The following is a 69,148-nucleotide window of genomic DNA, read 5'->3' on the forward strand; positions in this document are numbered from 1 at the left end:
GCAAATTAGCAAATATTAGCATGCTACAATGCTAAAGTGAAATGACATTGCACCTTCTTAATATTGGCATATTACCATTATCATGGTGCCATGCTAGCATTAGCATTTAGCTATGCTTGCTTCAGATGCTCACTGATGGGGCTTCAACATCAACAGACACAAACACACACAGCTACTTGAAGGCTAATCATAGCTCAGTTTTCCATAAAGCAACTCATACACTTCATCTTATGGATGGATAGAATTCATCCTCCTCTCACTGCGCGACTTCTCTCTCAGTGTCCCACTTTATCACACAAGTGATTTGGGGAGGTTATACATAAAGTCAAGCTAATTGATTTAGCTTAAAATCCGCTCAGTGCATTAGCTCGCCAGACGGCCTTTTTTCAGGAGTGTGACCTCAGAGCTCCCGCTTCCTAAAATGAGCATGAAATGAGATGACTAATCCACTTCAATTACTCATTTCAGCAAAAAATATACCTGCTGACATACTTTCACTGAAGGGTGTTAAAGGCCGGGATGTTGGGTAATTGCCCTATTTCGTAACTCGACAACTTTAAACTCAGTAAGTGTGATATCCTTTCATGACTTTATTATATGGCATGCTCATTGCCTGTGACAGCATGACATTGGGTGTCGGAGCATTTATTTGTCAGATTCAAAGGTAATTTGGCACATTTCTTGGTATTTTCCCTTCTTTCAGAAAGACATTTTCAGTTTTTCTTTGGCATCGCTTTGGTATTTTAGTTGTCAGTCACAAGCTGCTGCTGCTGCTGCTGCTGCGGTGTACATTACACCGTGCTCTTTTTCTCTATTTCTGACAAGTTGGATGGTTTCAGCATGTCAAAAAGGATGGCTCCTTTACCTCAGAAAACCTTCCACCCGCCCTGGCCCTGTCATCCAGTGCATATGTAGGTTTGCTGAATGCAAAGTGATTTTTTTTTTTTTTTTTTTGCTGCTTTTGACAGCTCTTCACTGCCATTTCTCCTCTCTTTATCTCCTCCAAAGCTCCTTCACCTGCTCTCAGCTGTCTGCTTCCTACTTCACACACTTCCTCTGCTAAATTCAGTACTCCAAGTATTTTCAAGTCATCAGCCATAAATGCCCACTGAAGGTTTCACTGAATGTTTTACTGCATGTTGATGTAATTGTGGTACTTAAATACTTTTCTAAGTTGACTTCAGCAGCATCATAGAATTCAATATGTCATCATCACACATTGTTCCTCTGACTTATCAAAGTACGTTCAAGCCTATGGCAGCATGAACCTCTGTTCTCTGCATTTTGTCCATATTTCTATGCAAATGGTTCAGAAACATACAGAATCTGAGCATAAAAAAACTCTGCACCATCAACAGAGAACTGTAGAAGATCAGGAGCAACTGATCCAGCATCAGTATTTTCAGCTCATCATGGTAAACTGTCCGGTAGATTATTTTGACAATCTGACCTGGAATTAGAGAGAATAAAACCATCTTTGACCTTTCAAATGATCTGCAGCGTTATGAGACTCATGGTGGAGTCAAACACTGTTGTCTGGCGCCCCCTGCTGCCGTTTTGTTAATTTCTATTGGCTCCTCGATTCTTGTTTCTCTTGATCTAGCTTGCCACTTAGCTGTGATGCAAGGTAGCTTCAGAGTGATTGTTGAGAAATTGGTCAAAAATGCACTGGGTTCTTGTCTCTCAACAGGCAGACATGCAGTGTTGGACTTATACTTTTCAGGATGTTGTAGTCCTGAGAAACTGACCACCACAGCTGTGATTGTGCAGGTGTGTGTACTATTTCTATTTGCATTATGATCTAGTAATACTCACAGAACTGGGTGGATGATGCTTTCACTGGTGTCCTGAGAAGTGGGAAATATCAGAGATGCATATGACTGCTTACTAGCTGATTCAATGCTTTCCATTAGACAGATGAATGAATTGCTCAAATCATTTTTGAGGCAACAATGCTTAAAAATGTGCTGCTTTTCTTTCTCTCAAATAATAGTAAACTGAATATCTTTGGGTTTGGGCCACTGACTTGTGAATGGCACTATTATCTGACATTCTCTAGAACAGGTGGTTAATTGAGGCATTAACTAATGAAGAAAATAACCATCAGATCAATTGATAATTAAAAAAATCCATTAGTTGCAGCCCTGCTTGACATCGTGACTCACATACTTCACAAGCCTCCTCGTATCTTTGATCACTGCAGTTGCTCAGGTCACCCTCCACGCTGCACTGGGACTTCAGGGAGTTGCTGGCTAATCACAGCGAGCTGCCCATCCTATTTCCACTTCTCACAATGACGTTCACCTCAGGGGAGGGCTTGGCAAGGTTGTAGACAAGAGAGGTCTGCATTTTTCACAGCACTTCTCTCCCCTCCCCGCTGCGGCAGGTCAGACAAGGTGACGGCTCCCTGCTGACTGTGATTCATGGGTGTGCTGGGCAGCATTTAATGAGAGAGTAACTCAACCCTTTTATCACACTGAGCACTGAAATAACAAATGAGCAACAGAGGAAAGACGGCAGTGGGTTAGGACTGATCTGGTTAGCGTTTAATGGTTCACTTTACCTCTGTGTTTATTCCCTGTTTATTAAAGCATTACATTGTTTTGGTGTGAGCAGATGACACACCATCTTTCAGATCAATAAAAGTAGTAAAAACCCAGGACAAACACTCAAACTGCATCATTGCACTGGGCATCATTAAGCACAGTATGTGTGTTGGGGTGGGGGTTGCGAGCAGGTGTATCTGTATCTTTCCGGGCCAATAATGTGAATAAAAATCCCATTTAAAGTTAAGTTTTGTTCAGATTTCAGAGGATTGGACTGTTAATTGGACAAAACAAACAACATGAAAGTCTCACATGGAATAAAAGTTTCAGTGCAGAACTTTTACTTCCTCCCAACCCTCTGAAAGTGGGAACTGTAGCAAGTCTACTTCCCCTCACGCAGCCTTTCTCCACCTTTGCAGGGTGTCATCAGAGTAGCTTGTTTGAGGAGGTGAGGTGAGGCCTATTCAGCCTGCACAGGATGCACATGGAATTGAAAGGTGAGTTGAACTTGTCTGTGTCTCCTCTCATGATTTGCCTTGTTCTGTAATAAGTTGTAGAGAGAAACTCAGAGAGTTGTAGCACCTGTATATGATCACCTCCACGTATCACATAAAGCAGTGTGCCACAACTTTTATCAGGATTTGATGTTTGCTTGATCGTCACAGATTACATCCAGTAGTGTATCTGTCTGCCAGCTGTCAACAACAAACCAAAGATGAACTTCCCAGACTGATTTATTGCAAAGTTTTATTGGCTTATATAATAAACAATTATCCATCTACTCACAAAAGAATGTGCTATCATGCTAACTCTATTTACTCTCTCTCTCTCTCTCTCTCTCTCTCTCTCTCTCTCTCTCTCTCTCTCTCTCTCTCTCTCTCTCTCTCTCTCTCTCTCAGTTAAACCAATCAGATTTTGCCAAGACCTCTCTGAGCCAATCACATCACTGCTGTCAAACTTTTTCAGTTTTCATCACAACCAGTGACGCAACCAGTCTTCAGCCGTCCCGCTCCACATGACAGTCAGCCAGATCTTCAGCCACCGCTCTTCGTCTGCACGACTACCACCAGACTCCATTGGGGGTGTGGGTGGGAGGTATTCCTGTACAGCTCATGGCATCACTACTTAAATAATGATGTCATGACTGGGGTTGAATAGCAAAAGACTTGCTTTCTTATAGTAGATTTGTCAATACCTTAATTTCATTACTCTTTAAGCCTCTTTTTCCGTCTCTCCTGATTGATTGGGGACCGCTGATCTAAAGTACTAGTAATAAATTGATTGGAGTGATGAGGGGAGATGATTAGAGCAGAGTGAGACCAGGAAACAGGAGCCTGGCTGATGTCATACTTTTAAGAATAAAGTGAGCTGAAATTGATTAAGGGCCTCAAAGAGAACCCAGCAGCTGTGCATTAAAGGAGAGTTTCACCAGTATGATACATGTGTACAAGTCAATTATTATTATTATTATTATTATTATTATTATTATTATTATTATTATTATTATTACAACATTACTACTGTCTGCACTTTGAAGAGCAGAATCACTGTTAGTTTGTTGATGACACAGCATCATCAGTTACCAGGAGTCTGTGTCCAATTTCTCAAATGAGTTGCATCACATCACTTGACATTTTCTGAAAATTAGCAATCGTTACACAAAAGCTACGGTCATTCAGTCACTCAGCCAAGACTGAGTGACATTATTCTTTTATGTGCACTTACATTTGTTTTCAGAACACTGTGAATACTCCCATCCCACCCATTGAGATAAGACATTAGCAACTACATGTGACGCCTGTCCCCTGCAGGGGGAGGATATGTCTCTTCTGAAAGTACAAAATAAAGACACAAGCTTCTCCAAAATGATCACTACTGCAGCACAACAGCAGTGCCAGAGCTGCTGTTTAACCCAAATGAGGGTAAATGCAATCTTGGATCAGAATTAAATCAACACATAATGTGCTTTCTGTTTAAAAAAGGAAAGTACATCAGAAGAGTGCGCTACAATTCAGCACTTTTTTTTTTTATTGCAGTTTATATCCAAATTGCTTCTATACTCAAGAGCTCCAGTCATTTGGTAGCTGCTTAAGACTCCCCCCTCCCCTCTTTAATTACGTGCAGTGCATTTAACTCTCGGCTCAGGTTTGGCAGTCTGTCTGCTGTCTGTTAAATAAAACATGAAGCGTCTATTTCTGTCCTCTCCAAAAACACTGTGCTCAGGAAGTGACAGCCGCTGCTGCTTACGTCTTACCTGGCCTGTTGTCATGTCAAACATACATCAGTTACATCATTTGATGCCTGAACTTTGATTAATGAACTTGTGTTTTCTTCCACACACATTTCTGTTTATAAAAGAAAATTCTTATTCATTATTGCGGTTAAATATCATGGCTGATGGTGGTGAAGCCTAAATTATTGAGTGACTGAATTTAGATATTGCCACCAACGTGAAACTGGAGTTCAGTGACCATCCACTCACCGAGGGCAAGCCCAGAGGGGTGGCCAGCGGGTGGCACAGCCCCCTCCTCTGGAGCCTGATTGGCCACCCAGGTCACCCCTACCTGAGTGAGACGGTGATGGGGAGTTGTCTGCTTACAGTCAGAGCCTCTGTATGAAGTGGCTATTACCATTTAGTCATGGAAAGTGAAACAGATAAAGAAAAAGATGTTACAGCACACTAGTGAACAGCTGATGTGTCCTGGTTTGTTCAGGGAAAACAGAGACAGATGATCCTTCTGATCGTTCAGCAGGCTGTTCTCTGTCTTTACTACACAGAATTCATCTCTTGCTCTTCATTTACACAGTTTGTTTCTTCTCCATAATAATCCTCCTAGTTACAAATTAAGATTTCGCATTACAACATGAAGACTTGTATATTAAATTTACAACGTATGATTGTGCAAATGAGATAACACACACTACCACCCTGTTTTACACAGGAAAAGAGGATGCAGGAGGCCGTTCTCTGTCTAAGGAGCCCCTACTACAACTAGAGCTCACTTTAGTGCATACTCCCTCATGTGGGGTAACTGAGTAACTCCACGTATCTAACATTACAACAACACAGTGACAGTGACTGCAAATAGATGCATATGACTACAAAAAGGAGCACAAAGACATGAGATGACTATAAGGAGACAGAGTGACGACAAAGTGATGCAAAACAACCACAAAATGACCACAAAGAGACAGAGAGTGACTACAAAGAGACACAGAGTAACGACAAAGTGATGCAAAACAACCACAAAATGACCACAAAGAGACAGTGACTACAAAGAGACACAGGGTGACTACAAAGTGATGCAAAACAACCACAAAATGATGCAAAATGACCACAAAGAGGTGCAGAGTGATGTAAATTGACTGAGGTGAGTCTGGGTGTCTTTTTTCTCTGTTGGAGAGGTGGGGAACCTTTTACAAGTCTGTGTCCACGGACACGTTGTCTTATAATTTATCCATGTCTGTAGGCTGACTTACTAATAGAAAGTATTTATTGATATTGATATATATTTCTTATTAGACTAGTTAGTTGGCATTTATTTATTACACTAAATAAAGAAAGTAACTATCAATAATGTACAGCTGATTATTGTTAGAAACAAAGTTTGAATTCAAGTCAGGGGTAAAAGTGACATCTCCACTGAGGAATGAGGTTTTGGTTGGCCTCAAGGTAACAGTGGTATTTGAACTGTAAGTGGGGCTTTTGGACCAACTCTGGTGTGAAGTTGGTGCAAATGTAAAACATTTAAATGTTCCAAGAGTCACGCATATACTGATCAAAAATATGTTCGCAAAAGATGGGCAACTTGGCGCTCAGAAACGGCAGGAAATGCGCGCTGCATCCAGACATTACGGCAGGAGAGTCCTCAGGTGAAGGTGCAGGTGATTGACAGGTGAGAGAGGCGTCGCATCAGGAGGGATCGCGAGGGCAAAGAGAAGGCATAGACTGGATTATTTGATGAGCCAAGCGGCACAGGTATGGATGCAAGAGGTCGAAAGGAATATTAAGGTAAGATCATTAATATGAGTGTTCATTTGAGTATTAGGAAAGTGTTCGGAAATTTGCGTATCGTTTATTCATCACTTTGAACGATGAATGTCCGCAGAGGTTTCACTCGATGCGAAATGTAGCTGCATAAAATTATAAAATGCCAATATTACTGACTCATGACTGATGGCAACCTGCGAAACTTGTTAGGTGAGCTGTGAAACATCATCTGGAAAATTCAATTCACAGTTCAATGGCCGTGTAACATGGATTAACAAAGTTTCAGATCACTGTTGCACATTCGTTCATCTTTCGTTCTAAATATAAAGCAGTTTGTTGTTATAAAGTCTCATTTTAACACGTCAGAAAGGCAGATTGCAGGTTTACTGTGGGTTTTCCAAGCCAAAAGGGAAAAAATCTTTAAAATGCATGTTGAATATGAAAAACAGACAATAAAAATTACAAAATACAGTTTAATATGCAAATATAATTCTGGCTTTCTGTCCATGAAAACATTTTCTACATTTTTTCAATCTAACTCCTCAATAAGCAACGGTCAGTCATTACAAACGCATGCCATGCAGCCACACATTGTTAAAACTATATTTGAAAATCTGGTGGGGATTCCAAAGTTTCCAGATTTACCAAATATGTCGAGATAAATTTGAAGGAAATGATGTAAAAGGCATCTGATGCAGTGGTACAGCCATCAAAAGTCTTCACTCAGTGAGCTCTTATGATACTCAAACAGTGGATAACAAATATTCATCCTCCTTCAGGACCTCTATGGAGCTGTGCGGTCCCAACATGAGTGAGAGTGCAGGCTCTCTGTGCCAGGTGGAGCCGCTTCCCCACCACAGTGTCCCCCTTTGTCGCCTGCAGGCCTGTGGACACCACATGCACAACCTCCCCCAGCTCACCCACCAGCCGTGGGTCAACCACCCATCCCCGACGGTCGCCTCCAGCCCGGCCGTGGCCCTCCGCCACAGGTTAAATGGGGCCACGGTGGCCAGCTGCAGCAGCCAGGAGTGTCCTGCCTCCAGGCTGGGAGAGGAGGCAGCACTGGCCAGGGGCGTCTGCACAGGGAAGGTGTTGGTGACAGGAGGAGGTGGATACTTTGGGTCCAGGCTGGGGAGAGAACTAGCCAGTCAGGGGGTGTCAGTGATCCTGCTGGACATAAACAAGCCTCCCTGTGATATCCCTGATGGAGCGATCTTCTATCAGGTATGGGACAGTGGAGAGAGACCTGACTAATAACTGAATCACTTTCCCAGATTGAGAAAACCTATTTTTAGCCATGACATTGACAGCTGGCAATGATTATTCACTGATATAGCTGCGGTTACCACGTCTTTATTTCTGGCATTTTGCCCAATAACACTGTCCCTCCACTACTATTTATCTTAACATAGACATGTTAGTTCCTTCACTGCGCCGTGACAAAGAGCAGTTTATAATAGGACCTCATACTAAAGGCTTAGTACCTGGCACATGGTTAAATTGCTGAATATGGGATTTATAAAGATCAGTCAGGTTTTTTTTCTCTCTCTCTTTTGAATTTTTTGCTTTGAAAAGCCTCTTCTTGTGAACTACCAATCAGAATGATGCAGAATGTATATTATTACAAATGCAAATAGAAGAGTTTAAGATTTTTGTGAAGTAATAATCAATGAGCAAATCCCACAACACATTAATTAATAATCCAGACTCAATTCTAATCACAAAAATGGTTTAGAATAATAATTAGAACATATATATTTAATGCAAATGTGTTGCATTTGCATTGTATTGCATGTATATTATTTTTTGGCATTTCTATTTCTGTTGCTGTTTTTTAGATTTTAAGCCATGCAAACAAAACCCAAACCATCTCAAAAACACATGACATCCTTTATTTCTCATCTCATATTCAATGAGAAAGGCATTGTTTCTTGGTTTTTAATGGCCAGGCTCTTGTAGCAAACCAGTGCGGTCCTGCTTGCAGCAACATGCTTCACTGGTTTGAGTTATAAAGCACATGAAATACACACTATGTGTTTTTCTTCTAACTTAGTGTCGGTTCTAGTATTTCCTCACCTCAGCCAGTGTCAGTATGTGTCTCTGGTTAGTCTGCGTGCAGGCTGGAAACAGACACAGGTGAGTGATCCGCCTCAGAGTGCCAGCTGCTGACTGGGTCAGAGAGGGTGGAGACATGATTCAGGTTTCACCTGCAGGCCTCATGGCACACTTACTTTAATTACAACTGTTTTTCATGGGATAGTTATCGGCTCATACCCCCACATGTACTCTGAACCTGCAACACTGAACTTTTTAACTGTGTTGAGAATATGCAACACAGTATTAGCTTTGAAAAACAATATTTAACTATCTGTGGACGGCTGTCTGTCTTTTGTAAGAACTGATTAAGATAAGTGTCCTCCGAGTTGGCATGAATGAACTGAGGGTTGTTTTCTTCCCTTTTTCTTACAGAGTGACATCCGGGACTATTCCTCCCTCTACAAGGTGTGTGAAGGGGTTGACTGTATATTCCACACGGCGTCTTACGGCATGTCCGGACCAGAACAGGTGACTTCCCTTCATGCCCTTCAAACCCTCTGAATCAGTGAAATTATCCTCCCTGTATAACTGCTCGCTGTGGATAAGGAGCGCATGGCAGAAAGTTTTCTTTATCTTAACTCATCCAACTCATCTAATTGATTTAGTCAGCACAAACACAGCTGGAAAATCTCCTGATGCCTCATTAAAAATACCAGATTTTGTAGTCACAAACGCCGTTCTGGTGCTTGGTAGTCATCTTGCCTAGCTGTCACTACACTGTCATCCCTTTCTCCTCTTGCTGAGAAACTCAGCTCCCATACAAGGACCTGTAATCTGAACTACCTCACTTTGACCGCTATTATTAGATCACAACCTCAGTCTCAAGTCCCATGTTAAAAGGCGAGTTCAGTCCTGTTTGTCATATTTGGCAAATGTCTCCAGAAGTAGATCCTTTAGGACTATTAAGTTATTCATGCTTCTGTAACTGCCTGTCTTGATTACAGACGATTTTCATATATTTCTTCACAAAATTCAGTTCTGAGAATTTTTGAGGTGAGAAATCAGTTTTGAATACTGTCAGTTCTGTGAAAACTGATGAGCATTTTGGAGTTGAGAAGCTCCATAAGGGCCTGCAAGGGTAGCTAGCTAGCCAGCCTGCCAGTCACGCTCAGAGACCCCTCTTACCCCACCAGCCAACAATGGCAGAGGAAAGACAGACCCACAACTGAAAGATATATTTAATTTTGGACCATTTAATTTCTTCATGCATTTTATTGAAATTATGCATCTATTGCCAGTTAATCTGGTTCCTTCCAGTCATCAGATAGGTGTTTGCTGGCTTGTTTGTGTGTGTGTGATAGAGCAAGTAGCCATGATCTAAGATAAAGTGTCAGGAGCTGTCGTCCAGCATGCGGACAAATCAGCGCTGATAAGGATTTCTGTTATCAACCAATAACGCACGATGAGGTGTACATACAGTAAGCTGCTTACAGCACAGAAAAGAGTGACACAAGAGGCGATAAGGAGGGCTGTGTTAGATAGAAAAGGCGTGGTTACATCTTTCTGTCTTTCTGTCTGCCAGCTGAGGAAGGAGCAGGTGGAGTCAATCAACGTTGGCGGAACCAATAATGTCATTAATGGTAAGAATACATGCGACAATTGTCTTATTTATATAGTCAACATCATGCATCCAACTTACACTGTGGTCTGATTAATTCTGAATGGCATCTCAAATCTGTAAATACATAGAAATAATGGTAAACAGACGCCTTTACATGTCAGCATGCATTGGTCCATTGTGTGTTTTTCATTAAGCTCGCTTGGCTAAAATGTTAAAATATGGGAGCAGAGATATTTCTAATGCTTAATACAATTCATGTCTGCAATAGAAAAGTCAGAAGAAAATTCTTTTTTCTCTTTTTATTTCTAGGATTGATTGCAGACTGAAATAAATTCTAATTCTCTCTTTCAGTGTGTAAGGAGAGAGGCATCCCCAGGCTGGTGTATACCAGTACCATCAATGTGGTGTTTACTGGGAAACCAATTGAGGAGTGTGATGAGGCCTCAATGCCGTATGTGCCCCCTGATGTAGTGAGTAAAAAAAAGCATATGTGTATATGATAAAACCATATCAACTGAAATGTTACCCATTAATTACCCAAGCAAGACCAAAATTTCTAAATATCTCATACGTTTGCCAACAGTTAGGTGTTTGCAGTGCTTGAGAGGGTCGTATAATACGACCATGTTTCTTTCTGCTCCAGCACATCGACCACTACTCCAGAACTAAAGCGATTGCCGAGCAGATGGTCCTCTCTGCCAACGGAGGCTCCCTGAGAGGTATGAAAGCGATCTGTGTGCGATAATGACAACATAATAAAACGCAGAATTATGTGAAAAGGGAGCGCAAGGAAGACTGCAACCAGCTTCGGGTTTCTGTGTAAAAGCCAAATGTTTGTGAAGAAGAGCGAAAATGAGAAACACTGAGGCACTGGTTGCCATGGAAACTGGAGTGTGCAATCCAGTGCAACACCAGTGACGCCAGTATAAATGCAGAGCTGGACAGAACGGTCCCAGTTTGCAGTGCACGGTCCATGTGGCTGTTTTACAGTTTTCTCATACATTACGATGGGTTTCAAGTTCCTCCACGTTCTTTACATTAACAGGTGTGGAGCCTCCTTCAGTGTAACCCCACACCCGATCAGCGGCCATCACCCCATACGTTCAATTAAGCTTAGAGCTAAGAGCTGTCTCATTATGTACCACAGGTTGAAGTTTACCTGTCTGCCACAGGAGGATTTGGTTTGCTTGTTTTTTCCACTGAGAGGTCTGGTGGCATAAAGACACCTTTTACTCAGTCATCACACTTTATTTTTTTTGTACTTTGCTTAATTCAGTGCTGCTTTACACCTCTGCGGGAAACATTTTGACGAGTATAGTCACTTTTCACATTAAGATTAAAAATACTTTAAAAGATCAACACTCATTTGTGTAGCAGAACTTTGTTTTTCCTCTTTACTACCCCACCAATCATCTCACACGATCATCTCATCTGTCGAATAATGTAATATATCATGATGTATCACTCACTGAGGCCGCGGTTGTTTGGAATGAGTACTTTTACTTTTGATACCTCAAATCTATTTAGCTGATAGTACTTTTGTACTTCTGCTTAAGCAGGAGTTTAAATGCAGGTAGCTCAGAGCCTAACCAGGTAAAAGATCTGAGCACTTCTACCTGACAATTAGCATCAAGCTTAAACATACAAAACACATAAATGCTTGTCTTCAGTGAGGCTTTAAATCCTCTCTCGTGCAGGTGGAGGCCTCCTCCGGACCTGCGTCCTGCGGCCCTGTGGCATCTACGGACCAGATGAGAGGAGGCACCTTCACAGAGTGATGGTGAGAGACTCAACGCAAACAAAATGCATATATGTTGTCTTACAATCAAGGTGATTTCCTTTTGTGTTGGAACTGGAAAAAATGTACATCTTGGAGTGTCTGAAGCCTCCCTGGCAGAATGTGTTCCTGCCTGAAGACTTTACATTATTGATAGAGCTTTGCAGGCATCCTGTTACAGCCGCCTTTCTTTCAGTCTGTCCTCTGCGAGGCGGCAGTGCAGTCTGGCTCCACGTGGTTGATTATGCTTTGGGTTTACCGGCGGCCAAGACTTTTTATTTGCTGCAAACTGCAGGTTGCCTTCAACTTTATCCACCAGCCTGGAGTTTTGTGCAAAATATGTGCGTATGCTCAGACATGTTTAAATATATGCTGAAAATACCTGTGTAACTAATGTTGTGATGTCTAAAAATAAAACATGTCCAGCGTATTCACAGATGAACAGACTCCAGAAGGTGTTTCCTGTTTGTCCAATCATTAACTCTCTCTCTCTCTCTCTCTCTGATACCTGCTGTTCCCTCACCTGTCCTGTAGTCGTCCTCAGTGTGTTCCCAGTCATCTGATCCCTTCACTCACCAGCACACCTGTTCCCTATTCCATCAGTCACTCAGCCACATATATACCAGCCCTCTTTCCCCAGCCCTTCTCCAGGTGTCTGATGTGCTGTTTGGCATTAACATTCCAGCTTTTGTGCCTACCTCTTCCTGGTTTAGCCTGTTGGCCCAATGACCTCTTTGTTTTCCCCTCGCTGACTGATCACCTGCTTCCAAACTCTGCTTGTTGGATCAATATCTCTGTTTGCTGAACTGTTCTTGATCTTGCATGTCAGAAGATTGGAAAAAAACAACAACAACAAAAAACATTTAAATTTAGCAAAAGAGGAAGGAAACGCTGACAAAGCACTAGCACTCACGGACAGAAAACACAATGAAGAATGTGTAAAAGGGATTGTTGTAACACAAAAGAAAGTCAAACTGTCTACTTATTGTCCCTCGTCTCTCTCTGTCTCTCTCTCAGGTGAATGTGGAGCGTCGCTTGTTCATTTTCAGGTTTGGTGACCCCCGGGCCCGGATGAACTGGGTGCATGTCGATAACCTGGTGCTGGCACACACGCTGGCAGCCGAGGCGCTCACACTGCAGAGGAGCTTTGTCTCTGTGAGTCAGGACAAACACCCATAGATCCACGTGATTAGACGATAAAACCACACAGGATGAGTCAGACCTAAAGATTCATTTTTAAACCTTCATTTTTTTTGTATCAGCAATTTATGACCTGAATATTGGTTATATTAAACCGAATTGAACTGAAGATGCTAGTCAGCCCTTTTTGCTCTGCACATCACAAAGACCAAAGATGAGATACGGTTAGCGCTCTAGCTACTATTATCACTATTATAGTTTAAATAAAGATAATGTACGGTGCCCCCACTGTTTTCTGTTCTTTTGCAGAGTGGGCAGGTCTATTTCATTAATGATGGCGTGTCAGTCAATCTCTTTGAGTGGTTGACACCGCTGGTGAGTTAAATACGAAGTCTGGTGACATTCTGTGTGTTTCTGATTGTCAACAAATTCCATGAAAACAACAATGCCACAGAGCTCCATCGCTGTCCAAAAACTGTTAACTGGGTGACATCTTAACAGTATGAGGTTTGTTTTGGCTGCATCCCACACACACTGCTGGGAATTCTCACATGCACCAAATGTGTATTGATCCACAGATGAAAATAGTTCTTTACACGGGCACTATTTTCTCCCGTTGGGTTAACGTTTCCTGAAAGTTACAGTCACAGTGATTTGAAATATATTTACAGTTCAATTCATCTGAGTTTTGTCAAAACTTAAGTGGAATGAATGTCCCTGTGTTTCATGTAACCGTTGCAGTTTGAAAATCTGGGCTACAGCAGACCGCTGATAACTCTGCCCGTTTCAGTCGTCTGTTTAGCAGGTAGCTCATCTCTCTTCTCTACAATTTGTACCCTTTTCATTTATCCCACAGATATTTTTTATTGTTTAAACAATCTGGTGAGTTGTTGCTGACGCTAACTCTGTTACATCTTCTCTTTTCAGCTAAACTGGTAGAATATTTACATGTCGTTCTGAGACCTGTGATAGACGTGCCTCTCCTCTTCACACAAAGTGAGGTAATTAAGCATCCCTCTGCCTCGTTCTCTTTTAAAACTTTTCATCTGACCTGAATGAACTAAGTGTGGGATGTGTGTGGATCATGACGGCATGTCCGCAGTGTGGAAAGTTACAACGCTGAGGAGATGTGAGTGAACACTTGCACGCACCCTAATGAAAGTCTTGTGTGTTGGAGATAAGTTACCTGCTCTCTGATGAGTAGATTCTTGTTTAAGTCTCTCCCACGACAGTGAGGACAGACTTCATTAAGGCAGGTATTTTCCTATCAGCCCCCCTGCTCCCCCCCTCCCTCATGTGATGCTATCTCTTGTGCATGAATTATGGAAAACCAAAGTGAGCCTTGAATAGATTAAAAATTATTGTCAAATAACGAAATCTCAAAGTTCACTGGAAGCCTTATAATGCACTCTGCTGGTGTGAAGCACTATTAAGATAAAATATTAGAATTGCATCAGGATGAGGGCAGTTTGCAGTAATCCTGCCTGGGGAGGCCTCTATGATGCATCTTAAGGAGCCTCTGTCGCCGCCTGTAGTGTCCTCATGAATGTGTGATGAGGCAGAAACTAAAGCTGAGCCCGTGGGCCTGCACCTGGAGCTCATTCTGTCAGACAGCTGCTGACCGGGGGATCGATGATTGTTCTGTGAATAAAACATAAACTGCTGTGGGTCAGAACAGGAAGTTCAAGATGAGGTTCACAGGAAGTGACCTCAGTACAGTGGCTGTTGCTATAGTGAGCGTAGCCGGGCAGCCTCTCGGCAGGGCTCGAATGATCCGGCCTACTCTCTGGTGAAGGTGCGTCACGTGCAGAGGAGTTTTTCCTCTCATGGGGGAAGATGCAGTTTAAAATGTCAAACCAAGTACAATTTAAACACTGCAGACAGCTGCATCAAGGCTCAGCACTCGGCTGTCTTTTATCTGGATGTGGTTGATGAACTTAAAGGGTCAGTCTGGTGATTAATCCTCGGTGCCATTAAAACACATTAGTGAACCACACTGTTCCACTGGAAGGCGTGTTCATTCGTTCTGATGAGCGTGAGCACCGTAGTTTATTTTGATTTGATACGTACATCATCATGCTGCAGTAAATACTGACCAGAGCACCAAATGTGTATTCTTCCTCAGCTGAAATAGTCCCCAGTAAATGCGCTATTTGCCTGTTAAAGTGCCCAGCTGTTTTAGGAAATCCATTGTTAGGATTATGAACAAATGAGGTCTCAAATATTTGACTCAAGTAGGATTTTAAATGCAAAACTTTTACTTGTAAGGGTGTTTTCTTTCTTTCCTTCTTTCTTTTTCTTTTTTTACATTGACGTATTTGTACTTTCACTTAAGGATTTAAATATTTCTTCTACCACTGCTGGAAGGCAAATTTTCTGTCCTTTGCTAGGTACTGATAAAGAGCAACGCATCACTACCACATTACAAACTACTTTACATATGTGTCAAAAAGGCTTCTTAATGCAGATTTGGCAGTAAAAATACCCAGCTACTGGAAGGAAATATTCAGTCAGGATGAGTGTCAGGTCAGACTGGATGAGCAGGGCTCAGCAGCTTGTGGCTGTAGTGTGTCTAACAATGATGAAATGCCGGTAGATCAGTGTCATACAGCAGAACTCTGAAGAAGCAGTTTTACATCATGAGAGAGGAAGAACTGACTCTTGCCGGAGGATGAAAAGCTGTGAAGGAGTTTTAAAGAACTCATGGCCCGCAGGTGTCAGTCTGAATTCTTCCATCACATGCAGACACCTTATCCCGGGGCGGTAAGAGGATGCAGTAACTGGAGGCATCCATCAGTCACGGGCTATCAGAATGTAAAACCACGTTTGCCAAACTGAGGTTAATGTGAACCATTAGCTTGACAGTATGACCTTTAACTCTGTCTGTGCAGCAGCTTCAGCCTTCTGTCGATGATTTTTTTTTTTAACATTTAACACAACGCACCGGTTTCTGCTGCAGGTGAGGAGCATAACAGTGAGCCACACCTTCAAGATAGACAAGGCCCGTCGAGAGCTGGGTTACAGTCCGAAGCCGTACAACTTGGTGGACTGTGTGGAGCGGTACCTGAAGACCAGACAGCCTCGCTCCAGCTGGTCTCCTGTCAGCCTCCCCTGGACCTCCCAGCTGCCCCGACCCCTCGCCCTGCTGCTGCTGCTGCTGCTGCTGGGTTTCAGTCTGGTGCTACTGATGCTATCCTGCATCCTCTGTCAGAACTAAGCAACTTTCACTGGCAAATACTGGATGGACCGCTGCACAATTAGCTGCCTCGTGTGATGATGTATTCTCACCACATGTGACTTATTAGCGAAGCTCACCAGATGCAATAAAATATGCCTTACAAATAAGTCTTCAGAACATCAGGTTATGTTATTCCTAATTTTTCAGAGACCATCATTTCTTCTACCTTTCTGATGTTGGTACTGTATATGTGTGTCTGACTGAAAAGTGATGAAGCTACCAGGCTGCTGAAATGTATTAAATCTGAGTTGTGTGAATGTTCTGGATTTTTCTACAGCTTGAAGTTACTATGCTATATTTATCTTTGTATTACAAATATTTAAAATTTGATTGATCGCATTTAAAGCTTGCTTCCAGCTCCTATGATAAAGATTTGTTGTGATGTACACATCTTTAGGGTTTGATTATTATTTAATTAGAATTTTTTGTACACTTTTAGCAATAAAAGCATTAACAATTAAAACCAATGACCATTTTATATGTACAATAAGCACATTCATTTATAAGTTCCCTCTTTCTTCTACTTATAAGTGAAATCTTTAATGAGGGAAAAGCGTATTTTTGATGAAAATGCATATCTATTAAATAAATGTATTATCCAAGACAGTGTCAGATGTTTTGTGTGAGCTGCCACAAGAGGGCGCACTTGCACTATCTATGATTTCCCAAGTTGAAACGTGACTGAATGTGGCGTATTTCTGCCAGAGATTGCTTGGCATGCAGGCGTGGATGTTTTTACGTATGTAAGGCCACGTCATAACCGACTACAGAGTCGGTGTATGAATATGTTGGTCAGAGCATATCCGCAAAAAGTAAAGAGTGCTGGCAGCGGTGGGATTCGAACCCACGCCATCGAAATGACTGGAGCCTAAATCCAGCGCCTTAGACCACTCGGCCACGCTACCGTTACGTTGAACGGCGGTAAACTAAACTGAAATAACTACAACAGTGACGGACTTGTCCTAATGGTTAAAGTCTTGTTCTGCAAAGTCACTTGGAACTGTCCACTAAATGTAGTAGAGTAAAAAGATAAACTCCTTTGCTCCTTAGAGCGAAATAAAGTATATAAAGTAGCATGGCAATACTCAAGCAAAACACAAACCTTTGTTAAGAGCACAGTAACGTCAGTCACATTCACCACAGTCTAATGCTTCATATTGTAGAATATATGACAAGAATAATATATTTATATTAATCCTGTCATGAGGATACAAACTGTTGAGTTAGTTTGAAGAGAGAGGAATGCATGTGCTGTTGGGCAGACTGTGGCTAAAATATTGCCAGATTATACTCTATCTATCAAACTCCTCAAATGCCCTCGTTGGAGCATTTATCTTTATGCACCCTTTTATTGCAGCTGTTTTGTAATTGTTTGGTTGGTGTTTTTCTTCTGTATCAGCTTAGGCCATGCTGACCAAGCTAGCTGCTAGCTCTCTGAGGCTAATGTGTTGCTAATAGAAGATATTAACTCACTATTAGCTAGCTAGCATTCATTTCCTATTGGGACTCACTGCTAACACCTTGTTTCTCCCTGCCATGAGGGACAATGTAAATAATTTCCCAGTTCATCTATTCTTTCATGAACATGAACCCACTTTTTGTTTTCACAGTAAGTTTGGTCTCTCAGCCACAGACCTCTGTGCTGATTGCTTGGATGCTGTGTGCATGTTCTTGCCAAGACCTGTCCCTTTATGCATGCACGGTATGCAATCCCCTTGTTCGGAGGTTTAATGGATTTGGGGCGAGTTGAGTTCGAGATTTCAGTTATGTAAAATCTAATTATGAAAGGAGACAAAAGCCCCATTAATTTGCTGGACCACAGAGAGCACTGGGGGACAGAGGTCTTGAGGAATGAGGACTCCTCTGGATTCTGTAGGAGAGAAAATGCTTCACTGTTGCTGTTGTTCACTGCTTCGATTTGACTAAACACACTGCAGGACAGGTTGAAACATCTTTGCACATCATCTCTCTTGTTGTAGCACCTACAATTCAGCTTTTACATGCATGCACAAGTTGGTGCTTCAGACGTCTGGACTCAGAGAAGACACAACAGGCTCCTGCATCAACATTTTTACTAGTTAGTTGCAAGAAAAACATGTTAGTCTTCATGGAGGACACCTATGATCATACAGCGATGCCTTCTGCAGCAGCATAATTTCACAGCTTAAAACATTGCTAAATGCCTCTACTGCACTGTAGTCTAGTACATCAGAATTGTCCATTAAGCATCATACTTCTCATGATGGAGAGTGAAAGTGAAACAACAACCTCATGACACTATTTTAAATGATTTGCAGGTTTGTCAGGTTAGAAAAGTTTAACCAGTAACAGGTGAGAAGCTGAACATTTGATTTTTCCTGTATGTGGTTGAGTTCCCACAATAACTTAACCATGTTGATTTAGATTGAAAGGGTTATAAGAATAAACTGCTGTTGTTGTCTTTCTGTTTATGCTAACCTGGTCAACACAATTTCTGTTCCATATTAAGAGCCAGAAATGTCCAAGCCAGGTCAGACAATTTGAAGCAAAGGAAATCGTTTCTAAATGAGGGATCATTTCTTTTGTGCTTTCCATTAACCTCTGTATTTTTTTTTCAATCACCTGTGTCAGACAAAATATTAACAAACACAAAATAAGCACCTCAGTGTACACTGAACTTAGCTGGCCAATCTGCTCTGCACATTTAGCAACAAAGAAAAGAAATATAATTTATTTTTCTATAAATGTACAAAAAAAAAAAGAAAACTAAACAAAAAGAATAAATAAAATAATGTGATTCAGTCAAAAAAGACACTCATCAGAAGCTGTACACAGACATGAAAACAGAAAGCAAGACCATTAAGAACAGTTTTCCAGTGTCCACTGATATTTCTCTGGTGACATGCCAACGACCCCAAACTGCTGAACTATTGCCAACGTACAAAAACCAACTTACACTAGCCGTTAAGCTAATTATCATAAACTCCTGAGCCTTCAGTTATTCCTGCAGCTTTTCATCCTATTACAACATTCCAACATTTCTGTTTACACAAGTCCTACATAACAGCTATATCTCAAATCTTAACCACACACAAATATTCACCGTGAGCATTTCTCTCCCAACATTATATAAACACTGAATACTGTTGGACGTAGGCATAATACTTGCAGATCTAGAGGCCAAGCTACCCACTGAAATGTGCTTTTATTAGAGGACGAGCTGACCCGATCTGGCACAAATTTATCTAACTATAAATATCTCTTATTGAAGAACAACAATTCTTCAATATTAGTTTTATGTATATTTGTTGCTGAAATTTGGAATGCCTTCTTATTTCAAACAATAAAGCTGCGTTATATAACAAGTTTTATAACACTGCATTTTTTTGCTAAGGACGGAGTAAAAGGAACAGTGCTGACTAACAAAAAGCATAGGTGTGTCAACATGACAGGAGATAAGAGGATTGTAGCATGTGGCAGACAGTGGGGGAGTGTCCTTACTGCATCTGCACCCTCTGGGTAGAGCAAAGCAGCGAGTTCCTCCTGCCTGTGAAAGTCAAAAACGTCCCTGGATGATGAACGATACAATCATTTGGCAGAGTCCTGGGAATCACTGTCCTTGACAGGACGTCTGTTCTCGCTGAGGTCCTCTTTGGTCTTCTGGATGCAGGTGAAGATCTCGTTGAAGAGAGCCTTGTACTCGGGCTGCTGGCCGTCTTCCAGAACCACTGTCAGGTCAGACGGTGCAGATGAGCTGGACAGGCGGCGGCGGGTCCGGCTGCTCCCAAAGGGACTGTTGGAGGTCTGGACGGCTTTATGGCTGAGCTCGTCTGTTGCCTGCTGGCACCGCCGCAGCAGCTCGTCATATTTCACCTTGTTAACACAAACAGATTTTAGGGGAGTGCACACACTTTAACTGCTGTGTCAGTCCAGGAAAGCATTCTCAGACATAAATCTTAAGACTGAAAAGGTTCACATCCTGTAAAACAGAACGCTCCAATTAACTAAGAAAAAAACTTTTAAATGCTTCTTATACACAAATTGCACCAGATGAGCTATGAATACACCACCTGCAGTGCGCTGTACTGTGCATCCACCTCGTTGAGCAGAGAGATGCCCCTCTGTTTCACCGCCTCTGCTCGCCTTATACACAGCTGCTCGTGCCCACGGCGAATCTCGTCGGGGTTCATCGCTCTCAAAACACTGTCGCTGTTACACCTCTGGCGGCTGTATCTTCTCTGCTCCTCATCCTTTTCTACCTTCTCTTCCATCTCCTCATGGCCGGAGCTGGATCTTTCTTCTGAGGCAAAGAATACTGTATCAGGCAACAGCAGCTGGTCCGGTCTTCTGACACTAGTGGGAGTGGAGAGGACACAATATTTTGAGAAACTACGGCTGTTATGGGTGTGTACTTGTGCTGTATATCAAAACTTTTATCACAAAGTGTCGTCATAAAAAATGAAGCGAAAACAATTTGACAGTTTGAATCTAGTCCAGGCCTACCTGTTAGCACAGTCAGCGCGCCACAGAAGCCGCAGCTGCTCCACCTCGGCCTCCAGCTCCTTCTGCCTGGCCCGGCAGCCGTCCAGCAGGGCCAGCCGCTGCTCCAGGCCTCTGTTCTCCATGACTGTCAGCTCACTCTCCCGCTCTGCAGCCTCCCTGCGGCTCCTCTCCACAGCTATCTGGCTCTGAAGGGTCTGGACGGTGCGCTGGAGAGCCTGGTTCTCCTCCTCTGGGTCTTGGTGACCGTCTCGGCCAGAGAAAGAGCCCCGTGGTGACCAGAGTCCATCCATGTGCAGACTATCGTGGGCTAGATGCCTGAACCAGAAAAGGGCAATGTCAATAAATGTTTGAAAAAAAAAAATGACATTCAGGATATAAACAAAATTATATATTATATATGCAAAATAGTTGCATTAAAATGTAGTAATCTGCTGACTAAGGTGTAGCCAAGGGCATTATTTCCCACTTTTGATAAATCCCATCCCAGATGAGAGAAGCTCTGAATCACTTTCCATTTTTATCAAGCCCTTACAGCCATTAATCTTATTGCCCCTTTGCCCTGAGTTTCGCCTCTCAGGCAAATTGGAGTTTGCCTTTTCTTTTTCAGGAGGTCAGGAGGGCCACGTTCAGCCTCAACGGGAAACTACTAAAAAAAAGATAAATATAACTGCTCCACCTCCTCCACATGCTTTTCTTTGGGGTAAAAAAACAGAGAAAGACAACATTGTGTGTTTTTATTTACTTCCAGCTGATATCAGACTGTACTGTCAACATTGCTCCAAGAAGACCACATACACTGAAACTGACAAACCCACTCATGCGCATTAACAATATTTCAATATGTACAATAATGTGAATTCAACCATTGTCTGTTTCACTTATTATACTGTTTACTTATGCATCATATCTTGCATTTTTACCGATGCTTCTTACTACTGCGCTATCCCCTTTGCTGCTGTAAAAGGATTATCTTCTCTTGTCCTATTTTCAGGAAATATCCTCTAGTTTGTATTTTACCAGATTTTAGGAAAACTTGTTGTTGATGAACAAACACTAAGGAACACCTCTGCTCTCTCCAAAGCACAGCAAACACGCGACATGACAAGTAGCAAGCTAAAGCAACAGTAGTGTGCATGTATTAGCACACTGCTGACAATGGGGAGGATTAACTTCCTCCTCCTTTGGATTATGTCTAAAGGAGGAGGCCTGGTCTGGCTCTGGGTGACCTGTAGGTGTCCAGTCAGCTTACAAGGGGCTGAGACAGCAGAGCACAGAGGGTAAGAGAGGACCCGGCATTAGACAGGGGCTCTTATTATTAAGATGCTTTCAACCACCCTTCTTTTCGTTGGTCTCATGTAAGGGTGCAGGAACGACGGGGCACCGTACAGCAGGAGAATACCTGTCCTGGTGTAAGTCATACAGCTCTTTGAGACAGGACACACTCTGTGCTCCGAGGCTGCGGCGCTGCTCTGCCAGATCTCTCATGTTTCGCTCTGCGTGGGCAGCTTTTAGCTCCTCCACCTGAGTCTGCAGGTCCTCCATGTAAGTCTGAAGGCCTTCAATGGCTTCTGTTAGACTGAAGAGGAAAGAGGAGAAAGACAACTGTGACACCGAGCACTTAACCAAATATGCAGCATACATAGAATATTATCTTGGGTGAATAAGTGTGTAAAATACAATTTAAAGGACAAATTCATTGATAACTGGGAGACAGACCTATGGATCTTCTGCTGGGCCAGGCGGTTGTCCTGCACTAGTCTCTGGTTGCCTTGCTCCAGATCCCTGGCGGCCATGTCTAGCTGCTCATACACTTTGGCGTGCTGGTCGTTCATCTGACGCAGCAGGTCCACCTGCTTGGTCAGGTACTGATGAACAAGGGAGAGAAATGACAAAGGTTTAACTTAATGTTTGGGTTTTCTTTAGGTTTGTTATATGGTATCTTCATTTAATTACACGTATAGAGCTGAAATAATTAGTTGATTAATTGACTAGTCTGCAAAAATCAGGTACAAATGTTATATATTCCCTATCATCCTTAGAAGAGCGCCAATTAAAGCCCTGTTAAAGGACTCTTTACATTGTGATGGAGAAAGAAATCAATGCAACCAGTTTATCTAATGCAGCAGCACAGCCATGTATCACACGTTGGTGGCAAAACCAGTGGTGGACTGCGTGAGGACGAGGGTCAGTGAGATATATGAGGATTGCCATATCAACCTGGATAAATCCTCGAGCCACCGGCCCTCTCAATAACGTAAACACATTAAGGCTCTTATCTTTAGTGAGCTGCTGCGTGCCATGTCCTCCAGCTCAAATAGATAAGCACTGTCTGCACATGCCAAAATTAAACATCTGAGCAGTGAAATATAAGTCCCAATTGTGTATAAGCTTTACCTAAAAACCCACAAGTAAACCAAAATCTATGCTCTGCTGTGTTAAAGTCAGCTGGCATAACAGCCAAAATATTTATGAGAGTTTGGTAATCTAGTACTTTTTTAGGGCATATATGAATAAGAAATATTTTGTAGATTAAGAGCAAAACCAAAACTTTAATTAAGATCTTGGTTACTTGAACAACGTCCTAGTAAACAGTGGAAGGAGGCAAAACACTGGTGAAAGTTTTTCTATATTTACAGACGTACAGCCTGCCAAGAGGACACACCGTGCCAAATGCTCACTAGGTCAGACTGGTCAGGATTAGCTTTTACTCCATCCTGTTTAAAGCTGAGAGGCTTTCCCTTCCAGTGAAAGAGCTTTTCAGATCCCTCAACATGGACTTTCCTCAATGACTTATCTCCCCTTGTAGTCTCATTCATCGAAAATCACCACAATTGTGCAGCAATTATATGGACTGACTAGCCGGTATAAACATGTGTTTTGCATGGTGAAATGTCTGGCTCTCTCAGACGCACGTTGTCCTCAGAGAGAGCTTAGCGCCCCTGGAGCCTCAAGAACTTCGCTCCTCTCTAACATTTCGCACCTCAATCTCCTGCAGCTGCTCCTGGTTGGTGGAGTACATCTGCTGCAGGGCCTGCTCCAGCTCGTGGTTCCTGTCGAGGAGGGTTTTTCCCAGCTCTGCTGCCAAATGGAGATCTGTCAAAACACACGAAAACATGTAAACACAAGATACGAGACAGTTTCAATGCCCAAACACAGGCAAGGGACAGAACTCGCTAAGGGTACACACACACACACACACACACACACACACACACACACACACACACACACACACACACACACACACACACACACACACACACACACGTCATTGTCTCACACTGTTGGTATCTGTTGAATCACAGAGGAATCTGAGGCCTGCCTTGGGATCTCCTTGTGACCCTTTCTAATGCTAAATTCTTCTCACACTGCTGACTAGTCCTCTGAGGTGAAGTGATGGATGTCACAAACATATCTATCATGCAGATTGCTTCAAATCCCATCCTAAATCTGCAAACAGGCAGGGCAGTTTCACTTTTATTCAGCTCCACAGTGGAATGCTACAGGAAGTCTTTCCTGCTGGCTGCCATCACTCTGCATAACGAGCTGCCTTTCTATCAGGACCGCGGCTCCTAAGATTTTCTTTTTTTTTTCCTACAACCAGGACTTGGTCATCTAGTTGTTCATTTCATTAGGGCTGCAACTAACGGCTCTCTTCATTATTGATCAACATGCCGCATTTTTTAAATGTCACAAAAATAGCAAAGAATGGCCAGCATGATTCCAGGCTGATGTTTTCCAAGTTCCTTTTTTTAACGTCCCACAAGCCAAAACCCAAACATATTCCATTTATTTTCATATGTGCCAAATATGGGAATCAAATCCTCACTCTTAAGAGCGAATGTGATTTCACTTGTATAATTTAACTGCTGTTAATCTTTCCAATGCTGTTCTCTCGCACTGATGTGACCTTCTAGATAATCACTAATCTCTTTCTTCTCTCATAGCCCTGTACTATAACAACTCTGTGTGTTAGTATATACACAATGTATATTAAATGTAATAATGCTTAAATTTTAATACACAGTTTGCAAGAACTGGACCTTGCCATACAGCCCATATAATTATGTGTGGTATACTACTGTGACCCATAATTGTACACTATATCTTCAACAGATATTAGAGATTCTAGTTTATGTTCTTCTCAAGTTTATTTTTTATCCTAGTTTTTGCTTATTGTTAACAGCCTTATCTATTTCTTACTTCCCTTATTTTTTCATGATTTATGTGACTTTTATCATGGACATAATTAAAGGTGCATCTGTCTCTTTATCTCAAACCAGCACAAACATGCCTGAAAAGCAAGTACATCAGAAGCAATACGATTGTTTATTAACATAAATCGATAATGGAATAGCTCACAGTGATATTATTCTAGTCTATGGAGTAATAACATCGCAGCCCACACAGTCAGACGGAGTTTAGGGTGCGACCACAGAGCCGAGCAGCTCTTACCGTGCTCCAGGTCCTGCGGGTCGTACCAAGGCTCTCCATTCTTGTCAAACTCTTCCTCCAAAATCATGTCAGTCAACATTTTCCCGCCGCAGGCCGAGCGAGGACTCCACCTGACAGAAACCTGTTCCACAGGTGTGTTTATTCAGCCGCCCGAGGTCGTCCGCGGGTTCCCTCCCTGTGTGGAGAAACGTCAACTACATCCTCCCGGTGTCGTTAAGTCTGTTGTCTACAGCAACGTGGCAAATCGCTATACACATCCGGTAGGTGGCATAAACAGCATTGACTGCGACCATAGAAAATAACTTTTACACTTTAACACTACTTTAAGGGAATATTCAACTTCGCTTTTAATATTATTTATAGTCTGACTTCGACAAGAGAGAGTTTCATATTTTTAAAAACTGTTTTTGTTGGCGCAACTTCCTGCTCCCGATGACAGCCATTTTTGCCAACGAATCGTGACTCAAGAAAAGGAACCAAATAACTCCTCTGGCCAATCAGATGTTTGTTTGTTATTTTAAGCCCCGCCCCACCCGGAAGGCACAGAAATCGAGTTTCGCTTAGTTGGGAAACCTACCTATTATTAAGTTATGATGGTTTAGCGTCTGTGTTCGTGTGCAGTTTATAGAGATTAAGTCGGGTAGAGATGCTGTTAATATGACACAGCTTCAGGAAACAGTGCGGGAAGTGTGGACATTATGAAAATGAGACAGGTGGAACAAGAACAAGCACAGTACTGAACGCTTTTTGTCCCTGGATTATTGACCAATTTCACTATTTATGCTTGTAGCAGTAATGTTGAGCAACGCTGAAAGATAACCGCGTAAAACAGCAAGAAACAGCATTTCCTCGTTCCGGATGGTTTGGCCGACAGGTAAACTTGGTCATAAAATTGCGTGACCTGCCATGACCATGGACGCTGCTCCAGGTGTGCACAACGAAAGAATGAATATAGGCCGACGTCTGATCAGTTTTGGGGTCAATCCTGCAGCTCTGGCTTATGCCATGACTACGCTGGGATCTGGCATGATAAACAACATTTTCAGCTTCTACTATGTGAAACTCTTCATCAATAAGTACAAGATATCAGAGGGAGCTTTCCACCAATCACAGGTGAGGGTATTATGTTGTCATATTGATGTTCTTTGATTGCAAGTGCGTATCAATACGTGTGGAAAAACACTGGTGTAGTCAAGCATACAAGTGAGAAATTTAAGTGATGCCTTATTGATTAAGTTGTTTGCTGTTTTTTTTTTTTTTTGCTATTGATTGATTTCTTAAGTGAATAAAAAGTTCAGGGTGATGTCTTCATATATCTTGCTTCCTGTCCAAAACCTAAAGATACCCAATTCATGATCATGTAAATCAGACAAAAGCAGCAAATCCTCACGTTTGAGATTCTGGAACTAGCATGTTTGTCATTTTTGCCTGATCAGTTAAATAATAAATCGATTATCAATTTAGTTGTCTATTTTTAATGATTAATCCTGTCTCCACAGGTGGTGTACATGGTGTGGAATGCAGTCAATGACCCTCTCTTTGGCTACCTGCAAGACAATTCGCGGGTGCCCTGCTGCTCTCAGCGGCGCCTCTCCATCCTGTATGGTGCTCCCCTCTACTCGCTGACTTTTCTTATAGCCTGGTTCCCATGGCGGTCCTACGCCCCCGGTGACTGGTTGAGCGGCTTACACTTGATGGTGGCGCTGTGTGCTTTTGACGGCATGCTGACTTTTGTGCTGCTGGCACAATGTGCGCTGTTTGCAGAGATTTCCAGCCACCATCAGAGCCGGCTGAGACTTGTAAAGTACAGCCAGGTAGGGACTTTGGATACAGAACACTGCCTCCATCTTTCTAAGCTAACAGGGTAACTGTCCATCCTTCTCCCTTTTGTTTCCCCAGGTTGCCTCTCTCATTGGCTCCTCCAGCGTCCTCTTCTGTGGTGTGCTGTCCAACAACATGGAGGACTTTGCAGCCTTCCAAGCCTTCACAGTGTTCATCGCCATCCTGAGCTGTGGCAGCATGCTCTACACAGGCTACCACAGCGAGAGCCGCTTTGATAACAAAGGGTCTGAATCAGATGCTCTGTGCTCTGCTGACCAGACTTCTCATCAAGCCTCATTTTCCTTCTCCATGTTAAGAGCATTGATGTGGCAGATCCTGACCAACAGGGACTTCCAGCATTTTGTGCTCATGAACTTCTGCCAGGTTTTCATGTTAGCTTTCTTTAATAATTTTACCATGATATTTGCTGAGCACCTGATTCCCCCAGATGTGCTTCCATCTCTGGCCAAGAGCATCATGTACGGAGCGGGATTCATCTGTCCACAGGTATCGTCCCTCAGTGGCTATAGGGATAAAAGGATAAATGGGAGCTGGTACATAATGAGCTGACAAACCCTTCATTTGCTTTTTAATCTGTCCTTTTGTCCTCGCCTTACTTCAAAGGACTATGCTCACACTTTTGCATGGCTTAGTCTGTCAAAGTCACACATCCTTCACTTGACTTTTTTTAAACCCTATCATACGTTTTCAGAATGTTTTCCTCCCTTCCAGGAAGTCATTTTTGGCAGTACTGTATGAGCACCAGCCTCAATTTTGATTTATTGTTTAAAACTCTGCAATATTGGTGCAACTGTTACATCCTAGACATGAGAACTGAATGATCATAAACACCACCACATTGTCTGCTTATAGTTAATATTAAGGCTTTCTGTTACTTACAACATAGTTCATGAATACAAGGGATGCAATGATCCAATACTGATTTTGGATATTGGTCCAAACTGACTGGAAAAGCAGGATTGGGTATCTGGCACGATGGCAGTCTCTTCCACAGCAGTGAGACACACAGCCTGTTGATTAAACACTGGTGTCGATCGATGCTCGGTATCAGATGGGAACTGAAAAAAAGTGCATCCCCAATGAATACAGAGCCCACAGCCCACTGTCAGAGCGCCGTACAAGCGCCTGAAGGCACCAACAAGAAAATGCTTTCCAACACTTGATGGGTTACTTTATGATAAGCTACTTTGTATTTATGTGTTGTTCCTGACCCCTTGTCTCCACCCCAGCTGTTAGTATTGAGCTGTCAGAGTCTCCTCCGTGATCTCGGCTACTACAGGATCATCCTCTTCACCTTCTACCTCGAGGCTGCAATGGCAGCTGTGATGCTAGTGCTCGGTCCTCAGCACTACTATATCCTGGCATTTTTCCTCACTGTTAACATGTAAGAGGTTGAAAAAGGTCCAACATTCTTCCATTTGTAAAATAAATTCATGATATAGAATTATTTAGATATGTCCCTTATCTTCTGTGCAGGGTCATAATCCAAGCAGCCTTCAGCCTGTTTGGTTTGCCTTTGGCCGACATCATTGACACAGATCTGCAGAAGTACAAGCGCAGGTAACAAAATGCAAATAATATGCAATAGCAAATGTACAAATGTATCTCATGAAGCAATTTTCTATTGTTTTCTTTTTTAATTTCTAATCAAATTCATGTTATTTGACCGGTGATTTAATATTTGCATTATGTTTTCTTCTGCCTCCTGCCCCCTTCTATAGTTCCCCCCTCTCCTCCATGGTGTTTGGGACGAACGCTCTGTTCACTAAGCCGGCTCAGTCTCTGGCCCCTATGATAGTGCTTAATATCCTCAACCAGTTTGGATATGAACAGCTGAAGGATGCAGGAAGGGACTCAGATCCAAGGTATCAAGAGTTTCTTGTTTCTTCTTGACTGGCAGCAGTCAATTCAGCATGAATAAAGAATAAGTGTTGCCATCCTTGCTAGCAGCTGTTGTGCATGTAAATCATACAACTACTGCCTACATGTGCACGAGGAAAACAAACACTGGTACACGCATGCCCAATGTACGTGAATGGTCATGTGATGTGTGTTTTCAGACATGTTCGTCTGCACAGAGATTATTTCTGATGCAGCGCTAAAACAGTGGTCTGGACTGAGATTGTTTTTGTTTTAAAACTGTGTTTTGTAGTTCACTTCCAATGAAAGTGGCAGAGAACAAAATCCACGTCTACACTGTGAGCAACAGTGTAGTCCACATGAAGTTCTTATGAAGCGTCGACTGCCTTCGTTAAATGAGCCGAGTATTTTCCAAAGTTAAAAATGGCAACGTTTTGTGCTCATACAGAAATCATTTAGTTCACACACAACTTTAAAAGCTCAGAAAGTTTGAACTAGCAGCTGATGACCTTTTCTCATTAACTTCAACTGAACAAATGTCAATGATTAAGAGACGACTGCCTTTTATTTCAAAGGTCACCGGTAATATAATTTCATGAATTCAGAGCCGGTGAAATATTTGCTTTGGAGTCAAATATTTGACCTGTTGAGTACCAGCTGAAAAAGTTCACAAGATATGATGATATAACTTTCATTTTAAAAACATTTAGAAACACATTTCACTTTAAACAATCTACCTAACATGCTCAGTTTTACGCATCTGCTGCTTTCTTATACCTTCGCTGTCATGGTGACATTAATGCCGGAAAGAAGACAGTCAACACACATTTACAGTTTGAAATGGTTGCAATAACAGTGTCATAACAAAAATCCTCCTTGTTTCCAGCGCCTTGGAGAGCCTCCTCACCGTCATGTTCTACTTGGTGTGTCTGGTGCCCATGTGCATCGCTTCTCTGCAGGTCCTGACTTGGAGGCGGTTTTCCATACGTAGCAGTCACACTGTTGACGCAAAGTATGTTGACAGCTAACTTCTATATTTTCAGCATTCAAAGGAAGCTGGTTGGTATTCCTTTAACTGGGAAATTGTTTATTCCTAAGTAAGGGATTATGTGGAAAGTAGTGAGTAAATGACTGTATATTTGAGAGAATCCAGGGTTATACTGATGCAGTTTATGAATACATAGCAGAGTGTGGCATACAAAGGAGATTTGGGTTATTGATGACCATTTGTTTGATCACATATCGACTTTCCTACAAATACTTAATCTAAAGGCCTACTGATGAGTCCATATCTTGACCTTTAGTTACTTAAAAACTGGATATCTGGACCAAACATAGGAGGAATGATGAGACTTTGTTAAATGTCAGACACTTTGTCCAGTCACTGACCTCAGCAGCTAATTAGCAGGAACATACTGTATGATGGCTGTGCCCTGCAAAAAAAGGGCAGATTCCTCAGAAAGCATGTGAAAAATACTGTGTTGTTCCTAATAAAGGAGCTGTACTTGTGTTAACATTGACACTGAATGTAAATGAGAATGATGTGACAGAAATTGGGACTGTTGAGCTGATGCAGTCAGCTGAAATGGAAGTGATATGGAGGTTGCTGCTTAGCCACACCGTATGATATAAGGAAGTTAGGTCCAAAAATGTAAAGAATATGACATCAAGCTCTTTCACATTCCAGGCTTGGTTGTGGTTGTGTGATTAATGGCATTGTCATATTTTAATATACCCAAAGAAGACATTACAGCTGAGATCTGTAGTGATTTTTTAGTCAATGTGTCCTTCTGTTATCTGCATCTGTTGTGTGGATAATTGAAATCTAATTTTAACACTTAAGTAAGTACGCACCGGAAGAAACAAGATGACTTGATTTCACTTTATTATCACAGTGTTTTTCTGAAACCTGTCTTGCGCACACAAGACGTACACCATACCACATACATAACAAACCACAACATTTAACCAAATGATTAAACGAAACACATTTCATCCATCATCTTCGCTGCAAACATGAGCAGAATTTCAAATACCAGCTTTAACTCCAGCCGCGCTCCAGCGTGCAGTCATTCTGACGTGCGCCTGCATCTGTGGGGCCTCATACAGACTTTTATTTGAAAGTTCATACCACAACTTCTACTGGGTGAATAATGCATACAGACAAACACTGAGACTTCATAGGTGATATATAAGTACATTCTAATGTTATCTGACTAGATTCTTCGCAGTGAGCAAATGTGTATGGACGTCATTGTGCAGAATATGACACAGCAAGATGACTCAGACACGTCAGGTTATGAAATGTGCTTTCCTCTGAGTTTATTGATGATTTTTCAGAGCCAAACACACTCCCAACACCAAAAATGCAATCCTTGCTTTCTTAATTTAACCTTGTCTAATGTAAGATGTACTGTTTGTAAAGTGATCTCCAATGTGCCTTTTTTTTTTTTTTGTCATTGCATTGTTTATTACATCCGAATGTGAAAGATTCTGCTTGGTTTTTGATTAAAAATGCCTTTCAGATCAGCACAAGAACATGGGCAATAATAAGATAATCATAAATCATATTATCGAAACGTGACCTTGAATTCTCTGAAGAGGACTGACGTCTTCTTCTAACGGCTTCATTCGCACTGTTGCACACTTGCTCTTCCGACTTCCACTGTCGTTAGTGAACTGCGTGATCTGCGTGTGCTGAAAATGTAAAATATGTGTGCTACTTTTTACTCTGTATTCCTGAAAGTACATTTCACCAATTGTTCTATCAGAACGGCTTACTTCTCTAAACATATGGAAGAAATGAGACTGAAGAATTAAAATCATGTGCCTTTGTCTTTGAATTGAATTGGATTTTCTTATTTTTCTTCCCTGAACACTGCTCGTGTTTAGAAAATACTGAAATGGTTGAAGGTGCTCTAATAGTGATTACAGTCAGCAGAAAGTAGGTAAAACTACGGCTAGAGGGCTGTTGGCCCTTCTGTCACTGCTAAAACTGAACAACTGTATCTATAAAAGGAACAGTGACTCACGACCTTTGCTGTGGTTCATGAGAAAAGGCGAGCAGGCACACAGCTACCCTGCAGCCTCCGTTGATTTCCTCGGTCACACAACTGCGTCATCCGTCAGGTGTTTCATTGCTCTGGAATTTCCTCTCCGGCAGGATAATGGAGGTCTTTTCTCATCCTTGAACGACACTTAGACGTTTTGATAGATGTCATCGGTTGAGATGTTGAGGTCAGTGCCTGCAGCCTGCAATGAGATTAAATTTCTTATAAAAATGATGGTAAAATAGCAAACGTTCATATTGGTGGGAAACTACCTGTTGCAACGCAAGCTGTGCAGAAGTTTTCGTGCTTGCTCAATCTGTTGACTACAGCTAAGATGCTGCAATGAGATTTACCTCAGCTTGAGAACGGTTTCTGCTCGCAGTTTGTTTCTGTTTCTCCACATTCCTTCTGCTGTACATCTCTTGGAGCACATCACGGAATTGTTTTTTTTTAGTTGAGTTATCCTGTTTGGAAAGTTGAGAAGAAATTGATCATAAAACTGTGTATTCAATTTACAAGAAAAGCTGGTGAACAGCCGCTTTGTCTTTGGTGGTGTCGTAATTGATAGAGACAAAGGTTTCTGTTCCTCTTTTTGCTTCTTTTGCCTTTCCCCCTCATTTGATAAACACGTCAAGCAGGAGTTAAATTAGAAAATCAGACGCTTATCTACACACCCTGTCAGTTTTGCGCATCCTTCTGCAGACACTGATATTGCAGCCGCACTAGAACAAAGATGAGACAGGTACATTTCACATGAGTGCATTTTCAGTCTTGTTTGTATGAGTGGATCTCAACACATGACATTACCGTAGATCTGTTATTTACCTTCTTTACAATAAGTGTCGTGACTGCCAAGCTGTAGATGGCCAAGAGGACAAAAAACAACCAGAGAAGAATGTTCCTCACCATTATTTTAACTTTTTCTGGAAAGAAAAGAAAAGCTGTACATCCCAGTTCATCTTAACACATCCAAACATCAGTGACTGACCTTTAAAAGCAGTTTTCTGTCTTACCCCTCACGACAAGCGTTGTACCCAACCCTACATGCTGCGCGCCACGTGCTGGGTCTCCATGCGATACTGCAGCACAGAGGTAGATCCCGCTGTCATTAGTATGAAGTGACTTGATGTGTAAAGAGGCTCCGTCCAGCCTGTACTTGTGAGGATTGTCCAGCGGCTGTATGCGAAAATGGGAGTTCTCTTTGAAAGAAAACCACTCATACTGCCAGCCTGCGGACGAACAATGCGAACTGACGGTACAAGAGAGGACGGCACTTTGTCCTGTTTTCCGCCAGATCACCTTGTTCGGCTGCGATAAGCAGCTCTCTGGAATGACAGACAGACAAATTTAACAGATTTGGTATCTTTCAGCCCATAATGTGTCAGAGAAATCACTGAGCGACTGTTGAACGGAAGCTGTAATTACTAATGCGGAGCAATGATTTGAAAGTATTACTTCCTAAAGGAATAATATACACAATGCTATAAAACACATAACAAAGACATACCTGTTGCAGGCAGGTAGGTGAACAGGAGAGAAAACCAAAATAACTGCTCCATGTCTGTAGCTTGACAGCTTGTGAGTGATCTCATTATTCTTTTCATGAGGCTGTGGCTGACAACATGGGAAGTGGGTATATTATTGCACTTCCTCAACACTTAGTTCCTACTTATTTTCCTGTCCTTTGCAGCTGAATGGCGACACTGTGGGCTTTCCAGAAACATGAGGCATTTCGATGTGTTTAGTGTAAGTAACATAACATGATGACATTCGTAATATCAAGTGTAAATAGATTTAGTTGTTACAAATAATGGGGGGTCACAGATAAGAGTTTGTGTCACAGTAAATGGGAAACCGCAAAAGGCCCATCAGCCTGTTATTGCCTAATATGAACAGCATATCTGAAAATAAAGGAACAACCATCAACTGTGTAAAATGTTAAATTCAGTGAGACAGTGTTTTCGTCATGGCCACATTAACCTGCATTAATCCTCTTCTGAGGATTACTGTACATATTTGTATATGTTGTATACGATAACAGAAGATCGCTGAACATTATCTACTCTTGCACGAGAGCATTAATTGATGCCGTTATCGTATTTCTTATCTACCTTTCTGAGTGTCCTTTCGTTGTTAGTTTGGCAGTTGATGTGACTTGGCTGCTGTTGGAGAACAGGGGTGGACTCAGGCTGTCTGAAGGGCAGGAGCAAAAAAAAAAATCTAAAGGGCACCAGTGCACAGGAAGTTGTGATGCAGTTATGGTGAAACAACTTCAAATCCTGGTTTAGATTAAAATTGTTCTAACATGTAAGCCACACTAGAGGGAATCCTGCTGGGCACTTTGTCATGCTTTTTTTTTTTTTAACATGGAGCCTCTGAGTCCACTAGTGCTGGAGAGTAACTCAGTACATTTACACTATATTACACTATACGTGTAATGGAAGTAAGTGTGTTACTTCTGTACTTAAAGGCCATACACACACACTGAGCGCCCTCTTCTGAGGACTGTGTGGGCAGCTACAGTCTCGGTTTGACTGACATCTCTCTGACCCCTTCATTAGTTGTGTTGTTCTTGTTGGGATGGGTAATTCGGATGACTTTTAGCATGATTTCATTACCACTATTCAGGGTATTTTATTTAGCCATCTTATGTTATGCATTCTCTTTATCTTATTTTACTGTAATTACAAAGTGGATTTTATTCTCCATCTTAAATTAATTTACTATCTCTGTTTTTTTATGTTCATTCTATGTCTTGTTAATGTGAATCCTTTGCTGTAAAGTGCTTTAAGGTGCATTTCATGTATGAAAGGTGCTATGCATATAGAGTTTATTATTATTATTATTATTATTATTATTAGATGCTTTCAGTTTACATTACTTTTCATTTTTACTCCACTACACTTCAGAAGGGAATATTGTACTTTTTACCCCATTACATTTACTGTATTATTTTACAGATTAATATACTGTACCAGATTACACCACCCAACAACAGTGCATAAGGTTGCTAAAATTAGCTCCACCTCGGCACTCTTTAGCATTAAATAGCTACTCATGTCTTGACACTTCACTGATAACAACTCAGTGATATACAGTATACATTTATATAATGTCTATAAAGTACTACATATGTACTTTTTATTGTATGTAGTGGTAAAATCTTGGATATAGCTCAATGCTTGTCAAGCCCTGGTCCCACCCAATGTGAAGTCCCTCCTCCTGCACGCGGGGCTCAGTCTCTGCTCTGCTCTGCTCTGCTCTGCTCTGCTCTGCTCTGCTCTGCTCTGCTCTGCTCTGCTCTGCTCTGCTCTGCTCTGCTCTGCTCTGCTCTGCTCTGCTCTGCTCTGCTCTGCTCTGCTCTGCTCTGCTCTGCTCTGCTCTCTGTAGGCGGATCCTCTCGTGCTGTCGGTCAATGTTTCGTCCAATCCAAAGCTCCCTGTGTGTTTTCTCACGCCCCCTTCCACGTCGACCTGCACTCTCGCCATATTTTCAATCGTGTGAATCCCGCAGACCGGTTTGCCTCTAAATTGACGAGAAGAAGCGTTCACGAAAGACAGCACTAAGTGTGAAGCGATCCACCTCAAACTCAAAAAGGCACACCTGCATTAGCTTCCTAGCTCTTTCTGTCCGTTTTTTCATTCTGCAGCAATGAACATCTTCAGACTGACAGGGGACCTCTCTCATCTGGCTGCTATCATCATCCTGCTACTCAAAATATGGAAAAGCAGGTCGTGTGCAGGTGAGCTCTAGCTGGAATTAATCTTTCTTACAGATGCTACAATGCGGATTTATGTTATTCTTTAACTTTGCCTTTCTTTAACAGCTAAAATTGTCGATTTAGCTTTGTCTCTTCATACACACCAAGCTTCAAGCTAGCTAACATTAGCTACATGCTAACGTTTCCTACTCATTCATTTGAGTCAGTAGCTAATACCGTTAGCAAACGATGGCTAATAGAAAGTGTTGCTGAACATACTACTACTGCTATATTTACTGAAAATATATAATCAAATGTTGAAGTAAGTGGCAATATTATCCAGATATATCATTGAAACAACTAACTTTATAGGAATTGCTAGTGTGAGTTAAGCATGTTAGCTAAACAATGGTTTGAGGGAGTGTATGGTCAGTTAGTTGCCTGCCGTGTAGTAAAATGAGGCGATTATTACAAGAATAATCGTGCTTTGGGAGAGGTATCGTTTGCCACAGATTCAGTTTCACTGGTTGATTTCACCTTCTCCACACATCGCCCATCCATTTACTCCAGTCTCTGTTAATTTGAGGTTTGGTGCTCGATTTTTTTGGTCTGGCTTCTGACGTGGCGTTCTAGAAGACGCTACGGAAGTAGCTAACGAATTAAAATAGTTTACGTTTTTGTTGCCATGCTTTATTTCTGTGACTCTTTTTGACACGTGCTATGTGTTAATAGTAAACAGCACCTCGAACTACACAGGTTAGAGTGATTTCTGGAGCCACAGTGGTGGATCGTACTTGTGTTATGAGGAGAAATGCTGTGATTGACCCACAAAGCTAGAGTGTTGACTCTAGGTTAAAAGTTACATGAAGTATCAGATAAGAGATGGTAATTTTTATGTCTCATTGATTTGGATTAGGGAAAAAACCCTTTAGTGGACAGCCATACAATAGTAGAGTTACTCTCCGAGGAACACAATGACAAAATTAGTTAAATAAAGTGCATACATATATGATGAGTATTGGTCAAAGAAGATATCAAGCAACAAGTGTGTTACCAAGCTGCCAACCAAAACCTCTGTTTCATGAAGACCTGGAAAGAGGACATACTATACACACAGTGCAGAGCATACCATTCACACAGAGGGAAGAGAAAATTGCTGAGAGAGGATGAAGCAGTTATTGCAGACTATGTGTGATGTGAGAACAGACATGAGCAATGATGGAGAAAACACTAGCTCTGTCTCTTGGAGGACCAAGTCTTGCTTGTCGTTTGCAAGCTTGCGGAGGCCTGGAGACTATCCCAGCACAAATTAGGTGAGAACCAGGGGTGCCTTTTGGATAGGTCACCAGGCAGTCACAGGGCTCACATATACAGACAAACAACAACTCACTCAGACTAAGACTCACATCTGTGTTTAATTTAGAGTCTTCAGGTCCCCTAACCTGCAAAGCCAGCTGACTCAAACCAAGTACTTTTTTGCTGAAGCATTGCTGGTAACCACTGCACTGCCTGTTATAGTCCTTCGGCTGTGATCAGGTCACAAGTGCACACAGACCAAGAGAGAAACCTGTACACACTTCTTGTTGTGTCTGATGTCCTGTGTAACTTGAGGTCATCAGTTTATGCATTTTGACTAAGCTAGCATTAGTTAAAAAGAGTAACACTGGCTTTAAATTAGGGATATTATGAATTTAATTTCAGGCCACATTGAGAAAAACATTTTGTCATTGGTTTCTGAAATTGCAGATTTTCCAGGTAAATATTCATCATGTTTCCAGTAGATGTCACTGTTCAATAAGGAACAACATTATGATTTATGTTTTACCCAGACTGCTTGTGAAGCTGTTCTGAAGTTGCTGACAGCACACCTCAACCTAAATGGTAATTTCATATTTTTCTTAAAGGTATCTCTGGAAAGAGCCAAATCCTTTTTGCCATAGTGTTCACCACACGCTACTTGGATCTGCTCTCCTCATTCATCTCCCTCTATAACACAAGCATGAAGGTAAGACACCAGTCATGTCTCAGCTCTAAGCGGTAGCTTTTCATTCAGGTTCCATGTTTTCCCTCAGCGCCTCAGTGACAAGCTGGTCTGTGTCGTTTACCCAGGTGATCTACATTGGTTGTGCGTATGCCACAGTCTACCTGATCTACATGAAGTTCAGGGCCACCTACGATGGCAACCATGACAGTTTCAGAGTGGAGTTCCTGGTTGTTCCTGTCGGGGGTCTTGCTGTTCTTATCAACCACGACTTCTCTTTCCTAGAGGTGGGTTCAGTCTCCTGTGTGGTTGTCAAACCATGACATAACTTATTAATGACAAGATGACCACAATTGAGATTTCCTATTCCTGCACAATGACGTGTAAATGTATCGTCATCAGATCCTGTGGACTTTCTCCATCTACCTGGAGTCAGTGGCAATCCTGCCTCAGCTCTTCATGATCAGCAAGACCGGCGAGGCCGAGACCATCACCACACATTACTTGTTCTGCCTGGGCCTGTATCGAGCCCTCTATCTCTTCAACTGGATCTGGCGTTACTACTTTGAAGGCTTCTTTGACATGATTGCCATTGTGGCTGGCGTGGTCCAGACTGTCCTCTACTGCGACTTCTTCTACCTTTATGTCACCAAAGGTGGGTTTCCTGTTGGTATCACCTGTTATGGCAAAGTAGGCAGATAAAACAAAGGGAATAAGAAGTTAATTATCATGTGACACCTGGAGAACAAAGTGATCTATGTATCGTTTAAAGGAGTGGTTCAGATTGTAATCACTGATGTAATCAGAATTGTATCTTTTTTTGAACTTCTTTGCTGATTTGGTGGTCGTTATCTGTAGCCTGTTCCCACCACTGGAGCTTTTCCAGGAACCTTTTTAGGAATGCAGGGACCTTATTTGCATTGCCACTGCAAGTCTAAGTTCACTTCCTCTTACAAAAAATCTGCGTCGTATGTTCAAATGGCCCGGAAACTGTGATAAACGACAAAAAAAAGCAGCAGATTCTTACATTTAGAAGCAGGAACCAGCCAGTGTTTGACATTTTTGCTTGAAGAATGACTGAAACTTTGTAAATGAAATAATGAGATAAAGAAAGATGGAGTGCAGGGAACAAAGGTGAGAAACAAAACTCAGTGCAATTATGTAGAAATGTGTATAAAACAGTGAGCAGATTTTTTGCAGATTTTTTCAGTGAGTCTATTTTTGAGGCAGTTGTGCAGATCTTCATCTCCTTCTTCACCTCTGCGTGTCTCCTCAGCCTACATTCAAACGTGACGGTAAATTATGAACAACAACACGTCTCTGTGCGAAAATGCGACTCTGTCACGCCGTTCTCATCACTGGCATGATTTGACTAATCTATGTGGTTCTTCAGAATGGGTGGAAACTCAACTAGGAAAAGTGCACAAGCAGCTTTTTGTTATGAGTTTTAATTCCTGGGGCTGTAGAGTCACTAAGTATTTTGTGACCGCCACTGGGAGTTACGTCTCAACTCAAACCAAAGAGAAATGGGAAAATCAATGCCAAGCGGCCTCAATCCTCTATACCAGCCCCGTTATGGTTCTTACTTACTGACTGCCTCACTCTGTGTCCCACCCCCTCAGTGTTGAAAGGCAAGAAGCTGAGCCTGCCGGCGTAAAAAGTGCAGGAGACGGCGACTCCCAGCAGACTCAGGGGGTGTGGAGATGACATCATGGAATCTCGTGACCTACAGCAAAAGATGCCTGAGACAGAGAGCCAACTATCGGGGAAAAACACTAGTCTTCTTGATGATTACTGATGGAACTGGTAAATGCCAACAAACACCAGGGCTGAACAAAGATCATCCCAGATCAACCTTTGGATTTCTGTGTTCAGCATCTTGCCTTAAACTTCTTTTCATTGCTGTTCAAATGGGAGAAAAGGCTTCTTTTTTTTTTTTCTACATGTGAGGTGTATACGCTTATTTTTTTATTTTTTTATAATGTCACAAATAGGGTCAACTCTTGAGAAGTACCTTGTTTGGCTTGGTAATGAAATGCACAAATGTACAGTCTTATTAAAGAGTGAGATTAAGAGTGATGTATCTGAGTGCCTGGTGAGGATTGGATCCGGTTTCTCACAGTATTTTTATTTTAGTTTTTGTCTAGATAACCGTATGCATATACTATAATACATGTACTCTGTCTTGGAGACATTAAAGGAGGCCAACCAACAAAATTTTACGCCAACACGCATCCATTTTGTAAAACCGTTGCTTTGTAGAATTGCTCAAAACAACGTTTTAACAGGTTCAACATCAAAAAATCTGAACTTTTTGTAACTAGAGCTCATAGGTGGATTTGTAGTTTCATCTTAAGTTTACGAATTAACCCATGGATACATCACTTTAATGCCAACAATCGTTTCATCATAGATGTCAGTATTTTCAAATGCTCTCTCGTTTTGAATTAAAGCCTTTCATATGTTTTTCCCCCTCAGCTTAGTGTATTGAATGCATCAGTTGTTCTACAGCTTTAATATAGATTTCATACAGTCTTAAAGCATCACACTTTGAATGTAGATAGAGCACAAACCTTGTTTCTGCTTTCAATTGCGCCCCACGAGCAAACTCCTGAACACCTTCCAGCAGTGACGTGTCAGTTATCTAAAGGTTGAAATCAATGAAGTCAGGGTAAGCAATAATGAATGGCTGAATAATGATCTCTCTTCTCATAGCGGCACAGAGGAGTGTGCAGATATTTGCCATGAGAATCCTGCAGCCCTTTGACTGGTTGTGATATTTCAGTCATTAAGTGTGTGTCAGGAGTGTGAACGCTTAAGCAGAGTGGACGCTGTGCTGCTCAGTGGTTGAGAAAAGGGAGATCACGGCGTTCGCCGAGTGCATTTCTATTAAAGGCCTCTCGTTGACTTTTTCAAATTAGTCATTCTTAAAGGATTATTTCAACTCTTTATGTCATTTTTTGCATGATATCACCTCCATTAAAGATTTTATGAGAATCACCTTCCAGTGTCGCTGTGTTCTCATTGTAATCCTGCAAGAACAGATGAGAAGCACACATTTTTTAAAGGTACCTTCAGCACTATGATCAGTGTTTTTTTTTTGTTTTTTTTTAACATATGGACCCTTGTTTTGTTTGTCATGTGATGTGATACACATTCCCACCAATGATTTTACATTATTTCACTGATAGGTGGTGGTAAGAGAAGAAGAAGAGCTAGAAAGTACACCTAGATGTTAAAAATGCAGCGTTAACTACAGATCACCTTTAAATATTCGGCACTTGCAGGTGATCATTCTCTCTTCTTTTTTCTACAGTTCTTTTTGTCTTTGAAACAACAAAACAATGTCAGGCAACATTATATGTGATCAAATTAAGTAAGTGAAGTCCTTGCATGTCGCATATACACGTTCAAAAAAGAAAACATTTCACACCCATCGTCCTCACCTGTTCAAAAGGGGACAGGAATAAGGGTCAGAAATGCTGAGAAATACTGAAATAAGACAATATACCACACGTAGTAGCTTAATTCGTTGCAATAAAGATCATTTGTGGCCGCTCACAACCAAAATACACAGCTGAACATGCAGGACTGAGCTGGTGTGAGCCAAACACACTGCATTTTTACCAGTTAATGAGCTGACAGCAAGAACACATCAAAGTCATCTCTCCATCTCTGTTCGAACACAATATAAACAGCACAGACTTTAACTGTGATGAGCATTTATTCAAAGCTGCATTACATGTGTACAACATTGTGCTCTTTCGAGGTTAACATAAACATGTAACAGTTACATTGCAGATGTACATTTCCAGACTGAAAACCATAATCCACAGTAGTGCAGCGCCTTTTCGGACAGAGTACAGGAGCTGCTTTGTGCAAGATGTGTACATTCAAAATATGTACGGATTAAATTAAAACAAGTCTTCAGTATTTGATTATTGAGGCAGTTGAAAAATTATCATGGACCTTTGGCTGTTGAAGACTTATTACACTTGCTGTGCCATATATAAAGATAGACAGTAACCATCAGGGAGTCTTTGTGCTTAGAAAATCTTTTAAATCTGCAGATCTCAGGCTCAAGCCACCATAAACTACATTCAGGGGTCCTCTGAATCCCTCTCATCAAGCTTCAGTAGTGTTGATTTAAGGCCTCTGTACACTCAGCGATCTCGAGCTTTCCCACATCAAAGCTGACAAATGAGGGAGAAGAAGAATCGAGCTACTGCATTTCCTTCAGATTTGAAATTCTCCTCTCCTTCCCCTGGAAAATCACCAGAGAGGAGAGAAAAATTAAGACAATGTGGAAACAGTGTGACAGATTTTACTACGAATGTGCGTATGATACAGAGTATCACTTTAGAAGAGAGGATACACTAAACTCCACTGATTTCAATGCATCACGCGTCAAAAGCAGCCTTAAATATAATGCACTTTCTAACTCTAATCGATGACATTGATGATTATAGATTGCTATCAAAGTGTGCTGAAAACTTTGGTGATATCTCATTACCTCTGGCAGATGTGGGTAATAGTGTTTGAGGATGTTGGAGATGGTGATATAAAACACATTAAAGATGGATGAAACCACGACAGAGAAGAGGGCGATGCCGGAGAGCACACACAGCAGGCTCAACCCTCCTACAAACAGCAGGAACGCTGACAGACACAGACAGAAATCACAGGTTTGAGGCTGCGGTGTATCGTAAAATGTCATACACTGGTTGTTTTTTTTTACATGAAACACTTACCTTCAAAGAAAACAAAACCTACTACAGACATAACACTGGTCACGAGAGCAAAAACGAGGAAAAGGCCAACAGGCAGTGCAGCTATAACGCTGAACAGCAACACTGCCAGAGCTGCGACAGGGTGGCTGCTGAGGTACAGCCCGATTTTTGTATTCATCAGCTGTGATACCTGTTAAACAGAGAAAGACACATGCAGCTGTCACTGTCAGTGAGCTGGGAGGACACGCAGACTGTCCACCTCTGCATTCCTGATGGGAAAAGTATAGAAAATAAAGAATAAAGAGCAGGGCCTTAGAGGCATTACCTTGGGGTCGTCATAAAGGCGGTTGAACAGGGTGGTCCAGCTTCCCCACAGCTGCTGAAAGTCAGTCACACTGCTGCTGCTGCTGCTGTGCTGCGTCTCCATACATGCAGCCAAACTAAAGACATGAGTAAAACCACACAGCTGAGGTTAATCCAGCAATTTACAGCTAGCTGTCGTGTTTCTTTAGATACAGACAGGATTCAAGTGAGCCGCCAAGGCTGTAACAGAAGACAAGCCTTTAGTCAACGAGCTGACGGCTGTGCTGAACCTCAGCTGTTGTGGTCTGCACTATAAACAACTTCAAACATTCCTGAGAACATATCACACAGTTAAGTTAGTGAGTACAAACCTGATCAGTGTGGTAAACCTGGTTCTGTTCTCAGCAAGTTCAGCTCACAACATGAGAAGCTATGTCCTGAAGTAGCCTGACCCTCCAACAGTGGCAACACACCCTATATGAAAACACACCTTCTTCCTCCTCCTCCTTCTTCCTCTTCTGGATTCCTGATTGCAGACTCTAACAGGCTTGTTGGTGTTGTTTCTGCCATCTGCTGTTCATCAAATGTGTTTCAGTGCGAGCTGAGTTTTGCTCTTCAAAGGAAGTGGCAATTATTATTAATTATTGGGGGGGAATCACAGCTATAGTTAATAAGATATCTCCTTTCAACCTTAGAAAAATTACATTGGCAAGATTTATATCCTCTGATAAAGTATGGGGGCTTCAAACTAAGCTAAATTTACTGAATAAATGAGAAAATAACTGTCAACAATACATTTTGCCCCTCAAATACAAAACAAAATTATAAATCAGTAGCCAAAATAAGTAGTTAATCAGTGCACAGTTATTCAGGAATAAATAATGAATATATTTTGCATTTATTTAATTCTGTCTCATATTATTTATTTCCATACTTATAGAAAGAACATGGAGTTAATTCAGTGGAAATTATGCAGATATATCAATAGTGATTCTTGTTCTTGGCTTGATTTTTCACCTGTTTGTATTCAGAATCCAGTTGTCACATTGCCATCCAGTGGTCACATTGAGGAACTGCGATACTTATTTAAATGAAAGGTGAACCCAGTGTTAAAGTCCATATAATGATTCTTTAAGTCATGACTCATTATTAGTGTGATTGTAACAAATAACAGTATCATCAGTATTGGTAATGAGTGCATTAATAAAGAGCTGTTTTCTGATGTGGACACTAGTCTTCCTGATTCCAGCATTATTTTTCCAGAATTATTCTTCTTCTTCTTTTTCATTTTATTATTACTATAAATTATAATAACAGTTATTGATTTAATCTGCTCTATGCAATATATAAAGACAGTTATGTACTATACAACCTTAATGGCTCAAATAAACTAAACATTGCCAGTCTACTTTGGTACTTCTAATTCTCAAGTGTATTCCACCCTTACAACCACCTCCTCCTTCTCTGGCTTCTCTGGCATATTACTCTCTGTCATTAAAGGACCACTGTCACTAATTATGACAAATGCCATGTCCAGCCCTCTCTGCTTCTGCCTAATTGCACCATAAACCACCAATTGTCTTTTCTGGACAGGTGATGAATTCTTAAATTATTTGTTTGTTTGTGAGGAAAAAGCTCTCTTTCTCTTTTATTTTGTCTCATGTGATTAAAATTGAATTAAGGCGGTTTCGGTATGTTTGCATTCAATAAATTCACACATATTTAAACATGCTGCAGTTTGCGTGCAGCAGCCAGGAACGTTTCTGCAGCTCTGATGAGCGGTGAAACATCAGGATCCCTGCTGGTGTGGAATATAGAGCTTCAGTAAAGACTGCAAAGCCTTTTAAACATGCACGGTTCAATACTGTGATTGATTGTTGAGCTGCTGCTGTGGCATGAGGGAAATCACAACAGAAGTTCTCCGGAGATTCAGAAGAGGGGGGTTCCCGGTTTACTTCACAGCTGTCAGACTGAAACGGCTCCTTAAAAATAATGACCATACTTTCTTCCCCTCTGCACTGTGCTGCTATTAGACGGTAACGGCCAGATTTCTCTGTGAAGACGGAGACTGATCAGAATATTAAATGACTGAACTTCACATTCACCGCTGATTACTTCTTCAATCAAAGATAGGATTTGCTGGTCTTGCCACCGCCACCCACAAATTAAGTTTAGCCCCTTGAGTTTTATGCAGGCACATAACTGCGAGGTCTTCGCAAGGGAAATGGCGGTGTGATCTGTCTTCAAACTACACCAAAGAGAGACACCTCCGGGACCGGTGATGACAACTTATTTGGACCCTTTATAGCTGCCAGCCATACTAATTAATCACACTGTTGTATTGAGTACAGGGGAATGATTTGGTGAGAGAGACTGCATCCACTTCTCCAGACTGCTAAACGCAATGAACTCACTGAACCAAACCTTGAGCTGTGAGTGTGTGCGTGTGTGTGCAAGAAGGAATTCCCAATAATTTAGCACAACTATTCTTCCTGCTGTCCTTTTTATGACTCTCAGATTATTCACTTCATAGTGGAAACTTCCACTTGTCTCTCCTGTGCTCTGGAGCTCACTGCAGCCTGGCTGCTGCAGTGCTTAACCACATAATTTCTGACTGCCGACCCACACATCGGTCCACTGCTTCACTTCATAACAAGGCCTGTCTGGCAGCTGGATGCTCACCAGTAGACATCTTCTGTCACAGCTGTAAAACATCTGGGAGAGCAAACAGCCCATGGCCGAACAGTCAGTAACTGTACAGTTCTGCTATGTCCCACTATGTCCCCTTTTGCAGCTGTGAGTAGCTCCTTTATCTCCTTCGTGCATTGTCTGTGTGACACTAATGTCCAGCAATACCACACCATTAAAAAATCAGCTGTTTTCAGAATGCACTTTGGTTGTACTGGGCAGCCTCCAGGTGTGAATGTGTGATCCTGCAAAAGAGAGTATGACTCTCAGTGAAACTTTCCAAAGAGCATAAAAGTTTTAAAATCTGCATTGTGTTTCATTTTGTCATTTCTTTTCTCAAATCCTGCATAGAATTAATATTCAGTATAGATTTGGGGCACAGCTTTTATCTTTCACCACTAAAAATGGTGAAAGTCCAGAACATCAGATTGCTGTTACAGTTTTTATTGAGTGTTTTTACTGCTACGGTATTTCCTTCAAGCAGGGCGATTTTTTCACTCTTAGGTACAATAACAGTCAAATGTTACTTGCTCTTCCACACCAAAACTATTATGGATTTTATTTAAATGACATAACAGCATCAATAATTTGTGAAAACTAAAGTTCAAAACAATCTGACTTACATGTGAAATTGTTGTTATTCAAGGCACTGCGACAGTATGAATTGAGCTGCTCAGAGAACTCAATATTATCAATCACTGTCTGAAATAATCAATATAAAGCCAATCATAAGGTCAGTGTTAGGTTGCTTTAGCCATGTACAGTCAAAGTAACTGTAGCGCACAGTGGTGTATTTTTTCTTCTGAACCATTTTATTAGATAATTTTATGCATTTTACTTATTTTAATTGATTTGTTTGAATCTGAAACCAGAAACTGAAAGAACATTAACTCTTGTGTGTTATTTTTGCCATAAACGTCCCTTTAGAAATAGATTTTGACCCCATGAGTCATGACACAAATCCTAAAATATACCACATACAATAGTTTAAACCTGTTTTCCTGCTGAGCAAAATAAGAGCTGAGAGTTGCTCTGCTCCTGAGACAAATGACTCTTGTGACAAGCATCCCGCTCTCCTACGTAAGGGTAGATGAAAATTGAATGTTCTTAATGTGTCCCATATACCTTTGACACTGAGATATGTCTGAGTGTCTGAGAGCAAATTGACTGTACGATATGTCTACTGGCACGTGGCAAGCCGCTCAACACATTACAGCTGGGATGTGATTGATAGGCTGTCAGCAAATTCCAATTTGCATCCGCTGATTGTAAAAACTAATCACTGTGAGAGGAGGAGCATAAAATAGTCAGAAATCTCCTGTGCTTCTATGTTACCTGATGCATGTCCACCTCTTGTGCATCTCCTAAAATTACATCATGTGTTACACTATTGATGTCTGGCCCTCACTGACATGCGGCAGCTAAAGCCTGCTGTGTTTTATGAGAGGGACCTGGTGCTTTTTTCCCCCCTCCTTCTCGCTTGTCACACTCGATACCCACACCTCTCCATCACACTATCCGTCTCTAACCACCTCCCCTCTCTCCCACTCCCATTCTTTGAAGTTGCACAGGAGTTTTCAGCGAACAGCTGGCCACAGGAGAACAAAATGTCTTTGGAGTCTGCCCTGTGTCAAATGGGATAGTCTTCATTGTCAGTGGTTGTCATTTTGGTAGATGAAGGGGGCTGTTTTAGGTTCCTGTCCCTCCGACTGGGGAGGGGGAGAGGCTCAAAGAGGGCTCCCTGGAGGGTGGTAAAGGGCGCTGCGGAGGACAGCCCCTCGCCACCTCTCAAAACTCACCAACATCAGCAGCTCCTCCAGCATACACACAGAAGGATATAGTGCATACACTCACTGTCTGTATAATAAGCATGAAGCTAGCTAGAGACCACAGCCAGCTAACTTAGCTTAGCAGAGAGACAGGAAACAGCTAGTTGCTAGCTCGAAATTCACCTACTAGCGCCTCTAAATCTCACTAATTCACAAGTTGTATGGTTTGTTTTATTCAAGCAACTTTTCAAAGCTCACCAACATCAGCAGCACCTGCAGGAAGACATACTGTGTTTTTAAAGACATTAGCATTAGAAATCAGCATTTCTGCTTTTACAGGCTAATGTGACAAAGCTAGCAAGAGCTCACAGCCAGCTAACTTAGCTGAGCAGAAAGACAGGAAATAGGGGAATACAGATATCCTGGTTCTCTCCAGAGGTGTCAAAACCTGCCTATTTTCACCTCTTAAGATCACTAATTCACAAGTTGTGTATAGTTCGTACAAGACTCATAGTATTGTGTTTTACAGGGGCTCACTGATAGGAAAAGTCCAGCTTGTTGGCACCCATGTACTACATAAACAGTCATGCTTTTGGAGTAACGTATTGCTATTTGCTTCTATCAGCACATTGTCCATCAGTGATTGAATTAGCAATATTTAATTATTGTGTTTCCCCTCATTCAATTATAATGAATCAACACCACAGCTGCAGTCTATCAGAAAACAAACGTTTTCATCAGTTAGATGCAAAATCTATGAGGCCTCGTTGAATGACTAAGTAGTGTGGAAATTTTCGAAAGTTGGGTCAGTGGGTTTACAGTTTGAAAAACAGCACCTCAAAGAAAAATGGACCTGATCTGCAAAATATTGTTGTATTGTGTTGTTTCTGCTCCTCATCAGCTATGCAGCTCCCCTCTCAGCTCCAGTATTTTGATGGATTGCTGTTGCTGCCATTTGTATTTGCATTGTGATACATTGTTTGAGTTATGATTAAGAAGGGAGACAGCTGAAAACTGATGCAGGATTAATGACAGCTCATAAGAAAGGATAGAATAAAAAGAAGGAAGAGGAGGAGCGGTTGGAGAGGTCATCATTAAAGAAAGGTGATGGTGGGGTAATAGACCCTCATCCATTATTTGCTGCACCTTTGTACGAGTCTGACCTGGAGGAGACCTTTGGACTGGAGGAAGAGGAGAGGGGAAATAAAGGGAGAGGATGAATAGAGGTGGCATCATGGGGCTGCAAGAGGAGTTCCTCTGTCTCATTAAACTTGCGGCCATCCTTTTGTATTTTCCATCACTTCACAATGTGTCCCTGAGGAAGGCAGGCAGACTCTCGTCTGTCCATGTGCCACAGCTTTAATGTGAACTGCTGGACTTGCTCATTAAACCCCGCTTGATTGTCTTGAACCAAGGGGAGGAATTAATGCTGGGGTGTATGTTTTGTGCAGGGAAAAGAGCTTTAGTCATACTCATTGTGGTTTTAGAGGTCGCTGTAGTGCACCACATGGGAGAATACCCTCTGATCAAACCGCTCAGCCTTTACTAAACAAGTCTTTTATGATGCAAACATCAACAAATTTGTCAGGTGCATGTGCATAATATGTCACCCATTCAGTTGCACACATGCAAAGACAAAAACAGCGTCAACTTCACAGGTGACCTTTTGTGTCTGCATTTGTTTGTACTTTGATGCTCTAACCACCCGGAAATAAACACTACTCCAACATCAAGGTGGTGTGGTTCGCTAGATGAAAGCGGAGGGGGTTGCACGGCGGGTAGTACATTAAACAGGCAGGTATTCACAGCCACAGGCAGAGGCAGCTGGGGAGAGGGACGGGGTGTGATAAAAGGGGGCTTAGCATGGATTCATCATCTCTCTCCATCAGAGGAAAGCCATGAGTGCTACATGAAGCTTCTCTGCGATTGTCAGGAGGGGAGCTCACCAGGTTTGTCTGTTAAAGTAGCACAAGCTGTCAACAAAGCATTTTGGGCCTTGTCTTAAACAGAAGACATTTTTATACCTTACAATATCCCAAATGATCAGCAATTGTCTGGTATGTATAAAATCCATATGAAGTACAGAGCTATGGACTTATCGTACGTAATGTTCCACTAATTTTAAAAACTTTGAATAGTGTAGTCACAACTAAAAAAGCTGATGTTAACATCGAGTGAAAAATTCAAACACGAATCCCATGTTTTGTTATGGCTGCACCCTCCCACCAAACTTTGAGATCTCCATCAAAAATGTATCTTCTGTATCTGAACAATATTTAGCCGCACAACATGGCTTTGTGGTCTCCTCAAAAAAGCATTTTGTTCCTGGAACAATACTGAACGATGCTTGTGTGCCTGTGTCACTTTAACCCACCTTGCATACAAACCTCCACTTTGGAGCCTCCATCCCCCCAGAGTATAATTTTGTCACTCTGAAGGCGTAATTTTCCACCAGCTGCAGTCAGAAAGAGGCTCAGGTGTGACACACTTGCGACTGTAATTTTACAGATATGTGTCAGTAAATGATCTGTGCATGAAGAGAACTTGTTTGAAAATCAGCTGTTGGTAATATTTTTGTGCTTTTCTGTGTGAAAAGCTTGAATATCATCGGTAGACTCACAAGACGTTGTGGTGCCATCTCTCTCCCCTTTTTCAGTTTTATTTTGATATCTCAAACACTTGGTCTGACTACACAAACGATGATAGCACTTGTTGTTCAGTAAAGAAGATGAGTTGAATATTTTAGAGAAAGCCTGGAGCAGTCATAGACACAGACCCCAACATCACAGACAGATACATGGCGGACACAATAACAATATAATGCAATCTGCAAACAGAACGGCTCTGCGATGAACTCAACCTTTGGTGAAGAAAATATCAGGAACACCAATGTGCTGGAACACCTTCAGGTTAAGGAATTCAATGCAGTCCAGCACAACAGCACCACAAGCTCCCAACACACAAGACGTGAACACCAACATTGCACAGTAGTTTTTGCAGGGCCCCTATACTGGACTGTTCCTCTTATTGTGTCCACCCCCTTGTAAATATACTATATTCTATTGGCAGTTCATCATTTAAACACTCTTGTGATCCCTCCTCAAGGTTAAGTGGGCGTTCTCATGCAATTAATAGAGTGCCAAGCTCATGTGGAAAAGCACAAATCTAAAAGTGTTTCATCTAGAACTGAAGGATCTTGTGACACAGTACAGTGTTGCCCAGCATATAAATGATTATAATCACAACCCTGGATATTAGCGGAGCATGACTCGAGTTGTTAGCACTTCTTATCACACTAAGAATTAAGACCCAGCTTGAGAGATCTTTGAGGTTTGCAACTTCATGAGGGTAAAAGTCAAGCCTCAGAGGTATCAAACACAGAAGTGATCGTTTTTGAAGCATAGAACGGAGACATCTTTGTTGAAAATCTAAAATGACATCCTTACAGCCGGTGCCACTCGGCAGCACTCCAACCTGGTCCTCCTCGATCCCAGTGGCGCTTGTGATACCATCGATCGCTCAGATCTCATTCACAGTCTAAAGGATTTCTTTTGGGGGGAATTAGAGGCCAAGCTCCTAAATGAGTAAAGAGTTTTCTTTCAACACAGGAAGCTCTTACACTAGAAATGACCACAAAAGACCTCCAGCCAAGATCCTTTACTGATCATCCTTGGCTAATATGCAGCTCAGAAACTCATTATTCAGTCATCACAGAAAAATATAATCACACAGTGGAAGAAAACAACTCATGATGATGACTCAGTTAATACCCAACATTTAGAGAAGATCAGACTTTTCTTTATAAAAAAAAAAAAAAAAGCTCTCTGACAACAAATCAGAATATGCACACACAGCCTCTCGCCTGTTTACTGTCAGCTTGGTGCGACGCCTCACCAGCAGTTTGCAGGACTGAGGTAGAGATGCACGTGCAGGAGAAAAGCCAACATTGCTGGTCTGAAGGAGAAATGCATCTCCTTTTAAACATTATGAAAGACTTGGATATCAGCAGGTTTTTGGATTGGCGCAAATACCACAACAAATAATGATTAACGTTAATAATTAGGTTAATTCGAGTATGCACAGCTGCATGGAAACAGGGATGTTAGTGGAATATTCATTTTCATTTGCCATGTAAACAGCTTCGTAGAAACATTGCCTTTTTCAGAACAAGGGCAAAAGCCAGAATATTTTGTGTATGCAAATGTAGTCAGTGTGACAGTGAGGCAGCATGCACAATATCAGGACCCTGAAACCGAAGCAGCCAAATGGAATTCAGCCATCATTCTTTTTATCCTTCCAAAATTTGACAACCTCATATTCTTAATCTTGCATCCTGGAATTAGAAGACAATTGCAGTATTTCACTCTGCCATATGATTTCAACACTGAAATATGAGTGAGAGATAAACAGGGGACATGATTATTTTTAAGTTCTATCAATTACTGATTTAATGACAGTGGGCACATTTACATCAAATCCTTTGGTTTCTGTTAAATTGAGTATGTGCAGTTTCTGTACGTGAATAAGCTGCTCACTGATAATACATTTGAAATAGAAATGTACCAGTAAAAATCTGCAGACTCTTGTCCCCACATTGCCTGAGTTATAGTCCCTGCTTTGGATATTGACACACTGTAGATAATAAATAGCCTTGACATAGATTTAGACATGTCTTTTCTTGCAGTGATGCTCACAGGATGCAATATTTTTTTCTCACCTTTAAAAAAAAAAAAAAAAAAAAAATCAGTTTTTCTTTGCCTCCAAAATGCACGCACCTGCCTGAACTCCACATTAATTCAATAAATACATCCTTGCATGTGCGCAAACACAAACACGTGCGCCCACACTTGCAATCAGCAGTAGCCCCAATCAGAGCAGCAGCAGACACGCTCATCCATCTTTATCACTGCAGCAACACGTTTGTAAGACTTGGCAATAAGCATGCACACACACACACACACACACACACACACACACACACACACACACACACACACACACATGAAGACATACAGACTCCCTCTGTTTTTTTTCTCCCTGTCTTTCCATCTTTCTCTCCTCATTCTTGCATTTTCTCCTTTTCTCTGCCTGGCTCTCCTCGTTGGTTGCATAAGCTTTAGATGAGAGACGGTTCAGGGCTGACAGCACATTTATCAGACAGACTTACTTTATATTACAGTATGGATGAAAAGTACGGTGAGCTCAGCTTATACGGCGTGCTGATGTTGATTTACTGAACACGCTGTCTCTCTGAAACGGACTCAGTGATCCTGTTGTTCAGCTGCTGGTGGCTTGTTTATGCAGGAAAATGTTAGTTAACAGTGAGCCATATTTGACAGGAGTGGGGGTTTTTTCTTGTGTGTGAGAGGTGTTAATTGGCTTGTCGTGATCTCTGTGTGTTAATGATTGGTAGACTGTGAGTATGAGCAAGATGGCGATTGGCTGACTGTGCCTATGGATGTAACCAGGGGGAGTTTGAAAGCTGACAGATGTGTTGCTTTAACTCCAATCAGAGGTCATTATAGGTGAATAAAACAGCCTCTTTGTGTGTTTGAGTGTTTGTTCTCATGTTGTTTCTCACTTATCCTGACACTGACGAGGACAAAGCGTCAGTGTCAGTGTTGCTGTCATGACTTTAATCAGGCACAGGCACAGACACACATACACACACACACGCCTGAATCCCTCCCTGTGATTATCACCTGGATTGTTACAGATGAGTTGGTGCTGTGAAACAACAAATCCCTGTTTGTCACTCCATTGTACGGTGTATTCGCCTGAATTATAACGAACTGTTATCACACTAACACACCCACACACTGTGACCACACAGCGGCACACTGGTGGGGGTGGCCAGCACTGTTGTAAGAGCTCCGCAGTGGGTTTAGGATGCTTAAAAGTCACTGATCATCTATTGACATTCATCTCTCTGTTAGAAAACTCACAGATGGAGTGTGTGGGACTGAGGCAAATACCCTGGTGTGTAGCTCACTTTGTTTTAATGCTCTAGAGTTGAATTTGGATTTTGCAATGCCAGTAAGCAGGGAGAAATTCTGTCCAAGAAGTTTATGTAGGTCATATGAATATTTCTGCTGTCATGACATATAAATGGGTTACCATAATCCAAATAAAAGGTTTCAGTCAAAACTGGACAAACTGGGTAACACCTCTGACCAGTAAGCCATTTTCTAATATTTTCTTTGGAAGTTTCCTGCTCACAATTAGTAGTTCAGGAGTAATTACCCAGAAAAATAGGAAAACAGGAAAACCTCATTTTCAACCCAAGTAACTCTCATCATCAATTGATTATTGTGAACAGAATGTTCCTCTTTAGCTCACCTGCTCTGCAGATTTTCAGAAAACGTCTCAATCATAAACCAAACCAAATTATTGGGAAACTGTTCAGAAATTACTGTCCCTTAAATAAAAGTGTTCAAAATAAAATGCAATTTAGCATCAATCGCTCAACATTAAGTACAGGGTTTATCATGACGTCTTGCAATAATAAGAATTCATAAAGAAAAACCCAAAATTCAATAGTAATGATACTAGATTTGTAGTTTAACTCCAGGAATTTGTGCTTGCTAAAACAGGTCTTTCATCATTATCTTTCAACACTGTGTTGGTGCCGAAATCAGCAAAGCGATGCATTGTACCTCATAACAATCTCAAAGATCTCTGTTTCCTTCTCTTTGGCTGCACCTACGGCAATAAGAGGATACTGCAGGTGTGTTTTTGGACCTCATTTCCCAGAGATCCAAACGGCGACGCCTGTGTGACAGCAGTCAGTGGGCAGTTGGCCTTCGTAACAATTCGAGGTTTGTCCAGCCATAGTATTTTGTTCCTCGCAACACTAGCAGAGACAGAATGAACACTGCATTACGAGTGTGTTGGTTCGCTCTGTTTACCCCCCTCGGTGGACAAAGCACTGCTGGGTGATGGAAGTGTGTGCACCACTTGTGATTTTTGTCTCCACAGACATACAGTTCGTAATACTGCAATGTGGACCATGGGCTCAATCACCACTGTGTTACCTCACTAAATACAGATAGGTAGAGTTTTAACAGAGAAATCAGAAAGAAAAACATTTTACTTTAGAAAATATACTGTTCAATAGGAGTCAGTGAAGGTCACCAGCTTGTATTTTCCTCATTTCAAGATGTCTGTGTTTGTGATGGATTGAAAGACTGAAAATGACACATCAGTTTCTGTTTCTTAGTTTAGAGTGTGATCTGACATGCAGGAAAAAAGAGACAGATCATCAGCAGCACTCTGTCTGAATCCTTAGATATAATGTCTTTATTCCTTTAATCAAAAATATTTATATCAGCCAATACTTTCTGCATACGTTCTCACATCACAGTAATACATACTCTGTATACAGTCAGTACATTCATTAGGAGGAAAAAACTGAATTATGCAAGCCTATAATCACTCCAGTACAATCAAAAAACACAGTTCTGAAACACTGCCATGGAGAAAGGTAAAAGACTGCTCAAAAAAGGTCATTGTGTAGAAAATCACAATCAGAAAAATACCAACAAAGATGCCAGAAGCGTCACTTGTACATTCATGGATATATCGTTATAATACTGTGCTGTATGTAAATATATTCATCATGACTGAGTATAAATACATATTTGATTTCATACATTACAGGTCCTATGGCACAAACACTTTTTTAAAAGCTCCTTTCTGTCTGACACAGACGTTATGTATGCACACACACACACGCACACACACACACACACACACACACACGCACACACACTGCAGAGCTACGCAGGTCGAGAGAGATGGAGAGGAAACTGAGCAGAGCAGGATGTGTGAGAGAGAAAATAGAATTTTACCCTCTGATTGATTTATGTTTGCTTATCTTTTTAATATCTGGCTGAACAAAATATAGATCCTGTGCTTTTTTTTTCTCTTCATAATGTGGAAGATTTCTTGGCATCACCTCCTCCCCCTCACACACTCCCCCTCTACTTGCTCCCAAGAGCCTCACGTGGGAGACCAAGCGACACCTGCATGTGACACTCTTTCAAGCCCCCCAACTCATCCCTTTCGTTTTGGTTTCCCAGCATGCCAGCCTGTTTCCCTGGAGGCCGCAGGAGCGAGGCGCTGGTTCTCGCATAAATGTCACATTAACATGGCTGAAACACTGGATGGGGTTAACATGTGAAATAAATGTCATGGCAATATTGATCTGGCATGAGCTCCTCAGGCTGACGCCCAAATAATTTTCGGTGAGTTCATTTTCTTGATGATCACAGTCTAATCATTAGGCTGTATTGGTTAGGATTAAAGCACATTTTAGTGCCTTTACAGGAAATGAAATGTCCTGCTGGGCATGACTGGCAGTCAAGGAGCTCGCTGAGTGATTACTGGTTATCGACCTTTTGGACCTTTATCTCATCACATCATGCTCGACATCCACCAGCATCAGCTGAAGGTTCTTAACTTCATGGATCAATTTTCTGATGAGAAATGATGGTTCGATGTGCTCAGTATGCACATGTAGCGCAAAGGACTTGAAGGTAATCAGTTAACGAGTAAAAAAAGAACGCTTGTGAAATTAACTTTGAGCAAGTGCATTTGACTTAAAGTGGGAGGAAGGAGGGAGGAGTGGGAGGAGTACACAGCGAAGGAGGTGAGGAGGAAGTGGCAGTCGGTACTCCCTTGTTCACTTTGCAATTTTGAAGAAAATCAATTTGTGGGGGAACAAAGAAATGGGAATTTAGAGGAGCCGGTTATGGCCTGGGTGCTCAATTGAGCTGAAAAGAGTTTGGAAGTTGGAGAATTAGGTTTACTCTGATTAAAGTGATCTGTGATGGGAAAAGAAATTGGAAAGAATATCACATAAACTAACAGTTAGAATCTGTGCAAATACAGCACTTGCAAAAAAAAAAAAGTCTTCAAATGTAGCTCTGACAGGAAATTGAAGAAAGTTTTCCATTTTTTCTAGACACAATTCCTATTTCATCTTAACTATTCAACAGTTATATTGCTGAGATTGTTGGGGTTTGGCCAAAACTTTAAATCCTTGTGGGGTGAAGGGCCAGCAGTTGTAATGGGGCAAAATAACACTTGTGGAATAAGGACTTCTTAATTAATCTGCTACTCTTATATATTTAAGTGTGTAAGTGTTTTGTTTTTGTTGATGTTTAAATTTGGTCCTCTTCCCACTTCTTCAGCTTCCAGTAAAGGGCACATTTTGACTTCATTTATGCTAACAACTAATTTTAAGATGAACAATCATATGAGTGTTGCATTGGCCATGTGAACTGACCACAAAGCATTACATTTGTTAAATCCTTATCTTAAATGCAGACTTTGACTGATGCATGAGGCGCCAAGCTGAATCTGGCTGCATTCAGATCAGCTCTGTGTGGGGAAAAATGCAGCCCTCTCAGTTACTTTGTGAACACTTCATTTCTACTGTTTACCTAGTGGTCATAAGGATGAAAAATAAAATCGCTGGTGTCAGAATAACTTTCCAGAGCTGTAAAATCCTGTGAGTGAGTACTGCACATTGCTCCGCAGTCTCTTAGGAGCCTTCAAATGTTACTCAAACTAGATTTCCTGTATTTCATATCTCACTGATATCTGAAGCAACGCATCCCCACTCATGCTGCCCTGACTCACCGAGCGAGGCTGCAGTGTGAATTATGGTCTGTTGGTGGCTGAGCTGTATGTGCTTTAAATGATTGGTGGTCTTTAATTTTATCTTTTTAATTATTCATCTTCTACACTCATCTTATTATATGTCCATTACAGCACAAAACACCAGACAGTTTTTAAGAAAATCACAATTTAACCTAAATATAAAACCAGCAAGAAAAGTATAAACATGTGTAAAATGTCTTTGATAAGTCCGCTGGTTTAGATTATATTATTTAAGCTGCATAAACAGTCGGACTTAAACTTGCCGAGTCACCATGTCACCATGCATGCTTCAGCAATAAAGTTCCTCAGTTAAATGTTGTTTTAACGGACATGAAAAATGGCCCAAACTATGAAACCCTTGGCCTGATTTTCAGCTGCAGCCAGTTTTTGCTGTAGTAGTTGCTATGGTGAGAATAAGAGCAATGACGCACCTCCAGTCGCCTCCTGAAGTGTCTGAAACCTTTGAGCGTTCAACAAGAGTTTGGAGGGCATGACTTTATCAGCTGTGACAGACACACCAAGCATTCATCAGATTTAAAGTCTTATCCATTAAAAAAAAAAAGGGCTGATCCATCCAGGTGAGTATTAGGAGAAATCTGCCCTTTGGCACAGCTCCATTCTCACGAGATAGATGAACACTGCTAATGCCCCAAGGTGTCTGCAGAATGGATGTGCATTGATCTCAATGTGCTCTGTGTGTGGGCAATACAGCGGTGTTTGTGTGTATGTGTGTGTGCGTGTGTGTTCACATTTATGGTTTGTTACCAGGCAGGACTCGGGCAGCGCTGAGAAAAAGTTGATGTACGTGCCTGTTTCGGTGTAAAATGTTACTGAACTGCCATCATCCAGCAGCAGAGTGAGCCGAGCTGAAATGTGTCACTGTGGCCCTGAGATCAAATCCACTGCTGCATGATGGGACAGAAAACCTTGGACGGGGAAACAAACCGAAAGGAAGAAGAGCAGATTTTTCCATCCTCTCTATCTCTCTCTCTTTTCTCTCATTCTCTCAGTAAGCTAAAGGGTTAAAGAGATGCTCAATTACATTCATTATATTCATCCAGATAATGGCTAACGGTAAGTCATCAAGGACCATTAATAGTTAATAGAGGACTATCTACGAATAGCAGAAATTTCCTCCTCCTAATATTGGAAATGTGATTACTAGATTAATGACAACTTGGAGCCAAAGTGACATATTTCCAAGTCATATTTTTTTGTCTCGTATTTGTCTTGTATTTTTGCGAAGCTACAATAACAGTCAAGTCTACCATTAATAAATATTTAACCAACAATAAGCAGTGTCTACTCGTCCTACCACAATCTGTGAGCTTGGATGTGAGATAACTTCCATAGCGAGCGCCGACGTGTAGGTGACCTGCGCTGCTAGGATGAACTCAGCACACACGGAAGGAAAGTCTTGGAGGGCTGTTCATTTTCTAAAAGCCCATATTAGCATGCCTTTGAGACTCCTCTGCATATTAAACCAGAAATGACGCTGCACTGTTTTACATTGCTTGAGAGACAGTCAGAACTGTGGGCAGTGGACACACCGTCGGTGGCTCTGCCTGAGTGAATCACCCCTTCAGGTGAGATGTTTAGTGCCCAGACTCTGACTGGATCTCTGCTTCCTGGAAACGACTCCCAGTGGACAAAGACGCAGCTGTTCACAGCTCTTCACCGCTGGCGGCAGTGTGCAACTACCATAAAGAAACCAATGTCACCAGGCATTTGATGCTTCACCAAGGATTCATCCAGTTGTCAGTTTGTACTTTAGAGCTGTTACAAACGGTGCCTCATAAAAGTCAGAGATAGATGGTGGTGATATCCCTTCATCAGTCTGTGAGTCTGGAGTCACTCACTCAAGCAGCAGTCACTCACCTACAGTACCTTTATTTTTTTGCATGGAGGAAACAATCAACATCTATTTGATGCTGGTCGCTGCTTTTGTGAATACTGTGAATACCTGCTGTTTGCTTTTCCACCTTGCTAGCCTACCACTTTGTTATCGCTCAAAGATAGCTAAACTGCCACCTCTGTGCTCTCTGGGCGTGTTGACATTTTCAAGCCTCAAAGAGTCCCATGTGGGAAAAGCTGGTCACCATGGAGACAAAGCCCAAATTTGTCCCCCAACGGTTGCGGGTTGGGGGCAGCTGCTGGTGGCTGAGGACTTAAGAGGAAATGCAGATGGGCTTTCCATTTTTGTCGTACTGGTACACCAGCATCTTGATGCAGTGGGAGTTGGCTGGTGAGATCCAGGGGCTGCTTGTGATGGAAAAGTTGTGGCTGGCATAGAACGGGGGCGGCTGCTTCCGGCAGTGGACCAGAGCCCGCAGCACGTTGGCCGCCATGCCCCGGAAACGCTTGCTGATGAAGCAGTAGAGGAAGAAGTTGACACCGGTGTTGAGCAATGCTAGCATGTTTGCCAGATCAGTGAGCATGTGGAGCAGTCGGCCGGCACCTTGTGAGGCCGGAGGAGGGGAGTAGAAGTGGTAGAGGATCATGAGGGTACGAGGTGCCCACAAAACAGCGAAAATAGAGGTGATGGCGAGGAGAATGGCGGTGGTCTTGCCGGTTGAGTAGCCACGCAGACGGAAGCAGCTGCGGCGTCTGCGCAGCTTGCGAACGATGACGGCGTTGAGGGAGAAGAAGACAGTGCAGGGAAGGAGGTAGACGGTGGCGCAATGGGCCCACACCAGGACATGCTGGGCCACGGTTCTCCTGTTGCCTTCTCCTCCACCACTACTACTACCACCACCACCACCACTGCCCACCCCAGGCAGGCTGTGCCACAGCTCAGGCCACCAGTAATAAGGAGCTGCAGAGAGCAAGCACCCAATATACACGGCAAATATCACCCTTCGTGTGCGGGCTGGGTAGGACACCGTATGGTAGCGCAGTGGGTGGCAAACAGCGATGTAACGGTCAATGGTGAGAGGCACGGTGATCCAGATGGAGGTGTGGATGGAGGAGAACTCCAGAACCTGCACCGCACTGTTGAGTGACGGAGGCAGCGGCGTGGCCAGAATGAAATCCTCCAATATAAAGTCGACAAAAACAATGAGGAGCAGGACTAGGATGTCGGCGGCTGCCAGAGCCAGGAGATAGTTGTAGGAGGACTTCTGACGACGCAGCACCAGCTGGGACAGGATGACCACCGTCAGGATGTTAGCTAGGAGGAGGAGGACGGAGGGGAGGAAGAATGGTGAATGAAAGTAGACAGGTGGAGGAAATAGGGGAGTGATGGGAAAGCGAGAAGTATGATGAGATTGGAAAATGAATGGGCACAGGTTAGGGCAGGGAAGGAAACAGAAAAATTGAGTGTTAGTGGGCTGGCAATTGAAAAGAGATGCAGCGTACTGAAGCTGTGGCTAACACACAAATGTAACTGCACTTGCAGAAACACACAGTACAATACACAAACACAAAGATTAGGAAAAGAAATATTTAAATTATGTGGGAGCTCCATCACAGCTACTGAACAGATCAAGGAGCATGCCAGGTGAACTCTTTGCCACATTTTCTTTCAGTTTCAGCCTGCTCCACGCAAACCAAAATCAAATCTGTTATCGTTCCCAGTCAGTGTTTACTATGTTCAACCAGCTCTCCTACTCTGTAATCCTTCCCCTGTTTATTGCTCCCTTCCCTTTCCCCCTTCATCTACACCTGCTGTGTAATTCCAGCGGCACCTGCCTTTGCCTTTGGCCAAATTGTTATCGCTAATAAAGAGTAAAGCCTCAACAAAAACAGGAGGGCAACGTGCAGCATCACAGCCTTGGCAATCTGCTGAGTTCACTTCTCCCTGCCGCCGGCAATTCAGCTCCTAAAACAAAGCACAAAGACACCCCATCTCTCCCTGTCGGCCTCTCTTTTTCAACCTTCACTCCAGATCCCCAGCATATACCATCATACCTTCTCCTCCATGTTGCCAAATGAAATGTTTCCCTGGCCTCCCTCTGCTTATTTAGTCCACCTCGCTTTCTTTCACAGGGCACTTAAGCAGCCCAGGAGGGGGACCACTACCTTCTTGGTTTTTTTTGCCAAGTAGAACGTGGACGCAAAGGTGTGGAAGTGATTTATCCCACTGCTGCTTTTACCAAAGCACGGTTTATGTGCAGCTGCCTCAGACAGGAGGAGCACAGCTTTCTGCTTCTCACGTGGAACTGCAGTCAGGCAATTGAATTGAACAGGCTCATTACACGTCTCCTTTATTTGTTGTCCTACTCTGTCCTCTGTCCCCCCCCACCACCGTCGCTGCAGGTGCATATTATTCCCATCCCAGAATATTCCCATCATCATCGTCACCTTTCCCAAGCCTGGAGGAGACGGCAAACAAGATGCTGGCTTTGCGTACACTGTAGTGTTGCTGGGACGTAGAAACCTGGAGCACAGAACAGTAAAGACAATTTCTAAATTACTTCAACTACTGAAGTACTGTGATGTACTGTACGGTACGCTGTATGCCATCATTGTCCAATGAAAGCATCCTCATTTAAGATGATTAATAGCTTTTTATGACTTGACAAAAATCTCATTCCTCTTTGTCTCATAAAAAATGCTATAAAAACAACTGGATTATCTAAGAAATCGTCTGTGACCAATCTTGCTGTGCTCATTTCTCTCTTCTCAGGTGTGCTAATGTGCCCTAGCCACAATTTCTGTCAATTTTTTCGACGGAACGTGGACTTAACACGCCTGATGGAAATTGTGTGTGAACTTCAATCATGTGATAATAGGTGATGGTGGATGGGGCGCAGGTCATAGCTGCCTCTGATGAGACAGTGTTTGGTGTTGGAGGTCACTGGTGTCCTACAGTCCATCATGGGTGCCACATCATGGCACCTGATCCAGTACCCAGGACCATTAGACTGTAAGATGCATGTAAAGGCTGACAAAAACCTACATTTTTTACATGCTAATAACTCTTCCTTGTTTTTTTTTTTGTGTACTGCTACCTTTTTTTAGGCCCACTCTTAAGAGCATTTCTTAAGAGTGGCACATGACAGTACATTTATGGTTTAATTAAGATTATTTTGCCACACATATTAATCCAAAAGTCAGGAATGACCCTCAGTATGTAACACTGTCAAATTACTGTTTTCATCAGAAAGTAATGCGTGAACTCTGTTTTCAGGTGGATTTGGAATATGATATTTCATGAAATCTTTATCCGGACCTTTCTATTTCCTTAAGACGACGCTTGTGTGTTAGCACCTCAAGAGCATTCAGTACATGTGTGGCCTGAAGTGTAAAATTCAGACACATTATTTGAGAAAATCAATACATTTCTAGTTATCCAAGGATTTCTATTTCATGCTCTAGTCCTTAAATTAACAACTCACAGTAATATATCCATCCTATACTGTTGCTAACCAGCTCCATTTAGTGAAATGTGCTGGTGCAGCATGAAGCCATGTCCAATCTGTTTCCTCTAAAAAAGATGCCTCTGACATTGATTTGCATCACTGAGACATCAATGCACTTAGCAGCCGTCATTGTCCATACAGTGTACGCCTGTGTGTTTATGTGTCTCTATGTGCAAGCGTGTGTGTTCTTTGGTCTTGTCCCCCTCTGCAGTAATAGATCTGGGATTGGATTAAATATGGCAGCTTGGAGTCTGGTACATCACACTTCACAGCCTCAGCCACTATCAGCTGATTACAAATTACAAAGCCGGCTCCAGATAATGACTAAAGATGTCCTTGCCAGACTGGAGGATGTGCAGCAGAAGACACAAACACATACACACATTCACGCATGTCTGCACATGCACACACAAACACACAGATCATTAGGGATGCACCAATTCATTAACATACAATCTATCAATAAACATAAATGAGATGTCAAAGCAGTTTACAAGGCTTGACAAGCCAATATATGTGTACATGTAGGGCGGCTGGATTACACTACACTCTCCACCATCACAGTCAGCCCTGCTTGTGCACTGCTCTAACCTTTCCACAGGCAAGTTAAATTGCTTTAATGTTGAATCTTAAGTTATTGATTCTTTGGTTTCAGCTACTGGTCATCCAATTTCTTTCTGTTTCTGTCTTTTGTGCTCCACAATCATAGCACATTAATCCAGGATACCCTCAGTTTTAGGTTGACCTTGGACTCAAGGATACAGATGTGGACAATTATGCAGCTTTTAATAACCCTCTTTTTAAAAACTGTGCATGCATGTTATGGAGTGTAATGCTAACTTAGAGAAGTACTGCTATTTCACCTGAAATCCAAACACATACCTCCTACTAAGCTATTGTTACTTGCTCTGCCAGCTACCTACAAGTTAACAGTCAGTGCATTTTTGTGTGATGTGAGGTTTGCTAGTTGCCACAAATCATACTGACTGTATACATTTTATAAGTGAATAGCAGTCTTCAAATCTTCAAATCTTTTCAGTCAGAGGAAACAAGCTATCTGAAGATATAACCTTGGGCTTTGGAGGTCATTCTTCTCAATGCTCTTTAAAATTACTTCAATTGTATATTTCACTGCAATAGCAATTTAATTCGGTGTACACCTGCTGTTTACTGAATGACAAAAAAGTTTGTCTATGTCTATGTTTTTGACTATTTTCCGACGTTTATCAGACAAAAACTAGTAATCAAGGAAATTATTGGCAGAATAACCAATGAAAATGTATGTTTATTTGCAGCCCTTCTGTCTCTTATGTTTTAATGCATTTGTAACTGCCCATAAACCTCCTTGAGAAGTCGTATAATAAACAAAAGTCTAAAACCTCTGATGTGCTGCTCATCTGTCAAGCTACTTAATTTTAGGTTGTTTTTATTTCTTGTTTTCACCCACTGTTTGTCTCTTCTGTCTTTGGTCTGGTCATACTGTCACTTGTACGTGTCATTTCCACACAGTCGCCTGTCAGCATCCACTGATCGTGACACCTGCAGCCTCTCACCCAGTTTATCCAGGAGATAAGCAGGAAAAGTTTGCTGCTAAACTCTGAGCTGCTCAAAAATATCCCGATGGGAATCCACTGCACAATGCAACTCCCCTTTAATCCATTGCTTCACTTTGTCTATTGTAGACCTCTTTCTCTTTCCACATGCTGCTAAATAGAGAGGAGTGAAATGGAAACAGTGAGGTGTTGACTGTCACTGGCTGGGTATTATTCTGTTTGGGCTCCCCAGCGAGACAGGGCCTTCTACAGACAGACAAAAGGGATCCGTGGCGAGCTTGACATTTCCATTTAGCTCTAGCCAGCTTGCACTGGGTTGCCCATTCATTTCAATTGACTCCTGCTCTTTACGTTGTCTCAGGGGCCGGGGCATGGGGAGGGGGACGGCTGGAGCTGGATGGATCTGCTCAGCATTCTGTGGGTATGAGGTGGCACATGTGGCACTGAGGTCTCAGCGGGGACGGGGACAGACGAGTTGGAGGGATGCACACTCATGCACAGAGACGAACACACAAAGAGGCATCCGTGCATGTACACAGACACATGTGCATCTCATGCCTGAACTCACGGAGGTGGAGACAAATTTCCCCCATCTTTTCCTTTTTCTCTGAGAGATAACTCCTCCAGCTGAGAGGGAATTAGAATGACCTGTAGGACAGATAGTGCGCTGCTGTGTGTTTGTCTGTCTGTCTGCATTTGCTTGTGTTTGTGTGCGTTTGCATGGGTGACCCCTTCTGTCCGCTTGTGTGGGAGTGATTTTGTGTCTCGGCTCCCCCTGCTGCTCCTCTAACATAATGAGGGCCATTGACGTTGTTTAGCGGGAAAGGAGAAGGCACAGCGTGCTCCCTGACGTGTGTAACGAGGCTGACTCATCCCACCACTAAAGGGTTGTGTTCAGAACGGCTGTCGACAAACGACACTGCGCAGCTTAACCCCTCCAAACCGGCGGCAAAACACGGGATGCTGCTTCCTCCCTGCACACTAGTCATTAGGTTTCTCATGGGCCTCGTACAACACAGACAGAACACTGTAAAAAAGAAATGATGCCCCCAAAAAACAGAATGACATTGAATACCGCAATTATGGTTTGTTTTTTTTTGTCACGTGGAGGAAATTGAGGTTTGGCTTTGGCGGCTTATCCGAACGCTAATAAGACAAGAGGAGAGGAAAGGAGAGGGGGAAGGAAAATGTGGTCTGAGGAAGGTCACAGAGAGTTAAAAAGAGAGCAGGTTATTGAGAGGGACTGGAGGGGAGGATTAGACGGAAAAACAGAATGAGAAAGAGAGAGAGAGGTACAGAGGAGAGCAGCGAGAGAGTGGGAGGAAAGGAAGAGAGGCAAGAGACAGAGAGGGGGGTGAATATCAAAGCTTGCTTCAAAGGTCACAAGCACTTTGTTCCTGATGACAACCATTTCCCTTTTGTCTTCTCTAAGTGTCAGACCGGACATAAAGCAGGGCGATTCCTTAATTCCCCCGAACAAAAACCAGAAGCACATCCCTGTTACAAAACCAAAAAAAAAAACAAAAAAAAAACATACATTGAAAATCAAGACAAAAAAAACCTGAATTCTCTTTCAAATGAAGCGAAAATCCCCAGTATTGTTAATCTGCATTGAAATGTGACATGCAAATGTGATAATATCAATCAAACACATTTTATTGTGAGCATAAGCCTGATGTGTGGTCTGGGAGTTAATGGGGAAGAAGCTCATAAGAAAAAGACATTTGCAGGGAAGAAAATGCAGCCAGAATGAGGAAAAAGAAAGATATGCACTGAAACAGGATATTTAGGTTCAATGGGCATGGTTAGAGAAGGAGGCTGCTGCTAATGGTATTGATGCTGCTGCAGTGCTCTGCCTCTGCTCACGTCGACAGCTATTCATTTTACGGACAGGCACAGCGAGTCAAAGTTTGGTCAAGATGACTGTCCTTACATCAAGGCTAGCCCCGCTGCCAGTGGTGTGGCATTGCAGACTGACAAACAGGGCTCATAAACAATGCTCACAGTTACAACGTGCCCTTGGACGCTCTCCAAGCTGGTTTTATTAGTCTTCAGAAACAACATGAAAGGTGAAAGTTAGTGAGATACAAGGCAGAAGAGAGAAATGTAGGGACATCAAATGAGCCTCTGAAATAACAGCGCACAACATGCAGGGGTTTGTGTTTGCGGCATGTTCAGCAGCAGTGACTGCGTTTTGTTGTCAGCTGGTCAAACAAAGTCAGCTCTGTCACTGCATCAACAGCATCTCAGATTTATTGCCTCAAACAACACCTCCCGCCTCTCTTGCCTCCTCTGTCCCCCCGCGCCCTCTCTGGCTCGTCTCCCCCATGACAATCTGACACGCTCACCCCCCCCCCCCCCCCCCCCCCCCAAACTGCAGGCTGGAGACAAACCAGAGCTCAAAATCTCAACCTTCTTCCATTTGATTTACTGAAATACTCTTTTCCCTACAGTCCATGCTTCAACACAAATCGCCTTCTTTCCTCTTCATCCAGTGCACACCCCCTAATCTCACACTTTTAGAGTGATACCATCTATTAACAAGACCTCATCCCACTGCAGATGCCCTGTCGCTGATGGAGATTGACAGATCAATAGTCCAAACTGAAAATCGATGGGGCCCATCTCTTCATTAACTAGCGGCTGACATCTGGCCTACGCTGTGACGTGGAACGGGGGGTCGTTAGCGATGAACATCCCTGACCTTTTCCCCTTGGTTAGGTGGATAAGTGGGAGTGGGAGGAGATGTTTTCCAACTCGCATGTGTGCCTGTCACAGCGCTTGGACAGCCGAACAAACTGTGAGATGCTTCAGGAAAGAGGGAAGTAACGCACCAGGGTACCGCAGCGTTCCCGTGCACAGGTGGAGGAGGGATTCGCAGGATGCAAATGGGAGCACAGACACACATCTCTGCAACATGCAACCACTTCTTGTCACGTGCTGCACACTAAGAGCATGTGGTTAACACCCGAGTCAGTTTTAATCATCGGTTGTACGTGCTGACAGATTAATCAGTTGCACATGATGTATATACATACAGTCTAGAACAACATCATTTGCCAGTGCCTGTTACAAATCACCATTTAAAAGGAAAAGATTAACTAAACTAAGCTGAATAAATAACTACAAATGTATAATCATTCAAGAGAAAGAAAAAAAGAATTTAATTAAATCCTCTTAGTGGCTTGTGCCCTCACTATTTTGGAGCACAGACATTTCATTAACATTTGCAAATCCTTCAAATGCTGACATCCATAGGTGATATTCAGGCATCTACAATGGATTTACTCAAGGAATTTAAAAAGTATATTTTCAGGTAAAAAAAAAAAAAGTCTGCCATAAAGAGGTGAAATGTTCAAGTCATGAAAGCAGCTCCACTTGAACATCCTCAACGGGACTAACCTGGCTAAATAAAGGTTAAATAAAAAATCCTGTTAAGTCACACTGAATCAGTCTCCCGGACCACTCAACATACCATACAGTATGTGTCTTAGCACTGAGTGCTTCGGACATACTGTACTGTACAAAGAGCAGGCCTCACGTCTGTAATCCCAGCATGTCGAAGACTGAGGCAGAAAGCCGACTGCTTCATTGTGCTGTTTGCTATGCCAGCACACGTCTGTTCTGTCTCAAGCAGTGTGGTGTGGTGAGAGAGAGAGCGAGTTAGCGATTAATTAAAAATGTGGCAATTCGTCTCGGCTCTGTCGTCTGTGGCTCCCCCACTCAGGGCGCAAAAGGTGCTACTTCACTGGCTCTGCTGTTATTAATCTCTCTCTCTATTACTGCTCTGATCTCTCTCTCTTAACTCCACTCTTCCTCTGCCTCTTCTTCTTTTTCTGGGTGTCCTTTTCTGCCTTATCCCCCAGCCTCCTCTCTGTTCTTCCTATTCTTTGGGTTCATCATTGCCCTCGGTCAAGCAGTAATCATTTCCAACCACTTGACTTCCGTAATCCTTTTTCTCATCACCTCCCTTCATGGCGCTTTTCACCCTGAAATCTGTGCTGTTGATGCGACCCCTCTCCGCCTGCAGCTTAAAGGTCAATAACGTCTGTGAGAAAATATACAGGCACGACGACGTCTGTGAAGCCCTGTTGCTGTTAACTAATGAAAAGCTGGCTGGTAATCAAGGTAACAGCCTCCAATCCATCCAGAGTGTCAAATACGTGTGGGTCTGTAGGTCACACCGCTACTACTCACACACGCCACACTCATGAAACATTCATGATTCAGCTTGAGCGGAACAAGCTGTGTCATAATGATTGAATAAGTTGGCAAACTATCAACCTGCTGTGGTCAAGTCTGCCATTAATTCAAACAACAGCCACTGTAAGATTGCGTTACGCTCTCAGGTTATTGTTACTCAGCTATTAAACAAACAGCCTCAATCACATTTGTAAAGGGACTCAGCAGCAGAATCAAATAAAACTTCCGAGGCCGCGCAGCAGAAACCTTAAATGACAGCAGAGAGAGCTGCTCGTGCATGACTTGATTTGCTGTCCAGGAGAAATAATTAGGCGAGATTTGATCAGAAAGACAGACTTTACTTTTCCTGAGACTGCAAATCTGTGGAGCAACTGCAGTCTTGGCATACAAAAAGCTATTCGCTTTGCATTGCAGATTTGTTTTGAAGCAGAACAGCTTAGGTTGTTGATAACATCTCAGTCCCGGTCTTTGCAAAGGAAAAGGGGTGCAGAGCTATTTGGACTAATAAGACAAGAGTCCCTGATTGTATCGATTAAAGGCATAAACTGTGGGTTCACTCACGTCAACTCTCTTAATAAATCTCACCATAAAAGCAGGGCTAGATTGTAAAACCCTTGAATTATCCTTTAAGTTGTGTGAGTCCAGCATTTCAGTAACTGGCTGAAGCAGGTGGACCTGACAGTGCAGAGGGCTTTCAACACCTGAACCCAAATCTCTGCTTAGGCATCAACACCTTTCCTCTTTCATCCCCCTGGTTTTCTGTCTCACACACACACTCATACACACATATAATGCTATGCACACACCACTTTGCCTCCCTGTGTGAGACTAGGTCAGCACTCATAGATCACGCAGTGGGACGGAGGCAGTAAATGGGTCTGACAGTGACTGTGAATGGACTAATCAGTCAATGGTGAAGACAAGGTGAGGACAAGTAAGTGTCATTAATTCAGGTCATCACAAGGAGCCATGTAACACACTTGTCCCAGAGGTCAAACTTGTGTCATCATTTATACAATTTGTCATGCAACACATAGATCTATAACAACTCCAGATTAACACAAAAAAGATGTGGTTTCGAGAATCACGTGTAAACGGTGCGATTTAATGATGCTCTGCACATACAGTTACTGTTTTTGCTCTTTTATTTAAA

The 69,148-nt window shown here is 42.2% G+C and overlaps 7 protein-coding genes and 1 non-coding gene across 10 annotated transcripts in view; 3 read left to right on the top strand and 5 right to left on the bottom strand.

Annotated features, from left to right (window-relative positions):
- Positions 1-3,561: 3,561 nt before the first annotated feature.
- On the top strand, positions 3,562-16,329 carry sdr42e2 (short chain dehydrogenase/reductase family 42E, member 2). Its single transcript, XM_070980699.1, has 12 exons — positions 3,562-3,641; positions 7,317-7,761; positions 9,007-9,102; positions 10,157-10,214; positions 10,547-10,665; positions 10,839-10,914; positions 11,893-11,975; positions 12,990-13,127; positions 13,422-13,487; positions 13,854-13,917; positions 14,040-14,113; positions 16,072-16,329. Exons 1-12 carry the CDS (start codon positions 3,562-3,564, stop codon positions 16,327-16,329), a joined length of 1,557 nt encoding a protein of 518 aa, XP_070836800.1.
- Positions 16,330-17,173: 844 nt separating this feature from the next.
- On the bottom strand, positions 17,174-17,255 carry trnal-uag (transfer RNA leucine (anticodon UAG)). The gene has a single exon. It is a non-coding gene; the product is annotated as a tRNA-Leu (tRNA).
- A 1,150-nt stretch (positions 17,256-18,405) lies between these two features.
- On the bottom strand, positions 18,406-25,590 carry cdr2a (cerebellar degeneration-related protein 2a). Its single transcript, XM_070981974.1, has 7 exons — positions 25,288-25,590; positions 23,813-23,925; positions 22,549-22,697; positions 22,232-22,408; positions 20,833-21,147; positions 20,400-20,682; positions 18,406-20,202 (listed from the first exon to the last, which is right to left on the bottom strand). The coding sequence occupies exons 1-7, from the start codon at positions 25,364-25,366 to the stop codon at positions 19,918-19,920; spliced, it is 1,401 nt and encodes a 466-aa protein (XP_070838075.1). The 5' UTR covers positions 25,367-25,590; the 3' UTR covers positions 18,406-19,917.
- A 211-nt stretch (positions 25,591-25,801) lies between these two features.
- Positions 25,802-31,837, top strand: mfsd13al (major facilitator superfamily domain containing 13a-like). The gene is made up of 7 exons (XM_070982093.1): positions 25,802-26,400; positions 26,787-27,101; positions 27,187-27,615; positions 28,359-28,513; positions 28,606-28,689; positions 28,851-28,994; positions 29,876-31,837. Exons 1-7 carry the CDS (start codon positions 26,194-26,196, stop codon positions 30,015-30,017), a joined length of 1,476 nt encoding a protein of 491 aa, XP_070838194.1. The 5' UTR covers positions 25,802-26,193; the 3' UTR covers positions 30,018-31,837.
- A 41-nt stretch (positions 31,838-31,878) lies between these two features.
- LOC139344143 (immunoglobulin superfamily member 6) lies at positions 31,879-33,643 on the bottom strand. Its single transcript, XM_070982094.1, has 6 exons — positions 33,547-33,643; positions 33,053-33,364; positions 32,865-32,962; positions 32,714-32,761; positions 32,393-32,503; positions 31,879-32,241 (listed from the first exon to the last, which is right to left on the bottom strand). Exons 1-6 carry the CDS (start codon positions 33,641-33,643, stop codon positions 32,188-32,190), a joined length of 720 nt encoding a protein of 239 aa, XP_070838195.1. The 3' UTR covers positions 31,879-32,187.
- A 1,849-nt stretch (positions 33,644-35,492) lies between these two features.
- On the top strand, positions 35,493-40,721 carry LOC139344090 (ER lumen protein-retaining receptor 2-like). The gene is made up of 5 exons (XM_070982026.1): positions 35,493-35,781; positions 37,644-37,744; positions 37,849-38,007; positions 38,123-38,375; positions 39,343-40,721. Exons 1-5 carry the CDS (start codon positions 35,691-35,693, stop codon positions 39,375-39,377), a joined length of 639 nt encoding a protein of 212 aa, XP_070838127.1. The 5' UTR covers positions 35,493-35,690; the 3' UTR covers positions 39,378-40,721.
- Positions 40,722-41,428: 707 nt separating this feature from the next.
- LOC139343947 (lipid droplet assembly factor 1-like) lies at positions 41,429-43,223 on the bottom strand. The gene is made up of 5 exons (XM_070981805.1): positions 43,125-43,223; positions 42,776-42,890; positions 42,472-42,640; positions 42,234-42,379; positions 41,429-41,984 (listed from the first exon to the last, which is right to left on the bottom strand). The coding sequence occupies exons 2-5, from the start codon at positions 42,875-42,877 to the stop codon at positions 41,943-41,945; spliced, it is 459 nt and encodes a 152-aa protein (XP_070837906.1). The 5' UTR covers positions 42,878-42,890; positions 43,125-43,223; the 3' UTR covers positions 41,429-41,942.
- Positions 43,224-54,489: 11,266 nt separating this feature from the next.
- gpr139 (G protein-coupled receptor 139) overlaps positions 54,490-69,148 on the bottom strand; it is a 15,486-nt gene continuing 827 nt past the window's right edge. The window contains exons 2-3 of one of the 3 annotated variants that reach the window (XM_070981251.1): positions 59,659-60,045; positions 54,490-59,604 (exon numbers count right to left, since the gene is read on the bottom strand). In XM_070981251.1, coding sequence (XP_070837352.1) covers positions 59,045-59,604; positions 59,659-60,045 — 947 coding nt within the window. In that variant the 3' untranslated portion in view covers positions 54,490-59,044. Of the gene's footprint in view, positions 60,046-69,148 lie in introns of all 3 variants that reach the window. The other 2 variants (XM_070981250.1, XM_070981249.1) reach the window with 2 other exon arrangements.

The sequence above is a fragment of the Chaetodon trifascialis genome, chromosome 15, assembly GCF_039877785.1.
Source record: "Chaetodon trifascialis isolate fChaTrf1 chromosome 15, fChaTrf1.hap1, whole genome shotgun sequence".
Classification (NCBI taxonomy): Eukaryota; Metazoa; Chordata; class Actinopteri; order Chaetodontiformes; family Chaetodontidae; genus Chaetodon; species Chaetodon trifascialis.

What these genes read in the sequence shown, in the direction of transcription:
- LOC139344143 (XM_070982094.1), bottom strand. Translation starts at nt 33,643, where the DNA reads ATGAAAAGAATAATGAGATCACTCACAAGCTGTCAAGCTACAGACATG. An exon ending in CACCTACCTGCCTGCAACAG is followed by an intron (nt 33,365 to 33,546) that starts GTATGTCTTTGT and finishes CTGTCATTCCAG; the next exon opens with AGAGCTGCTTATCGCAGCCG. An exon ending in GAAACCGTTCTCAAGCTGAG is followed by an intron (nt 32,242 to 32,392) that starts GTAAATCTCATT and finishes ATCTCATTGCAG; the next exon opens with GCTGCAGGCACTGACCTCAA.
- cdr2a (XM_070981974.1), bottom strand. Translation starts at nt 25,366, where the DNA reads ATGTTGACTGACATGATTTTGGAGGAAGAGTTTGACAAGAATGGAGAG. An exon ending in GCCCAGCAGAAGATCCATAG is followed by an intron (nt 22,409 to 22,548) that starts GTCTGTCTCCCA and finishes TTTCCTCTTCAG; the next exon opens with TCTAACAGAAGCCATTGAAG. An exon ending in TATGACTTACACCAGGACAG is followed by an intron (nt 21,148 to 22,231) that starts GTATTCTCCTGC and finishes TTTCTGGTTCAG; the next exon opens with GCATCTAGCCCACGATAGTC.
- sdr42e2 (XM_070980699.1), top strand. Translation starts at nt 3,562, where the DNA reads ATGACAGTCAGCCAGATCTTCAGCCACCGCTCTTCGTCTGCACGACTA. An exon ending in CAACGGAGGCTCCCTGAGAG is followed by an intron (nt 10,915 to 11,892) that starts GTATGAAAGCGA and finishes TCTCTCGTGCAG; the next exon opens with GTGGAGGCCTCCTCCGGACC. An exon ending in GGCACCTTCACAGAGTGATG is followed by an intron (nt 11,976 to 12,989) that starts GTGAGAGACTCA and finishes TCTCTCTCTCAG; the next exon opens with GTGAATGTGGAGCGTCGCTT.
- LOC139344090 (XM_070982026.1), top strand. Translation starts at nt 35,691, where the DNA reads ATGAACATCTTCAGACTGACAGGGGACCTCTCTCATCTGGCTGCTATC. An exon ending in ACGACTTCTCTTTCCTAGAG is followed by an intron (nt 38,008 to 38,122) that starts GTGGGTTCAGTC and finishes TATCGTCATCAG; the next exon opens with ATCCTGTGGACTTTCTCCAT. An exon ending in CTACCTTTATGTCACCAAAG is followed by an intron (nt 38,376 to 39,342) that starts GTGGGTTTCCTG and finishes CCACCCCCTCAG; the next exon opens with TGTTGAAAGGCAAGAAGCTG.
- mfsd13al (XM_070982093.1), top strand. Translation starts at nt 26,194, where the DNA reads ATGACCATGGACGCTGCTCCAGGTGTGCACAACGAAAGAATGAATATA. An exon ending in GAGCTTTCCACCAATCACAG is followed by an intron (nt 26,401 to 26,786) that starts GTGAGGGTATTA and finishes CTGTCTCCACAG; the next exon opens with GTGGTGTACATGGTGTGGAA. An exon ending in TTTTTCCTCACTGTTAACAT is followed by an intron (nt 28,514 to 28,605) that starts GTAAGAGGTTGA and finishes TCTTCTGTGCAG; the next exon opens with GGTCATAATCCAAGCAGCCT.
- LOC139343947 (XM_070981805.1), bottom strand. Translation starts at nt 42,877, where the DNA reads ATGGAGACGCAGCACAGCAGCAGCAGCAGCAGTGTGACTGACTTTCAG. An exon ending in GCCTTTATGACGACCCCAAG is followed by an intron (nt 42,641 to 42,775) that starts GTAATGCCTCTA and finishes TCTGTTTAACAG; the next exon opens with GTATCACAGCTGATGAATAC. An exon ending in ATTACCCACATCTGCCAGAG is followed by an intron (nt 41,985 to 42,233) that starts GTAATGAGATAT and finishes GTGATTTTCCAG; the next exon opens with GGGAAGGAGAGGAGAATTTC.